Source organism: Aegilops tauschii, chromosome 4 (genome assembly GCF_002575655.3).
Source record: "Aegilops tauschii subsp. strangulata cultivar AL8/78 chromosome 4, Aet v6.0, whole genome shotgun sequence".
Taxonomy (NCBI): domain Eukaryota; kingdom Viridiplantae; phylum Streptophyta; class Magnoliopsida; order Poales; family Poaceae; genus Aegilops; species Aegilops tauschii.
In genome coordinates this window covers 398929730-399001818 of record NC_053038.3, presented here as the reverse complement: position 1 = coordinate 399001818, position 72089 = coordinate 398929730, and the positions used below count along the sequence as shown (strand labels likewise).

Genomic DNA, 72089 nt, shown 5'->3' with positions numbered 1-72089 from the left:
CTCTGCGCCTAAACTGGAGACCTTGGGTGCAATTAGTGATCCGTTTGAATGGTTCGAGATGGTGTTTGCCTCCACACCTATTGAGGTACTGTATATTATTCACGTACACTTTTGTAATTTGCATTTTTCATTTGTGCGCATAAGTTAAGTATCATCTTGGAGTACACTTGCAGTGCTAATATTATGTTCTATGCTCAATGAAGCGCTTGTCCATCCTATCAATGGTGCTGGATTCTGTCAAGACCTTATATATCACTATGTGGTGTTTTGATCTAAACATCATTATTGCCTTGCTGCAATGCTTTCCATGTCTGGAGAATTTGTATATGAAGGTGATGATTTCACGCACATTGAAAGCCCATATATAATGTACTATAATTAATCGTTTAGCTATCTGTTTTCAATCTTCATCTCTATTTAGGCACTAACACATGGAGAAAAAGGTATAACCAATCGATGGTTGAAGAAGCACGACATTCGTTTGAAGACAGTAACACTGGAAGGATATGCATCCAACAATGCAAACACTAGCTTTGTCACATTCTTCATGTTGAATGCGAGGGCACTATTGTCCGTGAGGATTAAGTTTTTCAAGAAGAAATTTCTTACGGCTGCAGGTGTTGAACAACATAAAAAGTAGTTTCATGTGGACCTGAGGGCTTCTGTTCGTGCTCGGCTTCTATTTACAACAGCTTGTCATCATGGACCAGTAGAATTTCTGGCCGTTGATCTTGATTTTATGGATCAGACCGATCCATTTGATTGTGACTGCCGAAAACATTGGTTGAGTTAGATGTCATTGTCATGTTCAATCTGGATTTTGTCTAAACCTGATCAGCAATTAATCCTCGTGCTTTTGTACTGTTTGTTAGTTGAAGTTAGATATTGTTGCCCTTTTCAACTCGGCTTTGACCCATATTTTCTTTCATACTGGGCCAATGGCTTGCCATTTCTTTAATTAAGACATAAATATTATAAGCATTCACAACATAGGCAAAGAACATCACTCTTGCGGGACCCTTGAGATCTTTGTTCATTATAGAACCGCAAGTTTTTAGTGCCCACCAGCACCCACAAACTTATTTTCAGCTTGCACACCAAGGGCTGTAATTCTTAATAAGAAAAGCTGCATGGTAGTCACAGATTTGGATTTATCATTTGGGACCCACGAGGGAAAAGCCTATCCAGGGCGGTGCCGACTCGACAGTAAACATTGAGAAACCTGGTTTTAAAATGACTATAAATCCAAAACTCGCCTTAAAATCATGAACTTGGCATGGTGTTATGTCATAGCACCAACATGTTGTGGTAAAAAATTAGTCCAATTTTGGACAAGTTTTGGTACAATCTTCTTACAAACCAGAGCTTCTCTCAAAAAGGCTCATGGTTCCGAGAGGGACCTTGTCACCTATGTGTGCGAAATGACATACGATGTCTCTTCCCACCTTGATTTATTTTACAAAGGCAACATGCAACTATATATAGTAGCGTCGTCCTAAAAATATCAAATTAATCACGGTTCGTTTTGCCTTTTTATACATTATTTGAGTTTCATAGGCATTTTGGAACGTACTTTCGTGTGTGCAAAGGTCATGTGTGTACTAGCCACATATGTAATTAGATGTTCAATCTGTTTATGGAATCAAGTCCTTATACATGTTATTCTTCTATAGACAGAGCAAATCACACGGCTTATTAGCAGCAGTCATCTATGTTATTATTGGTCTTCGCACACATTTCTGATTACGGACCTGTTTGCCGCGTATCACACACATCTTGTTCAGTTGAACCGTTTCCATTGTGTTGCCTGATCACACACAGTTCATCCTAGTGAACTGTATGATGTGTATCGCACACACCTTCATCTGGCTGCCCGTTTCTTTTGTTCCTCATCATCGCAAATAGTTAAATAAACTGAATCGTATGCCCTGCATTGCACACGCAACTAAAATCTGAACCGCGTTTGATGCATCCTCCATCGCAAATGTTTTGCACCTTTTTGATGGTTTTTTACACCACCATTTGCGATTATTGCATCGCACACAGTTTCGTCGAAGGGTCTCTGATCGTAGTGTCGCGTTAGCAGCATCCTGCAGTAGTGTGAAAACGAAGTTTTAGCACGATCTCATAGTGAGAACGGAATTAGCTTTAATTTAACAATATCATTATCCACATCTTTTTTCTTTTGCATATCACACAACTCAACAAAAAGATGGGATGCAACATCTTCATTAGGACTACCAGAAAATTGTTCTTTCATAATAAGATTCAACAAAGCGGCATTAATTTCTTAAGATTCTGCTCTAGTGGCGGGAGCAATCGGAGTACTAGTAAAATCATTATTATTAGTGTTGGAATAGTCACACAACTTGGTATTCTCTTGAGATATCGTCACAAAGCAAGCAATCTAGCACACAAGCAAACAAAAAGCAAACGAAAAGACGAACGAAAGAAGGCGAATAAAAAGGAAGTTTTTTTGTTTTTCTAAAAATGTTTTAGAAGTGGGGGAGAGGAAAACGAGAGGCAAATGGAAAATAATGTAAGTGCAAGAGATGAGAGTTTATGATAGGTACTTGCTAGGCTTGATGTAGAACCTCCCCGGCAACGGCGCCAGAAATTCTTCCTGCTACTTCTTGAGCTTGCGTTGATTTTTCCCTTGAATAGGAAAGGGTGATGCAATAAAGTAGAGTAAGTATTTCCCTCAGTTAAGAACCAAAGTATCAATCCAGTAGGAGGCACAAGCAAGTCCCCAATATATGCACCTGCACAAACTAACAAACACTTGCACACAACGTAAAAAAGGGGTTGTCAATACCTTCACGGTCACGAACAAGAGTGATATCTAGTAGAGATAGGTATAAAAGATAAATAAAAGAGCAAACTAAAGAAAATATAAATAAATTGCAGTAAGGGATTTTTTATTTTTTTGGTTTATAGATCTGAAAATATATGATGGAAAATAGACCCGGGGGCCATAGGTTTCACTAGAGGCTTCTCTCTTGAAGAAAACATACGGTGGGTAACAAATTACTATTGAGTAATTGATAGAAAAGCGCAAAGTTATGATGATATCTAAGGCAATGAGCATGAATATAGGCATCACATTCGTGACAAGTAGACCGACTCCTGCCTGCATCTACTACTATTGCTCCACACATCGACCGACTCCTGCCTGCATCTAGAGTATTAAGTTCATAAGAACAGAGTAACGCTTTAAGTAAGATGACATGATGTAGAGGGATAAACTCAAGCAACATGACATAAACCCCATCTTTTTATCCTTGATGACAACAATTCAATACGTGCCTCGCTACCCCTTCTGTCACTGGATGAGGACACCGCAAGATTGAACCCAAAACTAAGCACCTCTCCCATTGCAAGAAAAACCAATCTAGTTGGCGAAACCAAACCGATAGTTCGAAGGTAAATACAAAGATATCTTAATTATACATAAAAGAGTTCAGAGAAGACTCAAATAATATTCATAGATAATCTGATCATAAGTCCACAATTCATCGGATCTCAACAAACGCAGCGCAAAAGAAGATAAAAGAGAGAGAAGAAGCCATCTAGCTACTAGCTATGGACCCGTAGGTCTGTGGTAAACTACTCACACATCATTGGAAGGGCAGCAAGGTTGGTGTAGAGGTCCTCCGTGATTGAATCCCCCTCCGGTGGAGTGCCGGAAAAGGCCCCAAGATGGGATCTCATGGGAACAGAAGCTTGCGGCAGTGGAAAAGTATTTTTGGTGTGCCCTTTGGCATAGGGGGAATATTTGAGGATTTATAGTCTTGAGATTAGGGTTATAAGATCCCCAAGGGGCCCACAAGCCCTGGGGGCGCGCCCCTATGGCTTGTGGCCCCCTCGTGGGTCTTCTGGCCTCTTCTCTAAGTCTCGTGGGTTTCTTCTGGTCCAAGAAAAATCACCGTAAAGTTTTATTCCGTTTGGACTCCGTTTGATATTCCTTTTTGTAAAAGTCAAAAACAAGGAAAAAAACAGAAACTGGCACTGGGCACTAGGTTAATAAGTTAGTCCCCAAAATAATATAAAATAGCATATTAATGCATATAAAACTTCCAAAACAGATAATATAATAGCATGGAATAATAATAAAAATTATAGATACGTTGTAGACATATCAGATGCCCCTTTTGACCAGGAGGCCCCTGAACCAGAACAAGTTGATGAAGAAGATCTCACTGACAAAGAAGAGGAGCCACCATAATAAGAAACCTACACCTACACAGACCTCTATTGTCTTCAGGGATCCATCGATGACATGAGTGAACTCATCGAGTCCCTTCGAAGCACATCTGTCTTCATGAACATGAGCTTCTCCAACTAGAGCCAAGGATGGGCTCCCGACCAGCCGCGGCCACAATGACCTCACCGGCTCGGGCTTGCAAAAGCTTAAGCTTGGGGAGGTCACTACCACGTCTACATCAAGATGTGGCGGTATTAATATTTATAAGTTGTAATGAGGTTGTACTTCAGCTCGCTGAGCTTTAAACACTCATGTTGGATTGTTCCAACACTTTGCTTTCATTTTTATGTTTGCCGTTTGTGATGTTTCGTTTGCAAGTTAATTTTTCAAAACCCAAAAAAATAGAATAAGTTTTGCTTTGCCCTTTTCTTTTTGCCCTTGGAGTTTGTTTGAATCCTTGTTTATATTTCGGAGGAGTTGATTTACGCCAGACAACGAGGAGTGCAAGCTTAAGGAAGAGAAGTGTGTACATACATGACCATAAAGGTACGTCCTATGTCTCCCGTATTTTTCACTTGATTTACTTAGAATAGATGTAGTAGTAGTATGTGTGATGTGTGCAAGGGGTGCTACTTCTTGAGCTTGCGTTGATTTTTCCCTTGAAGAGGAAAGGGTGATGCAGCAAAGTAGAGATAAGTATTTCCCTTAGTTAAGAACCAAGGTATCAATCCAGTAGGAGGCACAAGCAAGTCCCCAATATATGCACCTGCACAAACTAACAAACACTTGCACACAACGTGAAAAAGGGGTTCTCAATCCCTTCACGGTCACTTGCAAGAGTGAGATCTAATAGAGATAGATATAAAAGACAAGTAAAAGGAAAAATAAAGTAAATATAAATAAATTGCAGCAAGGTATTTTTGGGTTTTGGGTTTTATAGATCTGAAAATATATGATGGAAAATAGACTCAGGGGCCATAGGTTTCACTAGAGGCTTCTCTCTCGAACAAAGCATATGGTGGGTAAACAAATTACTGTTGAGGAATTGATAGAAAAAAGCGCATAATTATGACGATATCCAAGGCAATGATCATGAATATAGCCATCACGTCCGTGACAAGTAGACCGACTCCTGCCTGCATCTACTACTATTACTCCACACATCGACCGACTCCTGCCTGCATCTAGAGTATTAAGTTCATAAGAATAGAGTAACGCTTTAAGCAAGATGACATGATGTAGAGGGATAGATCCAATCAAGATGGTAAAAACCCCATCTTTTTTTCCTTAATCGCGACAATCCAAATACGTGCCTCGCTACCCCTACTGTCATGAGTGAGGACACCGCAAGATTGAACCCATCACAAAGCACCTCTGCCATTGCAAGAAAACCCAATCTAGTTGGCCAAACCAAATCGATAGATCGCAGAGAAATACAAAGCTATCTTAATAATGCATAAAAGAGTTCAGAAAAGACTCAAATAATATTCATATATAATCTGATCATAAATCCACAATTCATCGGATCTCAACAAAAGCACCGCAAAAGAAAATTACATCGAATAGATCTCCAAGAACTTCAAGGAGAACATTGTATTGAAGATCAAAGAGAGAGAAGAAGCCATCTAGCTACTAGATATGGACCCGTAGGTCTGTGGTAAACTACTCACACATCATCAGAAGGGCGGCAAGGTTGGTGTAGAGGCCCTCCGTGATTGAATTCGCCCTCCGACGGAGTGTCGGAAAAGGCCCCAAGATGGGATCTCACGAGAACAGAAGCTTGCGGCGGCGAAAAAAGTATTTTTGGTGTGCCCTCTGGTGTAGGGGGAATATTTGGGAATTTATAGTGCTGGAGTTAGGGTTAGGAGAGCCACTGGGGGGCACAAGCCCCCTGGCCGCGCCCCCCCCTGTGGCGCCCCCAGGGCTTGTGGCGCCCCCAGGGCTTGTGGCCCCCTCGTGGGTCTTCTGGCCTCCTCGCCAAGTATCGTGGGTGTCTTGTTGTCCAAGAAAAATCATCGTAAAGTTTTATTCCGTTTGGACTCCGTTTGGTATTGATTTTGTTTAAAAGTCAAAAACAAGGAAAACATCAACTGGCACTGGCACTAGGTTAATAGGTTAGTCCCAAAAATGGTATAAAATAGCATATAAATGCATATAAAACATCCAAGATAGATAATATAATAGCATGGAACAATCAAAAATTATAGATACGTTGGAGACGTATCAAGGGGGAGTAAGTCTTAATAATTAAAACAAAGGTTTTGCTCTAGTAGCTGAAATAATTTTGTAGCCTTTGTTCTATTTAATCTACATAACCAAGAGTTGATGTGCGACTATCTTTAAAATAAAAGTTATCTTTATCAAGAATAACCATGCACAAGAGAAAGTCTTCAGAAACTTGGGTGTTGAGAAAATTTGTAGAGAAGATGAAGTTAGAGATATTCAACCCCATATTGTTGATTTTAACAGACTCAATAGCACTTGTGGATTAAATTGTCTAGAGGAACTTACTTGAAGGGTGAATGAGATTATGCCCAAAATCCGTGTTGTATTCTTACATGGTGCTTCAGCTTCTTGCTGGTGCTATGTCCTTGCTACTCTATGCATGTGTACGTGTGTAAATGAAGTTTTGTCACCTTTCTTGATGTTATGCTGAGAACTCCAATGGCCAACGAACGATCCACTAGAGCTTCCACTCGGATTTCAGCTATGAGTTTGTTACCGTACGTGGCAACACTACATCGAATATTATTCAACTTTCTCTTGAATGTGTGTATGTGGTAAATACCGGGAGCTGATCACAAGAGCTTGCAATAGACAACATATTGGTATATCGTTCCCAAAAATTAAGCCACTGCAAAACCATGCATGATCACTTATTTGGCATAATCATGGCACGTGATAACAATAGTTTTAGCACACAATGATTGAAACAAAGTGCTTGAAAGTGCTTGAGAGCCATGACGACGAGACAATTGTGGGTGTGTTATTGCGTTACTCTACAATCATGTTGTATTTAGATACCTTTCACTCCCTAATTTATGTTTTCATTACTCAAAGAAAGAAAAACTCTTCCATGCATTCCTGGCAAGCTATACTAAGGAAATACAATTAAGTGCTACCATGTTATTTTATCTAGTTGAGCAAGAGATTTGAGTTGATTATCTTTGCTTCACTAAAACTTGCATAATAACCGTGGCACCGCTATAGCTATACTAAGTTTTCAGGTCAAGAAGCGGAGGGCTATCTACGCATACCGATCGTAAGTTAACCAAAACCTTCTCATTATTTTGTTTTAAACAACCAAGTTCCCTATGATTCGGATTTCTCTATATGTTGCTCGAGGAGGATCAAGTTTAAGATTGGGGGAGTTGATGAGTGTTATTTTTACACTCCTCCAACCTGAGTTTAAATTGATATATTTCATTAAAACTGATATATTTGCTTTGAAATTGCCACTGATGACTAATAAATGCGTAGGATTCCAAAAATCCTTTGTTTATTTTTTCCACATGAGATGGGCTTTTTGTGGACAAAATCAAGCCAATACTTGGAAAGGATTAACATGGAGATAGAGGGGATCAAGTGGGAGGCGCACCAGAGTAACTAGAGCAAAAGATGACATTCAATGCGATCGGGCCCGCGCGCTCGTATGAGCGATCCTATGGCATGGAAACCGAGGTCCCTCGTCCACCTGAACAAAGTTTATAAAGGGGACAATGCCAAATGGACAACAGAAGAGCTAGAACAAATCAGTCTTCATCATTACCACCACAACCATCTCCATCAACCGTAGCCACTGCCATTTCACATCTCCATAGCCACAACCTTCACCACCACCACAGTGCTCAAATATCTAGTCATACTTGTAATCCTGTATCACACATGAGATCAATCATAAGACATATTATTAATCAATCTATCTTAATGATGTGTTCCTCATGTGATCTGATCTCCATCTGTGAGTAATTCGGTAAGGTATGGGTTGACGCAAGGGCCTTGCAACCCGATGTATTTGTTGGAGGGATCAATGGAAGGACTTTGAATTAACGTCTCGTATGTGTAACATAAAATTGTTTCGCCGTTGTCTCTTGTCTCATTCGTGTTCTTCATCCCTGCAGGTACCCAAGATCATGGAGAACGAGCCACAGAGAGGCTAAGGGCAGGGAGGTCGTGAAGTGTTTTTTTACCACCAGTGATAGAAAGGTTTAGTACGATAACACAGATCCTATCCCCAGGGATTCCAGAGGTGTAGTCATTAAACACCCAATGCTTTTGTCTGATTATTTCAATCTTAATAATCAAAGCAACCCCTGATACGTCTCCAACGTATCTATAATTTTTGATTGTTCCATGCTATTATATTATCTGTTTTGGATGTTTTATATACATTAATATGCTATTTTATATTATTTTTGGGACTAACCTATTAACCTAGAGCCAGTGCCAGTTCCTGTTTTTTCCTTGTTTTTGAGTTTCGCAGAGAAGGAATACCAAACGTTGTCCAAACGGAATGAAACCTTCGCGATGATTTTTCTTGAACCAGAAGACAACCAGGAGACTTGGAGATGAAGTCAGAGGAGCCACGAGGCGGCCACAAGGACGGAGGGCGCGCCCAGGAGGGTAGGGCGCGCCCCCACCCTTGTGGGCCCCTCGTGCACCTCCTGACCTAATTCTTTCGCCTATATATTCCCATATATCCCCAAACCACTAGAGGCATCCAAGAAAACACTTTCCACCGCCACAACCTTCTGTACCCGTGAGATCCCATCTAGGGACCTTTTCCGGCACCCTGTAGGAGGGGGATTCGATCGAGGAGGGCTTCTACACAACTCTATTGCCCTTCCGATGAAGCGTGAGTAGTTTACCATAGACCTACGGGTCCATAGCTAATAGCTAGATGGCTTCTTCTCTCTCTTTGATTCTCAATACCATGTTCTCCTCGATGTTCTTGGAAATCTATTCAATGTAATATTTTTTGCGGTGTGTTTGACGAGATCCGATGAATTGTGGATTTATGATCAGCTTATATATGAATATTATTTGAATCTCCTCTGAATTCTTTTGTGCATGATTTGATATCTTTGTAATTCTCTTCGAACTATTGGTTTGGTTTGGCCAACTAGATTGGTTTTTCTTGCAATGGGAGAAGTGCTTAGCTTTGGGTTCAATCTTGCGGTGTCCTTTCCCAGTGACAGTAGGGGCAGCAAGGCATGTATTTTATTGTTTCCATCGAGGATAAAAAGATGGGGTTTTCATCATATTGCTTGAGTTAATTCCTGTACATCATGTCATCTTGATTAATGCGTTACTCCATTCTTTATGAACTTAATACTCTAGATGCATGTTGGATAGCGGTCGATGTGTGGAGTAATAGTAGTAGATGCGGGCAGGAGTCGGTCTACTTGACACGAACGTGATGCCTATATTCATGATCATTACCTTAGATATCGTCATAACTTTGCGCTTTTCTATCAATTGCTCGGCAGTAATTTGTTCACCCACCGTATTATTTGTTATCTTGAGAGAACCCTCTAGTGAAACCTATGGCCCCCGGGTCTATTTTCCATCATATAAGTTTCTGATCAACAATATTAGTTTCCGATCTACTCTTTTTGCAATCTTTTACTTTCTGATCTGTAAACCGAAAATACCAAAGATATTTACTCTGTCGTTTATCTATCTCTATCAGATCTCACTTTTGCAAGTAACCGTGAAGGGATTGAGAACCCCTTTATTGCGTTGGGTGCAAGTTTGTTTGACTGTTTGTGCAGGTATTCGGTGATTTGTGCGTTATCTCCTACTGGATTGATACCTTGGTTCTCAAACTGAGGGAAATACTTATCTCTACTTTGCTGCATCACCCTTTCCTCTTCAAGGGAAAACCAACACAAGCTCAATAAGTAGCCGGAAGAATTTCTGGCGCCGTTACCGGGGAGATCTATGCCAAGTCAAGACATACCAAGTACCCATCATAAACTCTCATCTCTTGCATTACATTATTCGCCATTTACCTCTCGTTTTCCTCTCCCCCACTTCTAAAATGATTTTCGAAAAGATTTATGTTTTCTTCGCCCCTCTTCCATTCGTCTTCTTCATTTGCTCTTTGTGTGCTCGTGTGTTGGATTGCTTGCTTTGTCACGATGGTTCAAGAGAGTACCAAATTTTGTGACTTTTCCAACACCAATAATAATGATTTCATTAGTACTCCCATTGCTCCCACTACTAATGCGGAATCGTGTGAAATTAATGCCGCTTTGCTGAATCTTGTTATGAAATATCAATTTTCTGGCCTTCCTAGTGAAGATGCCGCTTCCCGTCTAAACAATTTCGTTGATTTGTGTGATTTGGGTGCTAACGTTTCCACGATTCCAAATTTTTTATGTGATGTGTCAGGTTTCCGTGAATTTGACGATTGTTCTTTAAGTTGGCATCTTGCGGCTTTCACTATTAAGAAACCTATGGGAAGGATTAATGATGTTCTTATTGTCGCAAATAGGAGTTATGTACCCATAGATTTCATTATTCTTGGTATAGATTGCAACCCTACATGTCCTATTATTCTTGGTAGACCTTTCCTTAGAACGACTAGTGCAATTATTGATATGAAAGAAGCAAACATTAGATTTCAATTTCCATTAAGGAAGGGCATGAACACTTTCCTAGAAAGAAAAATAAATTGCCTTATGAATCTATTATGAGAGCTACTTACGGATTTCATACCAAAGACGACAATACCTAGATCTATTCGTGTTTTATGCCTAGCTAAGGGCGTTAAACAATAGCGCTTGTTGGGAGGCAACCCAATTTTATTTTATTTTTTGCTTTTTAGGTTCTGTTTTGCAATAAATAATTCATCTAGCCTCTAGTAGATGTGTTTTTGTGTTTTAATTAGTGTTTGTGCCAAGTAAGACCTTTAGGATATCTTACGGTGATAGTTGTTTTGATCTTGCTGAGAAACAGAAGCTTTTGCGTCCAGGAAAATAATTTCATAATTCACAGGAGCGTGATTTTGATCTGATTCTTTTTGCACTGGATTGGTACACAAATTTGTCCAGGTTTTCCTATTTTTTCAGAAATTTTTGAGTAACATAAGTATTCAAGAGTTACAGATTGCTACAGACTATTCTGTTTTTGATAGATTCTATTTTTTATGTGTTGTTTGCTTATTTTGATGAATCTATGGGTAGTATCGGGGGGTATGAACCGTGGAAAAGTTGGAATACAGTAGATATTACACCGATATAAGTAAAGAATGAGTTCACAACAGTACCAAAAGTGGTGATTTATTTTTTTATACTAACGGAGCTTATGAGATTTTCTGTTGAGTTTTGTGTTGTGAAGTTTTCACGTTTTGGGTAAGGAGTTGATGGACTATGGAATAGGGTGTGGCAAGAGCCTAAGCTTGGGGATGCCCAAGGCACCCCAAGGTAATATTCAAGGACAACCAAGAGCCTAAGCTTGGGGATGCCCCGGAAGGCACCCCCTCTTTCGTCTTCGTTTATCGGTAACTTTACTTGAGGCTATATTTTTATTCACCACATGATATGTGTTTTGCTTGGAGCGTCTTGTATGATTTGAGTCTTTGCTTTTTAGTTTTACACAATCATCCTTGCTGTACACATCTTTTGAGAGGGACACGCATGAATCGTGATTTATGAGAATACTCTATGTGCTTCACTTATATCTTTTGAGCTAGGCAATTTTGCTCTACTGCTTCACTTATAGCTTTTTAGAGCATGGCGGTGGTTTTATTTTATAGAAATTGATGAACTCTCATGCTTCACTTATATTATTTTGAGAGTCTTTAAACAGCATGGTAATTTGCTTTGGTTATAAATTTAGTCCTAATATGATAGGCATCCAAGAGGGATAAAATAAAAACTTTCATATAACGTGCATTGAATACTATGAGAAGTTTGATTCCTTATGATTGTTTTGAGATATGAAGATGGTGATATTAGAGTTATGCTAGTGAGTAATTGTTGAGAAATACTTGTGTTAAAGTTTGTGATCCCCGTAGCATGCACGTATGGTGAACCGTTATGTGATGAAGTCGGAGCATGACTTATTTATTGATTGTCTTCCTTATGAGTGGCGGTCGGGGACGAGCGATGGTCTTTTCCTACCAATCTATCCCCCTAGGAGCATGTGCATAGTACTTCGTTTCGGTAACTAATAGATTTTTGCAATAAGTATATGAGTTCTTTATGACTAATGTCGAGTCCATGGATTATACGCACTCTAACCCTTCCACCATTGCTAGCCTCTCTAGTGTCACACAACTTTCGCTGGTACCATAAACCCACAATATACCTTCCTCAAAACAGCCATCATACCTACCTATTATGGCATTTCCATAGCCATTCCGAGATATATTGCCATGCAACTTTCCACCGTTCCGTTTATTATGACACGCTTCATCATTGTCATATTGCTTTGCATGATCATATAGTTGACATCGTAGTTGTGGCAAAGCCACCATTCATAATTCTTTCATACATGACTCTTGATTCATTGCACATCCCGGTACACCGTATGAGGCATTCACATAGATTCATATTTTGTTCTAAATATCGACTTGTAATTCTTGAGTTGTAAGTAAATAAAAGTGTGATGATCTTCAGTATTAGAGCATTGTCCCATGTGAGGAAAGGATGATGGAGACTATGATTCCCCACAAGTCAAGATGAGACTCCAGACAAAAAAAAGAGGCCAAAAAATGAGAGAATGCCCAAATAAAAAAATGAGAGAAAAGAGAGAAGGGGTAATGCTACTATCCTTTTACCACACTTGTGCTTCAAAGTAGCATCATGATCTTCATGATAGAGAGTCTCCTATGTTATCACTTTCATATACTAGTGGGGATTTTTCATTATAGAACTTGGCTTGTATATTCCAACGATGGCTTCCTCAAATTGCCCTAGGTCTTCATGAGCAAGCAAGTTGGATGCACACCCACTTAGTTAATTTTTGAGCTTTCATAAACTTATAGCTCTAGTGCATCCGTTGCATGGCAATCCCTACTCACTCACATTGATATCTATTGATGGGCATCTCCATAGCCCGTTGATACACCTAGTTGATGTGAGACTATCTCCTTCTTTTTTTCTTCTCCACAACCACCTTCTATTCCACCTATAGTGCTATGTCCATGGCTCACTCTCATGTATTGCGTGAAAGTTGAAAAAGTTTGAGAACATCAAAAGTATGAAACAATTGCTTGGCTTGTCATCGGGGTTGTGCATGATTTGAATATTTTGTGTGATGAAGATGGAGCATAGCCAAACTATATGATTTTGTAGGGATAAGCTTTCTTTGGCCATGTTATTTTGATAAGACATAATTGCTTTGTTAGTATGCTTGAAGTATTATTATTTTTTATGTCAATTCAAACTTTTGTTTTGAAACTTACGGATCTGAACATTCATGCTACAATAAATAAATTACATGGATAAATATGTTAGGTAGCATTCCACATCAAAAATTATGTTTTTATCATTTACCTACTCGAGGACGAGCGGGAATTAAGATTGGGGATGCTTGATACGTCTCCACCGTATCTATAATTTTTGATTGTTCCATGCTATTATATTATCTGTTTTGGATGTTTTATATGCATTAATATGCTATTTTATATTATTTTTGGGACTAACCTATGAACCTAGAGCCCAGTGCCTGTTCCTGTTTTTTCCTTGTTTTCGAGTTTCTTAGAAAAGGACTACCAAACGGAGTCCAAACGGAATAAAACCATCGCGATGATTTTTCTTGGACCGGAAGACAAGACAACCAGGAGACTTGGAGATGAAGTTGGAGGAGCCACGATGCGACCACAATGACGGAGGGCGTGCCCAGGGGGGTAGGGCGCGCCCCCCACCCTAGTGGGCCCCTCGTGCACCTCCTGACCTAATTCTTTCGCCTATATATTCCCATATATCCCCAAACCACCAGAGGCATCCATGAAAACACTTTTCCACCGCCACAACCTTCTATACCCATGAGATCCCATCTAGGGACCTTTTCCGGCACCCTGCCGGAGGGGGATTCGATCACGGAGGGCTTCTACATCAACTCTATTGCCCTTCCGGTGAAGCGTGAGTAGTTTACCACAGACCTACGGGTCCATCGTTAGTAGCTAGATGGCTTCTTCTCTCTCTTTGATTCTCAATACCATGTTCTCCTCGATGTTCTTGGAGATCTATTCGATGTAATATTTTTTGCGGTGTGTTTGCCGAGATCCGATGAATTGTGGATTTATAATCAGCTTATCTATGAATATTATTTGAATATCCTCTGAATTCTTTTATGCATGATTTGATATCTTTGTAATTCTTTTTGAACTATCGGTTTGGTTTGGCCAACTAGATTGGTTTTTCTTGCAATGGGAGAAGTGCTTAGCTTTGGGTTCAATCTTGCGGTGTCCTTTCCCAGTGATAGTAGGGGCAGCAAGGCACATATTGTATTATTGCCATTGAGGATAAAAAGATGGGGTTTTCATCATATTGCTTGAGTTAATTCATATACATCATGTCATCTTGCTTAATGCGTTACTCTGTTCTTTATGAACTTAATACTCTAGATGCATGTTGGATAGCGGTCGATGTGTGGAGTAATAGTAGTAGATGCAGGCATGAGTCGGTCTACTTGACGCGGACATGATGCCTATATTCATGATCATAACCTTAGACATCGTCATAACTTTGCGCTTTTCTATCAATTGCTCGGCAGTAATTTGTTCACCCACCGTATTATTTGCTATCTTGAGAGATGCCTCTAGTGAAACCTATGGCTCCCGGGTCTATTTTCCATCATATAAGTTTCTGATCTACAATATTAGTTTCCAATCTACTCTTTTTGCAATCTTTTACTTTTCGATCTATAAACCAAAAATACCAAAAATATTTACTTTATCGTTTATCTATCTCTATCAGATCTCACTTTTGCAAGTAACCGTGAAGCGATTGACAACCCCTTTATCGCGTTGGGTGCAAGTTTGTTTGATTGTTTGTGCAGGTATTCGGTGATTTGTGCACCGTCTCCTACTGGATTGATACCTTGGTTCTCAAACTGAGGGAAATACTTATCTCTACTTTCCAGCATCACCCTTTCCTCTTCAAGGGAAAAACCAACGCAAGCTCAAGAAGTAGCAACCCCGTGCAATGGATAGGGCCTTTGGTTGGATAACTAACTCTTGATGCAGGATGCGTGCCGGTCAAGACGTAATTTGGACAGATCTCCCACTTTGATACGTAACAAGCACATCTTGATGGGCGACTTCGAGAGCACAAAGATCATATCTGGTCCCGACACAAGTATATGGTTGTAAGCATAAATCCTCATACCCATGCCTATTTATAAGTGTACTTTCGGTGTCAGCTTGATTTACGATGTAGTACAAAGCTGGAATTGATTCAGTAGCTAAAGCTTTTTTGAGACCCTACCTTAAAGGGCACCTTCCTCCCATGGGTTCGATAACTTAGGTTCACCTCTGGGGAAAATGGCGAAAATTCTTTTTGCTCCATTTCCAGATCACCAAAGTAAGTAATCAAACACCCCGCCGTTTTTGGTTATGAAAATTGCATACATATGCACTTTTATTTGCTAACCAAATTCATATTGATCAACATTTCCGGTTCAAACGAATCCAGATGAGACCGGATCTGGGGCAGATGTTTTGGGCATGCGGTTGAATGGATGGCTCCAGTATCCATGTCTGCGGATTTTTCTGTGGACGAGTGGTGTGTCCGTTATGTGGCATGGTGTTTGAGATGCCCTAATACAAAAAGACCCTGATTTTTTAAACATACAGAATGGTGGGTGGATGACCCCGCCCTTAGATACCAGATCCAATGGATCGCGTTGGATTTTCTAGTTTTCCACCTAGTTTTTAGTAGATGCATTCTCTTCTTCTAGATCGATGATACGTCTCCAACGTATCTATAATTTTTTATTGCTCCATGCTATATTATATTCTGTTTTGGATGTTTAATGGGCTTTATTATACACTTTTATATTATTTTTGGGACTAACCTATTAACCGGAGGCCCAGCCCAAATTGCTGTTTTTTTGTGCCTATTTTAGTGTTTCGCAGAAAAAGAATATCAAACGGAGTCCAAATGGAATGAAACCTTCGGGACCGTGATTTTCGGAACAAACGTGATCCAGAGGACTTGGAGTCTACGTAAAGTAATCAACAAGTAGGGCACGAGGTAGGGGGGTGCCCACCTCCCCCAGGCGCTGCCCTCCACCCTCGTGGGGCCCTCGTTGCTCCACCGACGTACTTCTTCCTCCTATATATACCCATATACCCTGGAAACACCATAGATGAAGCCAAAACCCTATTTCCACCGCCGCAACCTTCTGTACCCGTGAGATCCCATCTTGGGGCCTTTTCCGACGCTCCGCCGGAGGGGGCATTGATCACGGAGGGCTTCTACATCAACACCGTAGCATCTCCGATGATGTGTGAGTAATTTACCTCAGACCTTCGGGTCCATAGTTATTAGCTAGATGGCTTCTTCTCTCGCTTTGGATCTCAATACAAAGTTCTCCTCAATCTTCTTGGAGATCTATTCGATGTAATCTTCTTTTGTGGTGTGTTTGTCGAGATCTGATGAATTGTGGGTTTATGATCAAGTTTATCTATGAACAATATTTGAATCTCCTCTGAATTCTTTTATGTATGATTGGTTATCTTTGCAAGTCTCTTCGAATTATCAGTTTGGTTTGGCCTACTAGATTGATCTTTCTTTCAATGGGAGAAGTGATTAGCTTTGGGTTCAACCTTGCGGTGTCCTTTCCCAGTGACAGCAGGGGCAGCAAGGCACGTATTGTATTGTTGCCATCGAGGATAAAAAGATGGGGTTTATATCATATTGCATGAGTTTATCGCTCTACATCATGTCATCTTGCTTAAAGCATTACTCTATTCTTATGAACTTAATACTCTAGATGCATGCTAGATAGCGGTCGATGTGTGGAGTACTAGTAGTAGATGCAGAATCATTTTGGTCCACTTGTCGCGGACGTGATGCCTATATACATGATCATACCTAGATATTCTCATAACTATGCTCAATTCTATCAATTGCTCGACAGTAATTCGTTTATCCACCGTAATACTTATGCTCTTGAGAGAAGCCACTAGTGAAACCTATGGCCCCCGGGTCTATTTTCCATCATATTAATCTTCCAACACTTAGCTATTTCTATTGCCATTTATTTTAATTTGCATCTTTATTTCTCTTTATCATAAAAATACCAAAAATATTATCTTATCATATCTATCAGATCTCACTCTCGTAAGTGACCGTGAAGGGATTGACAACCCCTTTATCGCGTTGGTTGCGAGGTTCTTATTTGTTTGTGTAGGTGCGTGGGACTCGAGCGTGGTCTCCTACTGGATTGATACCTTGGTTCTCAAAAACTGAGGGAAATACTTATGCTACTTTACTGCATCACCCTTTCCTCTTCAAGGGAAAACCAACGCAGTGCTCAAGAGGTAGCAAGAAGGATTTCTGGCGCCATTGCCGGGGAGTCTACGCACAAGTCAAGACATACCAAGTACCCATCACAAACTCTTATCCCTTGCATTACATTATTTGCCATTTGCCTCTCGTTTTCCTCTCCCCCACTTCACCCTTGCCGTTTATTCGCCCGCTCTTTCCGTTCGTCCTTTAGTTTGCTTGTGTTACCATGTACCCTCTTTTTGCTTGCATCTTCGCTTGCTAAAAGTTTATGGATCCTCATCCACTTGCTAATCTCTTTAATAGATCTAATTATGATGAACCTGTTGCTAGCGAGTTGAGTGCACTAGATTATCTTTATGAAGTTTTTCTTGAAATTCGTGAATCTGAAAATTGTGATGAAGTACTTTATGAAGCGATTCATGATAAATCTTTGAATAAAAAGCATGATTGCAATGATTTTACTATAAATTCTCTTGATGTCAACTGTGCTAATAATATGCAAAACCCTAAGCTTGGGGATGCTAGTTTTGCTATGTCTACTACTTGTTGCAATGATCATGATTGGGGTGATTCTTCTTATGATCTTGAAAATTTATTTAAGCCCCATGATGAATATGAGGTTGATAATAATGTTTGCAATAGTACTGAAAGTGGGTTTGGAAGAGTGTCAACTTTAGATCCCACATATTTGGATTTTGATCAATCTTATGAAGTTTTTGATAAAAGTGGGTTTGGAGAGGTCATGACTTTAGCTAATGTTAATCCCACTATTTTGGAAGAGTGTCAACTTTGCATACATGTGGATCATGTTAAGCATATGTTTTGTGATAGCTATATTGTTGAAATTGCTTATGATCCTACATGTAATTATTATGAGAGAGGAAAATATGGTTGTAGAAATTTTCATGTTGCTAAATTACCTCTCGTTATGTTGAGATTGCTATTGTTTCTTTCCGCTTCCTTGCATATGCTAGTTTTTGCTTGCCTTGATAATTTGTTTGCACATAAGATGCCTATGCATAGGAAGTATGTTAGACTTAGATGTGTTTGTCACATGTTTTATGATGATCTCTTTGTGCTTCAATTCTTGTCTTTCTTCTGCGCATCATTGAAATCTCAATGCCTAGCTAAAAAGGCTTTAAAGAAAAGCGCTTGTTGGGAGACAACCCAATATTTTTACTTGCGGTTATTCAATAAATATTTGATCTAGCCTCTTGTTAGATTTGTTTTTATGTTTTAATTAGTGTTTGTGCCAAGTAAAACCTATATGATCTTCTTGGATGATAGTTATTTGATCTTGCTGAAAATTTCAGAAACTTTCTGTTCACGAAAACAATTGTTAAAAATAACCAGAACGTGATAAAATACTGATTCTAATTGCAGTAGATCAATAAACAAATTATCTAGGTCGTCCTATTTTGGTAGATTTTCTGAGTTCCAGAAGTTTGCGTTAGATACAGATTACTACAGACTATTCTGTTTTTGACAGATTCTGTTTTTCACGTGTTGTTTGCTTATTTTGCTGAGTCTATGGCTAGTAAAAGAGCTTATAAACCATAGATAAGTTGGAATACAGTAGTTTTAACACCAATATAAATAAATAATGAGTTCATTGCAGTACCTTGAAGTGGTGTTTTGTTTTCTTTCGCTAATGGAGCTCACGAGATTTTCTGTTAAATTTTGTGTTGTGAAGTTTTCAAGTTTTGGGTAAAGATTTGATGGACTATGGAACAAGGATTGGCAATAGCCTAAGCTTGGGGATGACCAAGGCACCACGAGGTAAAATTCAAGGACAACCAAAAGCCTAAGCTTGGGGATGCCCCGGAAGGCATCCCCTCTTTCGTCTTCATCTATCGGTAACTTTACTTGGGGCTATATTTTTATTCACCACATGATATGTGTTTTTCTTGGAGCGTATTGTATGATTTGAGTCTTTGCTTTTTAGTTTACCACAATCATCCTTGCTGTACACACCTTTTGAGAGAGACACACATGATTCGTAATTTATTAGAATACTCTATGTGCTTCACTTATATCTTTTGAGCTATATAGTTTTTGCTCTAGTGCTTCACTTATATCTTTTAGAGCACGGCGGTGGTTTTGTTTTATAGAAACTATTGTTCTCTCATGCTTCACTTATATTATTTTGAGAGTCCTACAAAACAGCATGGTAATTTGCTTAAATTGAGAAATTAGTCCTAAAGTGATAGGCATCCAAGATTAGTAAAAACTTTCTTATAAGTGCGTTGAATACTATGAGAAGTTTGATGCTTGATAATTGTTTTGAGATATGAAGATGGTGACATTAGAGTCATGCTAGTTGAGTAGTTGTGAATTTGAGAAATACTTGTGTTAAAGTTTGTGATTCTCGTAGAATGCACGTATGGTGAACCGTTATGTGATGAAGTCGGAGCATGATTTATTTATTGATTGTCTTCCTTATGAGTGGCGGTCGGGGACGAGCGATGGTCTTTTCCTACCAATCTATCCCCCTAGGAGCATGCATGTAATACTTTGTTTCGATAACTAATAGATTTTTGCAACAAGTATATGAGTTCTTTATGACCAATGTTGAGTCCATGGATTATACGCACTCTCACCTTTTCACCATTGCTAGCCTCTCTAATACCGCGCACTTTTCGCCGGTATCATACACCCACCATATACCTTCCTCAAAACAGCCACCATACCTACCTATTATGGCATTTCCATAGCCATTCCGAGATATATTGCCATGCAACTTACCACCGTTTTGTTTGCTATGACACGCTTCATCATTGTCATATTGCTTTGCATGATCATGTAGTTGACATCGTATTTGTGGCAAAGCCACCGTTCATAATTTTTATGCATGTCACTCTTGATTCATTGCATATCCCGGTACATCGCCGGAGGCATTCACATAGAGTCATATTTTTGTTCTAAGTATTGAGTTGTAATTCTTGAGTTGTAAGTAAATAAAAGTGTGATGATCATCATTATTAGAGCATTGTCCCAAGTGAGGAAAGGATGATGGAGACTATGATTCCCCCACACGTCAGGATGAGACTCCGGACGAAAAAAAAGAGGCCATAAAAAAGAGAGAAAAGGCCCAAACAAAAAAAATGAGAGAAAAAGAGAGAAGGGACAATGTTACTATCCTTTTACCACACTTGTGCTTCAAAAGTAGCACCATGATATTCATGATAGAGAGTCTCCTATGTTATCACTTTCATATACTAGTGGGAATTTTACATTATAGAACTTGGCTTGTATATTCCAATGATGGGCTTCCTCAAAATTCCCTAGGTCTTCGTGAGCCAGCGAGTTGGATGCACACCCACTTAGTTTCTTTTGTGGAGCTTTCATACACTTATAAGCTCTAGTGCATCCGTTGCATGGCAATACCTACTCACTCACATTGATATCTATTGATGGGCATCTCCATAGCCCGTTGATACGCCTAGTTGATGTGAGACTATCTTCTCCTTTTTAGTCTTCTCCAACACCACCATTCTATTCCACATATAGTGCTATGTCCATAGCTCACGCTCATGTATTGCGTGAAGACTGAAAAAGTTTGAGAACATCAAATGTATAAAACAATTGCTTGGCTTGTCATCGGGGTTGTGCATGATTAAATACTTTGTGTGATGAAGATAGAGCATAGCCAGACTATATGATTTTGTAGGGATAACTTTCTTTGGCCATGTTATTTTGAGAAGACATGATTGCTTAGTTAGTATGCTTGAAGTATTATTATTTTTATGTCAATATTAGACTTTTATGTTGAATCTTTCGGATCTGAATATTCATCACACAAATAATAGAATTACATTGAAAATTATGCTAAGTAGCATTCCACATCAAAAATTCTGTTCTTATCATTTACCTACTCGAGGACGAGCAGGAATTAAGCTTGGGGATGCTTGATACGTCTCCAACGTATCTATAATTTTTTATTGTTCCATGCTATATTATATTCTGTTTTGGATGTTTAATGGGTTTTATTATACACTTTTATATTATTTTTGGGACTAACCTATTAACCGGAGGCGCAGCCCAAATTGCTGTTTTTTGCCTATTTCAGTGTTTCGCAGAAAAAGAATATCAAACGGAGTCCAAATGGAATGAAACCTCCGGGAACGTGATTTTCGGAACAAACGTGATCCAGAGGACTTGGAGTCTATGTAAAGTAATCAACAATGAGGGCACGAGGTAGGGGGCGCGCCCACCTCCCCCAGGCGTGCCCTCCACCCTCGTGGGGCCCTCGTTGCTCCACCAACGTACTTCTTCCTCCTATATATACCCATATACCCTGGAAACATCATAGACGGAGCCAAAACCCTATTTCCACCGCCGCAACCTTCTGTACCCATGAGATCCCATCTTGGGGCCTTTTCCGGCGCTCCGCCGGAGGGGGCATTGATCACGGAGGGCTTCTACATCAACACCATAGCCTCCCTGATGATGTGTGAGTAGCTTACCTCAGACCTTCGGGTCCATAGTTATTAGCTAGATGGCTTCTTCTCTCTCTTTGGATCTCAATACAAACTTCTCCTCGATCTTCTTGGAGATCTATTCGACGTAATCTTCTTTTGCGGTGTGTTTGTCGAGATCCGATGAATTGTGGGTTTATGATCAAGTTTATCTATGAACAATATTTGAATCTCCTCTGAATTCTTTTATGTATGATTGGTTATCTTTGCAAGTCTCTTCGAATTATCAGTTTGGTTTGGCCTACTAGATTGATCTTTCTTGCAATGGGAGAAGTGCTTAGCTTTGGGTTCAATCTTGCGGTGTCCTTTCCTAGTGACAGCAGGGGCAGCAAGGCACGTATTGTATTTTTGCCATCGAGGATAAAAAGATGGGGTTTATATCATATTGCATGAGTTTATCGCTCTACATCATGTCATCTTGCTTAAAGCATTACTCTGTTCTTATGAACTTAATACTCTAGATGCATGCTGGATAGCGGTCGATGTGTGGAATAATAGTAGTAGATGCAGAATCATTTCGGTCTACTTGTCGCGGACGTGATGCCTATATACATGATCATACCTAGATATTCTCATAACTATGTGTCGGAGTAAATGGCCACGGGTAGCCTAACCGACTGCCCTTGGTTCTTCTGAAAAAATTATCAGGCCTTCGGGCCTCCAAGCACTCCGAGCATTGGGCCGCCTTCCCTGGCCGGCTACCCCTGAAGCCGACTCCCAGAAGGCGACCCAACCTCAGGAACTCCTCCCCAGGACGACTACGGGGTGGCCGACTCCAAGAAGCCGGCCAAGAAGGACGCCGACTCCAAGGAGCCGGCCGAGACCACAACCACCAAAGCTACTCTCACATAACGGTGACAAGACGGGGTGTGGCCACAGTGCGGCCCACTACCCCCGAAGCCCGAGGCGGGCATGGCTACAGGAGGCCGCACGGGACGGCCGTCTCCCGTGCGGCTCGGCACTGTAGCCATGCTAGCCTCAACGTCACCCACGACAGACTCCCGTGCGGCCCACGGGCGGCGGGCCCCTTCAGCCAGAGAGAGGCGTGAAGGCGGCCCGGCCTCTCCCAGTCGGCCAAGAGCGTAGCCGGCCCCCAGAAGCCGGCTACTCCCTTCCTCGAAGCAGGAGCCCCATTAAGGAGACAAGACGAGGTAAGGCTACAGTGAGAGCCCCCGAGGCGGTCCACTGTAGCCACGCTTACCTCGACAAAGCCCTCGTCATCAGAGGCGAGGCTATTGTAAGCAGCCGCCGACAAGACCCTAGGCGGTGGGGCCGGCCTGTCGACCGAGAAGCCGGCAGCCGGCGGGACCCACCAGTCGGCGGGACCCAACAGCCGGCGGAGAAGCCGGCGAGCGTAGACACTGACGGCTGGGACCAGAGCCCAGCCGGATTACCATTGTACCCCCGGGGGGTAGGCCTATATAAACCCCCCGGAGCACCCATGCAAAGGGTTGGCTTCTAAGCATAGCACACACACACACCATAGATAGAGAGAAGCAAGAGCTAGCCTTGTTCTTCTTCTCCCTTGAACCCAACAGCTCTAGGAGCAATTGTAACTACCCATTCTCGATCTAGTGATCATGCGGAGACCCCGCAGAGCAGGACTAGGGGTGTTATCTCCTCGGAGAGCCCCGAACCTGGGTAAGATCCGCCAGCGTGCATGTCTTCGCCTCATCCCGTTTCCAGGCACCGACGATGTTTTATTGGCTCCCACAATGATAAGCCATCCCTTGGCATATGTCGCACCAACCACCCGACACTATGCTCAATTCTATCAATTGCTCGACAGTAATTCGTTTACCCACTGTAATACTTATGCTCTTGAGAGAAGCCACTAGTGAAACCTATGGCCCCCAGGTCTATTTTCCATCATATTAATCTTCCAACACTTAGCTATTTCTATTGCCGTTTATTTTACTTTGCATCTTTATTTCTCTTTATCATAAAAATACCAAAAATATTATCTTATCATATCTATCAGATCTCACTCTCGTAAGTGACCGTGAAGGGATTGACAACCCCTTTATCGCGTTGGTTGCGAGGTTCTTACTTGTTTGTGTAGGTGCGTGGGACTCGAGCGTGGTCTCCTACTGGATTGATACCTTGGTTCTCAAAAACTGAGGGAAATACTTATGCTACTTTACTGCATCACCCTTTCCTCTTCAAGGGAAAACCAACGCAGTGCTCAAGAGGTAGCAATCGACCGCTAGGAAGAGATTGCGCGCTTCCCCGAGGATCGACACAGAAAGACCCGACCAAGTTCTTATTGGTCCAACGTTTTCAAGCCACAACTAACATATTCTGAGGGCGTCATTGAGGAGTTTCAAATTATGTGTGCCCAATCCCCCTAACTCACCTGGAACCACAATGTCATTACAACCTACACCACGAGCTCTACCTACCACTACTAATTCCTTCACTCCACCGCCGGTGCCAACTATGACAAGCTCTGGAAGTCCAAGGTTGAGGCAATGTTGATTCTTCTTCAGGCGTTTTCTCAAAGGCAAGATTATCACCAATGACAACCTAGCTAAACGTGGAATCCCACATAGCCCCAAGTGCATCATGTGTGACCAGCTGGAGGAATCTGCACTGCATCTCATCACCTAGTGCTTGCTTGCATGCTCAATCTGATTGCTTGTGGGAGATTGGCAAGACATACTTGCACTCCCAAGGGAGGCACAACAAGCATCTTCGATTTTCACTTGGTGGAACGATCACATATGTCCCCTAGGGGCCAAGGCAGTTTCCACTACCATATACACAGGATGGAACATCTGGAAAGAACGGAACTGACAAGTGTTCAAGAAGAAAGTGCAACACAAAGACGAGTTGCTTAGTCTGATAAAGCAAGACATCCTCCGGCCAATGCTTTCTTTTCATTTAACCTTTTTCTAAAATAGACTTCCATTGGACTAGTGACACTCAAAAATCACCTAAACTTGATTAGCCAAGTCTTTTATCTTTTTTCCTCTTGTAAGGACCTTCGTATTTGTTTTAATCCTTCTAAATATATACGAAGATGACCTGCCAGTTCCTTAATCCCCCTAAGAGCATCAACAGTCGTGCGCCTCAACCCCCCCCCCCTCAAACGCCCGGGCGGACGCCATGGTCACTGACTGGTAAAAAACCGACCCGGACGGGCACCTCAATGGGCCTCAAACGCCAGGGATGACCGACACCCATCATATCCAGCCCAAATGTAGGGTGGATATGGGAAGGCCTGGGCGCATCCGCCATGTGGGACCCGACACTCGGCCCCCACCCAAAATTGCACCAAATCCACCCTGACCTACCGGTTCCATTTTCTCTCTCCTCTCTTCTTCCTCCTGCGTGACAGACGTCTCGTACCTCTGCCGCTACCCTTGCTCCACCGCTATTCCGAGCCTCAGCGCCACCAGCACCGGTTGTGCATTCCCCCCTGAAAGATCAAGAAGATAGGTCTAGTGGGGGTGAATAGACACTTAACAAGATAAAGATACAATTTTTATTTTTCTTGACCATTAGGCAGATTTTAGCACAAGTTAAGTGGCAAAAAATACATTCTACACATGCATATACAAAGATAGGGTAGCAAAAAAAGGACAACATGCAAGTGCAAGAAAGTAAAGGGGGTAGAGATAGGAAGATCAAACACAATGAAGACACAATGATTTTTGGCGTGGTTCTGATAGGTGGTGTTATCGTACATCCACATTGATGGATACTTCAACCCACAGAGGGTAATGGCTGCGCGAGTCCACGGAGGGCTCCACGCACAAAGAGTCCACGAAAAAGCAACCCTGTCTATTCCATCATGGCTTACACCCACGAAGGACTAGTCTCACTCGGGGTAGATCTTCATGAAGTAGGCGATCTCCTTGCCCTTACAAACTCATTGGTTCAACTCCACAAGCTTTGGAGACTTCACTCTCCAAAAGATAATAGATTATGTTGTTGATGATGAACTCCTTGCTCTTATGCTTCAAAAGATAGTCTCCTCAACACTCAATCACTCTCTCACAGATTTGGCATGGTGGTGGGAGAAGGATTGGAGTGGAAAGAAACTTGAGGGGGCTAGAAATCAGGGATCAAATGGTTGGACTGGAATTCCTTGATCTCAACACAAGTGTAGGTGGTTCTGTCTCAGAAAATGTATATGCGAGGTGTACTTTCGTCCTGGTTGCTCCCTTTGAGAGTAGGTGGTGTGGGTGGGGTATTTATAGCCATCAGATCTAGCCGTTAAAAAATTTATGCACAACTCGATGACACCGAAAGTAAATCTTGGTAAGACCGAACAATGTAAAAGATTTGAATGTTAGACGCTTCGGTGCGACCGGATAAATCCACTCGGTGGCTCCGATATGTGATGACCTAAGCCCTTGCATCGTTTCGGTAACTCCGATCGGTTTCACTCGGTAATTCCGAAATGAACTCGACTGGTGCACTTCGGTAGGACCGAATGCCATCTTGGTGGAACCGAGTTTCTAGGGTTTAGGCTGTGGCTCTGTCTAGTGTGTCTCGGTGGGTCCGGGTGTGTATGTTTTGGTGGGGCCGAGAATGACTTGAGGGTTTTGGACATATCAGATTATGAGAATGTGGTTGAGGGTTTTTAGAGCAATATCTTCAAGCAGTTGAGCAAATGACTCATGATCAAAACATCATCCCCTTTTAATAGTATTGGCTTTCCTATGGACTCAATGTGATCCTTGATCACTTAACCAAAGATGTAGAGTCTTGGAGCTTTTTCCAATGCTTGTCCTTAGTAGATTGAGAGGTCCACATCTCCATCCAACTACAAGCCTTGGTTGAACCCTTCCTGAAATATACTTGATAAAAGTGTTAGTCCAACAACATGTATGTTGACATGAATTACCAAAACCACCAAGGGAGCAAATGTGCTTTCACCCCCATCCGTGCTCGCTGGCCCGAACACCCATGCAGTACGTCTGACAACTTTTGGGCTCCACCTTTCCCTTGATGTGTTCGACACAATGTCCAACCAGATTTTCCGTGATTTATTTGTAGGGAAAATGATGGATTCTGATGCTTCATTGGACAAGGCTACAGACCAATGGAGCTTGATAAAATGATTGAAAATGAGTTCTTCAATTCGTCCGATTCGGGTGAAGAAGTGGATATGATCATGCTCATGAGCAGGTGTAAGTGAATCACGTGCCCCCTTAGTGGTTTTGGAGTATTGACGACAAATAGGTTGAGGAACTAATGAGTTTGTGAGTATACACAGGAGACAGAGGCCCAGAAGATTTGGTTACACATGGAAGACGACCCCTAGAAATATATTTCTTCAAGTGAAGAAATTGGTGATGAAATTAGTACGACCTTTGAAGAAATTGATGTGAAGACTTTGTTTTCATAGTTTCTTTTCTTCTTCTTTGAGTCATAGGAAAAACAGTACTGTTAAAGGGGGTCTAGGTGAATCATATTTCACATTTCCAAAGTGATGCTCAAACCTATTCAATCCTATACACAAAAGCCGCTTCGAGTGAAGCCTTTGGAAATCTCCAATATAGCTGACGCAATTGCTAGCGATAGTGACAAAGTTCATCTGGTCGCTGACGAATTTGGTCATGCTGAGGAGTTAGGAGTTCGCCACTGCGTTCTTCCTAAAAGTGAGGAAATTGAGTGCCCCCGCAAATTTGAGAGTTCAAATTCATACCGTTTCTGCGCCGCATGCCAGCTATCGAGTGGATCCTTATCCCGACAACAGTCGAATCAGAGAAGGGCATTTATGACATTCCATGTCGGGTTGCCCCTGACTATAAATAGCCGCCCTCCCCCACAACCACTTGTTGGTTGGCTACTCCGAGAGAAACTGGCACTTGTCATAAGAGAGCAACCCATCCTCCCACGACTTTGAGAGAATCCTAAGTGAGGAAAAACCCACAGCCAAAGTGATTGAGCATCACTGAAGAGATTGATCTATGTGATCCGACACGTGTTACCTTTGAAGACTGTCATTCTTCTAGACGGTTGATACGTCTCCAATGTATCTATAATTTTTGATTGTTCCATGTTGTTATATTATCATTCTTGGATGTTTTACAATCATTTTATAGCAACTTTATATCATTTTTTGGGACTAACCTATTGACATAGTGCCTAGTGCCAGTTACTATTTTTTGCTTGTTTTTTACTTCACAGAAAATCAATACCAAACGGAGTCCAAACGCAGTGAAACTTTTTGGGGATTTTTTATGGACCAGAAGACACCTATTGGGCCAAAGAAGTACCAGAGGGGGGCTCCGAGGGGAGCACAACCCACATGGGCACGCCTGAATTGTGCCCACCTCAGCCGCCTCCCGCACCGCCTCTTTGCTCTATAAATACCCCGAAAATCCAAAAACCCTAGGGGAGTCGACGAAACACAATTCCACCCACCGCAAGTTCCAGAACCACGAGATCCAATCTAGACACCATCACGGAGGGGTTCATCATCCTCATTGGTGCCTCTCCAATGATGCGTGAGTAGTTCATTGTAGACCTACGGGTCTATAATTAGTAGCTAGATGGCTTCCTCTCTCTCTCTCTCTCTCTCTTGATTCTCAATACAATGGTCTCTTGGAGATCTATTTGATATAATTCTTTTTGCGGTGTGTATGTTGGGATCCAATGAACTTTGAGTTTATGATCAGATCTATTTTATCCATGAAAATTATTTGAGTTTTGATCTCTTATATGCATGATTACTTATAGCCTTGTATTTCTTCTTCGAATCTTTGGTTTAGTTAGGCCGACTAGATCGATTTTTCTTGCCATGGGAAGAGTTGCTTTGTGATGGGTTCGATCGTGCGGTGTTCTTTCCCAGTGACAGAAGGGGCAGCAAGACACGCATTGATCGTTGCTATTAAGGATAACAAGATGGGGTTTATTCCTACATGAATATATCTTGTCTACATCATGTCATCGTTCTTATTGCATTACTCCGTTTCTCCATGAACTTAATACACTAGATGCATGCTGGATAGCGGTCGATGTGTGGAGTGATATTAGTGGATGCAGGCAGGAGTCGGTCTACTAATCTTGGACGTGATGCCTATATAATGATCATTGCCTGGATATCATCATAATTATTTGAAGTTCTATCAATTTCCCAACAGTAATTTGTTTACCCACCGTATGCTATTTTCTCGAGAGAAGCCACTAGTGAAATCTACGGCCCCCGGGTCTATTCTTTATCATATTTGCTTCGAGATCTATTTTATTTGCTTTTGTTTTCAAATCTATTATTCTAAAAACCCAAAAATACCTTGCTGCACTTTTTCTTTATTTATTTTATTTTGTTTTATCGCGAGATCTATTTATCCAAAATCATACAACCAATCTATCTTTTACCCAAGAGGGATTGACAACCCCTGTTACGCGTCGAGTTGCAAGTATTTGTTCTTTGTGTGCAGGTACCATTTACATAGTGTTGCTTGGTTCTCATACTAGTTCGATAACTTTGGTTTCATCACTGAGGGAAATACCTACCGTAGATGTGCTGCATCATCCCTTCCTCTTTGGGGAAATACTGACGCGGACACGAGCCATCAACGGTTAGGCGTCAAGTTCTGAGTACACCAAGAGTCATTGTGGTGTGTCGGTGAATAAGTCTGTGAAGGTTTTGGAAGTCTGCCTTGAAGACTTACCAAGAGTGATTGGGCGAGTAAGTGACCTTAGCTCAAGAGGAATACGGTGAGGACTGTGTGTCCTCTGAGTTGTGACTCGGCCACCTCAACCAGACGTACAATTGATGCAGCAACTAGAACTGGTCTACCAAATTTCATTGTCTTCACCGAGCCAACCTGGTTTCAAATTCCTCAACCCTCTCTTACTTTATTCCGCTGCTGAAGAATTTGTGATCTGTTCTCTAACAAATTTGAACTGAAGAATTTCATCACGCTATCTATTTCCTCGGTTCATTTTCTTCATGCATGTATGATTGTATGATTGCATGTTCTTCACTCTTATGTATCCTGGTTGCATGTCCTCTGATCCTGTGATGACTTAGTTTCCCTTGTGTTTCTATTTCCTCACTCTGATCTTCGTCAAATTCTTCAGAGTTTGACGAATTTCTCATCTCCCATTCACCCCCCTCTGGGAGTAAACCAGCGCTTTCAATTGGTATCACACCAAGGTACTCCCTTGTTCTTGTGATTTTGGCTTAACCACCTGGAGTTTTAGTTATGTCGACCGCAGGTATGATCAAGGTTTCTGCTGTGTGCCCCATCTTCAATGGCACAAACTATCCTTACTGGAAGAACAAGATGCGCATGCATCTTGAGACAATTGACAACGATCTCTGGTTCGTCGTTGAGAACGGCGTCCCCACTGTTTCCCCGAGCATCAATGATGCTGATGTGAAGAGATTCAAGCAACTCGACTCTCAAACGAAGAACATCATATGTGGGCATCTCAACAAAGGGCAGTATAGCCTTGTGAGTGCACTGGAAACTGCAAAGCTGATCTGGGATAGGCTCTCCAAGGTCAATGGGGGAGTTTCCACTCAATGTGACTCTCGAGTTGATGTGCTTCGAAATCTCTTCAACCGCTTCAAGAGACTTGATAATGAAAATGTTCAGCAAACTTTCGATCGCCTCACAGACATCTCCAATGAGCTACAAGCACTGGGTGCTGCTGACATCACTGACCACGAGGTGGTGAAGAAATTGCTGAGGTCTCTTGACAGCTCCTTTAATCCTTGGCCCTGATGATATAAGAGCGTCCTGACTACAAGTCACTTGATCCCGCTGATATTCTTGAGAGGCTCAACACTCATGAATTTCAACAAGCTGAGAAGAGAGATATGTATGGTCCCAGCTACGGACGTCCTTGCGCTCTGAAGGAAAAGGCCAAAGCAAAGGCAATTTCTTCATCTGAAGAAGAGGAATAAGTATCTGAATGCAGTACGGATGATGCCGAGGAAATTGGCAGAGAACTGGCTATGCTCGTAAGGAAGTTCCAGAAGTTCTCCAAAAGGAACCGATTTGGAAAGTCTTCAAAGTACGATTCAAAGAACATTGAAGCTTCTGCTCATGACTACGACAAAAGAACTTGCCACAAATGCAAGAAGACAGGCCATTACATTGTTGATTCCCCCCTCTGGAAAAAGGGCTCAAAGATGAAAGATCTAGCAAGGATGACGATTCTGATGACTAGAAGAAGAAGTCATCAAAGTCTTCATCAAATAAGAAAAGTACCTGCGGCAGAGCTCATGCTTTCATTGGGAAGGAAATGGATTCTGAGGAAGAAACCGAGGAAGTTGAGGAATCTGAGGAGGTCGTCAGCAAGTCCATCTTCGACCATGAAGAAAAGGGTGACTCCACCAACACTGAAGACTGTGCTGATGACTATGCTCCCACCTGTTGCTTCATGGCAAGAGGTGCCAAGGTAACCTCACGAGAAGCTTACTTTAATACTTCAAGTGATGATGACTCTGAATGTGAAGCAAAACCTAGTTACAAGAAACTTGTTAAAATTGCAACTGAACAACAAAATGCCATGTAAAAGATTCAAAAACTTCTAGACAGAAGTGATGATCTGCTAGATGAGGAAATGGATCGCAGTAAAGGCTTGTCTGAGGATCTCAGACGCCTAAAAGTCACAATATGACAAACTTGAAAGTCGTCATGTGTCCCTCTCAGCTGAACACGAGAAGCTGTCCTATGAATTTCTTCAAAGGAAGCAAGAACTCGAGAAGCTGAGAGCATCTCATGATGATCTTCAAAAAGACAACGATTCATTGCTGGCTCAACAGATCAGCACTTCTCAGGAAGAATTTGTTGCTCCATGCTTAAAATGCCTTGAACGTGATAATGCAAATTCTGTAGTTGAATGTTCAAATGCTTCAACTGCTGCTATATCTTCAACTGTCTCTGTGGTTTCAATTCCCTCATCTAAGGAGATCACAAGTTTTACTGACAAAAATGCAGGGCTGAAGGAATTGTACGTCATAGGCATGTACAAAAGCCTCAAAGGGCACCAAACCCTTTGTGATGTGCTCAAGAAGCATATTCTAAATAGGAACCCTAGGAAAGAGGGTATTGCTTTTGAGAGAAAGTTGAATGCTGATGGATCTTATTGGAAACCTGAGCAGTATCCCGAAACCACATGGGTGGCTACAAAACGACCACCAGTTGATCCATCCACTCTATCTGGCTTTACATGTGATACTCCCCATTCTTCTGATGAGTCATTTGACTCCAACTACAAGCTATTCAGAAATTAGGATGGTGAAGTATTTGCTAGATTTGTTGGTACTAACTGCAGGAATGGTTCCCCTGTGAAAAAAATCTGGGTGCCCAAAACCGTTCTTCAAAATCTTCAGGTGAATGTCATCATGACACCACCTAAGAAAAGGAACAATCCCAGGGCAAATTCTTCACCTGGACCAAAGTCGTCAAATGGACGCAAGCCAACTTATGCTCGTACTAACACTTCAATGCAGGGAAACAAATAGCGATCTGATGAATATGTGCATTATTCTTCAAATCACCATGTGCACAAAACTGCTAAGAATTTCTCTGCATATTCTTATGAGTACTATACTCCTCCTGTGAAGAGAAATGCATATTCTTCAATGCCTAAGTTCTCTATCAATGCCTTGCACTACATTGCTTCTCAGCCAGCCATTCAGATGTGGGTGGTTAAGAAGAAGAACTAATTTCTTCTGCAGGTTCAGGTCTTCAGACAAATAAATGTCTGATGAAATTGTTGAAGGCCTGACATAAATGCTTGATGGGATGCAAGCTAATCATGATGAAATGAATATCTCATTTCACACATCCCTATGTTGCTCGTTATATGCTTGCTGATGAAATTCACTGATGAAAGTGATCATCATATTCTTCAACTGAAGTATATGAATTTGTAAGTGAAACTAATGCTTCTACAAGATGATACTCCAAAAGCTACTGAATGGGTTCTGGACAGTGGTTGCACAAATCATATGACTGGTGACAGGAATCTCCTCACCAATGCTCCACTCACTCCGTCTCATCTGAAGCATATCACCTACACTGACAAAGGAAAAAAGCAAGGTATTGGGTCTAGGTAAGGTTGCTATCTCAAAGGATCGACACATGGAAAAGGTGATGCTTGTCGAGTCCTTAGGATATAACCTCATGTCTGTCTTAATGCTTTGTGATCTTCGTATGATTGTCATCTTTGGCAAATATAGATGCATTGTGCTAATGGAATTTGACAAGTCCAAAGTCTTCGAAGGCTTTAGGAGAGGTGATTTGTATATTGTAGATTTCTCTCTAGGTACTCAACCAGCCACATGTCTACTGGAAAAAGCTTCAGAGTGCTGGCTATGGCATCGACGACTTGGACATGCTGGCATGAGGAATTTGAGCACACTCGTCAAGAAGAAGCATATCATTGGCGTTGAGGGCGTTAAATTCGTCAAAGATCACCTTTGCGGCGCTTGTGAAGCTAGAAAGATGACTAGATCCAAGCACTCCACAAAGACAATCATGACCACTTCTCGTCCCTTTGAATTACTTCACATGGATCTCTTTGGTCCTACTCATTATGCTACACTAACCAATGCAGCATCACTCCATAAATTCGTCATTGCTGATGACTATTCTCGTTACACCTGGGTGCATATCATTATCTTCAAGACTGAAGTGCAGGGCATCTTCAGACAATTCGCAAAGCCATGACGAATTATGGCATCAAGCTCAAGCATATCAGAAGCGACAACGGCACCGAGTTCAAGAACACAGGCCTGGATGACTATCTTGATGAACACAGGCCATCTCTTACTTTATTCTGTTGCTAAAGAATTTGTGATCTGTGCTCTAATGAATTTGAACTGAAGAATTCCATCACGCTATCTATTTCCTCAGTTCATTTTCTTCATGCGTGTATGATTGTATGATTGCATGTTCTTCACTCTTATGTATCCAGGTTGCATGTACTCTGATCCTGTGATGACTTAGTTTCCCTTGTGTTTCTATTTCGTCACTCTGATCTTCGTCAAATTCTTCAGAGTTTGATGAATTTCTAAAAATCTCCCATTCACCCCCCCCCCCTCTAGGAGTAAACCTGCGCTTTCAGCAGGCAAGAGGGAATGGACCGCGGGTGGAGCAGATCTCAACTTTAAGGGTCCAATGAAAGGGAGAAGATTTATTAATTTGGATAGGATCTCTGGAGCACGGCTGTTGTACAGGGACTACTTTGCTTCGGACCCAACTTCCTAGATGATCCATCGTTTCGTCGCTGTTTTCGTATGCGCAAACCATTGATTTTGCGCATTGTGGAGGGAGTGGAGGCACATGATGAATACTTCAAGCTCACTGGAGATTGTTGCAGCCAACTTTCTTTCTCTGCTAAGCAGAAATGCACGCCTGCTCTGAGGATGCTTGCACTTGGTACTGCCACCGATGCCGTTGGTGAGATGGTCCGGATGGGGGGGAGAACATGCCTGAAGACTACTGTCAGGTTGTACCAGAGTATCTGAGAGAACCAAATGTGCGGGACACCGAAAAGTTGCTGGCTATTGGAGAGGCACGAGATTTTCCAGGTTTGCTCGGGTCAATTGATTGCATGCATTGGCAATGGAAGAACTGCCCCAGAGGTTTGCGTGAGATGTACCAAGGTCACACCAAAGAGGCCACCATCATACCAGAAGCAGTGGCATCACATGCCTTTTTGACTTGGCATGCATTCTTTGGAATGTCGGGTTCTCACAACGACATCAATGTGCTTCAACGGTCTCCTGTGTTCAGAAGGCTTTATAATGGGGAATCGCCACCGTGCAACTACACTCAATGGCCGCGACTACAACATGAGATACTATCTTGCCGATGACATCTATCCTTAGTGGGCGGTATTTGTGAAGACCATATCTGAACCATAAGGCAACAAACAAAGTCATTTTGTAACAATGCAGAAGCAGCTAGGAAGGATGTCTAGAGGGTATTCAGAGTGCTTCAAACTCGTCGGCGAATTGTTCGTGGAGTTGCAATGATGTGGGAATCTGAAACTTTGTGGAAGCTGATGACATGTCGTGTTTTCCACAATATGATTGTCAAGGATGAAGGTGATGGGGTAGTCCAAATGATTTTGAAACGCCTGGAGATAAAGTCCAAACCCGAAAGATCAAGATGCAAATCAGCTAATGAACTCTCTGCAAATGCATCAGAATCTTCGAGATCATCAAGTGCACGCGTAGCTACTCAGTGACCTTGTGGAGCATATGTGGACCCATAATGAAAACCAAAGAGCTAATGTTTGAGTTGTGCACTTAATTTAATTTTTATGTAAGAACTATATATTTTCGCTACCAACATTTGTTATTTACGTGTGATAATGGCATGTATGATGGACGTGCATGGATTTGAGAGTCCGGATTTGAGATATGTGACTACCGGGCAGGACATACGAGAGGTGGTCCAACTGCGTCCGCAGACGCGTACGGGCGCGTCCGTGGACATATAAAAGGCCAGATTTGGTAAGTCCGACTGCAGATGCTCTAATTCAGTCGGTCGACAGACTTGATCCCAAGCGAAGAAACGTAGCTAAGTATTGGCCTACCATTTTGATCTCAGTCGGAGTACACAGTAGTAGTTACGGTTTAGCTTTGTCTACCATTTTGTTCACGGATTGGCTGCACGCGGTCGGCAGTACTCACTTCACCTGGATGCTCGGCGTTTGTACTCCTTCCAGGTGCTATGGTTAGAAGGCGGAGGACACCGTGCCGATCGGAACGCCAGAGACGGGAAAGAAAGGCGAGATGGGGCGGCAAAGACAACAGGATGCAGCAGAGCAACTAAGAGACGAAGCTGCATGCGGCCGGCTGCCGGCGCCGTGGCCGTGCAGGTGCGTGGTAGAAGTTTTCAAAAGCATTGTTGTCAAATTTCTTAGAAGTTCGTTGATTAATTCGTAAACTGCACTGAACAGCAAAAGCGCGTCCATATAAACGCACTCCGTCGCTACGACATCACGGGCCTTTTAGTTTACGTGCTCATGCGTGCACGTATACGTACGATTGACGCGCGAACGTGAAAGTTGTACATGCATGGCATGGACGCCGCGCGCCGCCCCTACAGTCCTAACCCTCCCCCTCTCCTCAGGGCCTCGCAGGCCACCGCGGAGCCGCCGTGGCCGCCGTCACCGCCGGCCGCGACGCCCATGGGCACCATGCCGAAGGAGCGCTGCCGGCACGCGTGGCACGTGACCTGCGCCAGCAGCCGCGCGGCGTGGTCACGCAGCGCGCAGGCCTTCTCCAGCTCGCCCCGGGCCCGCTGCCGCGCGCGCCGCGCCTCCTCCAGCGCGCGCTCCGCCGCCGCGGCCTCTTCCCGCGCCCGCGCCCGCTCGGCGTCCGCGGCGGCCTTCTCCTGCATGGCACGCATCACCTCTTCCCTCCCGTCGTCGGCGCCGGAGACGCCGTCCGAGGGCGCGACTGGGCCGATGGAGAGCTCCAGCTTCGTCGTCGCGTGGGGCTCGTGGGAGGTGGAGAATACGGCGGGCGTGGCATTCACCGGCGCCTTGGTAGCTGCCGGGAGGAGCTGGAGCTCCGGCGGCGGCGTCGACGGCACCCCCGTAGCCGGATGCCTGATAACGATAGGCCGGAGCACCGGGAGCGCCGACGGCACGGCCCCCGCCTCGCCGCGCATCCGGCCGGAGTTGCACGCGTCTTGGTGCTCGATGAAGCTCTCCACCCTGCAACACGAGCAGATCATTAGCACTCAGCACTGACCAACACGACACGCCCATAATCTGCATGGACGCTTACGCTCCCACCGCACCAGCCTGCCCCGTCGCCGTCATGGGCATCGTACGCGTGTATATATGTCGCGGGAGATCGAGTACGTACGTACGCACGTGAGTACGTGCCATAATTCGCGACGTTAGGTGCGTCGTATGCATGCATGATTGCCCGGCCTGCCGCCCGCGCGATCGGTCGGTCGATCGCGCCCATACGGCATTTCGGCGTTTGCGTGGAACGAAAGCGACCACACGGCATGTACCGATCGACCAGACGGACAAGGAGATGGATAGATCGACGGGCGCCATCCAATCGGTCCAACAAGATACTGGTGGCGGTCTGGTGGAAACGTGTACCGACGGCCCCTCCGAGATGCATCGATCACTTCAGTTCTGGCCGGGACCAAATGGCGGTGTGGTCGATCCATCGAGATCGATGTGTGTGCACTGTGCAGTGAACACTGCACTGCCACATGGAGCCAGCCACGGCACACCAAAGGGACCACGCCACGCACTAGCTTGAACACGACTCTTGATCGAGTTGCACGCAATATATAGCTCGTTCCTCTAAAAGCTCAAAGTTTTCTTAAAAAAAATGTAAAATTATTTACACTTCTGGAAGAGGAAATTAACGTGCATGGGTGCCCGCCCGGCCGTTACATCTATATACCCGGTCGGTGACAACTGACAAGAGTGTGGCTGCCAAGTGCCAATTATTAAAGTGTAGGTAGCCCAGTGCTGTTGTTTTTTATGCGGCTAGAGCATGCACATGGGCTCCTGTCCTGGCGCCCGTGTCCGACCGTGTGGCGAGCGAGACGAGCGATCGAGAGAGGCGCGCGCGCGCTCCCTTGTACTTTGGTGGATCAGGCGGGGTCCGAGGAACGGGGCAGCTTGTCTCTACCTGGCTAGCTACTAGCTAGCCTACCTAGTGCTCGTTGCTGTGGCCAGCTCCCCTGCTGCATGGATCACTACCCGTATGCACAGTAGTTCCTCTGTTCAACGATACGTGACATCTTGGGGTGTCACACGCTATCCGGAGTCAACATCTTTGACTGATATATATATATATATATATATAAAGAGAACGTAAGAAAACCTATAATCATCGTAAAAAAAAATTATGTTACGTAAAATTATAAATGTAAAAATATAGTGTAAAATGTACATAAAATACATTTTTTGACCTATATTTTTTTTGTTAATGCCAAATTTTATACAGTAAATCAATATGAATGTAACTATTTGTATTTCAAATGTAATTTATTTATGAAATGGTCGTAAGATTACCTCGGGTGAAGAATAACTTATTCTGCACCCTGGGTGATGAATATATATATATGGGTACATGCATGTTAATAGATTTTTTAAACAAAATGATATTGTGAAAACATTTCAAGGCAGTGTCACAGTAGCTCCACTTGACAATATAAGCTGTGTGTATGGTATATTATTTTTTTCAGTAATATAAAAAATCCGACGGCCAAATTTTAAGCATGGCAAATCGAATACTTTTTACGACAAATTTATTTTGGTGCGAGGTTGGCAAATTTAACAAGCATGATAATTTTCTATCAAAAATATAATCTGGAACTAATTTATCATGCTTGCCAACTAAACTTATCATCCTCGGCAAACATAAAATATCATAAAAAACGTTTGATTAGCCATGCTTAAAAATCTAACGACAGATTTGTAGTTGAGTCCATTATTTTTCCTTTTAGTAACTGACAAGAGACTTATGTTTTCTTTATAATTACATGATGCCTTAAATTGTTTTTTCCATTAAAAAAATCTGACAAGGGCATTTGCCATTAGGCCAGTACATGCATGCATGCATGCGACTGGTTAAACTTTTTAATTTTTGGAGGGGTTAACCATGCATGCAGCTAGTAACCCATTACCTGCATGAATAACCTTGTGACTGCTAATACTACCTACTCCCAGCTAGTAATAGTAATATTCTAGTATGTCGTTTGCATCGCCTCGCACACCCATTCAGCAACAGTGTTGAGCGAGTGCTAACACAATTAGAAGGTAGGTGCTTCTTTGAGTTGAGTTTACGGGAGCTATAAGCTAGCCTAGCACTGTTCTCTTTGAGGACTGAGGAGACAGTTTTTGGTCGATGTGCGGTCGCTTTCCCGTTGGAATTTTCGGTCCTACCGCGATCCGCCACCGAAATGATCATACGCCAGCATCCTAGCTTTGCTTTTCTAATTTCTCTTCTTTTTTTTCTTCCATGGACATATGGATACTATGGAACCCACTCGACCTGGATATATGCCATCAGTTTCAGGTCCCAGCCCGCGTCCGTACGGAAAACTCCACTTAGTAGCTACTAAAAATTGTGGTCAGCTAGCTAGCTTGCTAAACTATGGATCGATCAAATTCTAGTTAATTCATGTCGGCCGGCTACACTTGTAATCTCTTTGATCCTTCTTTTGATTTGATGACCGGATGGAAACTCGTTAAAATTCTGAACTAACACCAAAGCTTTTGTCTTATCTCCACCCACCCATGGATCGATCGATCTCCATGGCTGTACTTCTCCCACAAAGACATATATAATCAAGCCCTTTGGTGTTCAGGTATATAATAACTCTAGTTCGTTCTCGTGCGACAAGTACGATCGACGTACGTCCCGAACCGGTGCATGATGCAGCTTAGTTATTAATTAGCTCGCGCGCGTCAGATGCATGAGGCATAGACGTAGGAGTAGCGGCGTCGGCGGTACGTACCGGGAGAAGACGCGGCCGCAGTCGCAGGAGTGGCCGCGGGTGCCGCAGGTCTTGAGGTGCGCCTTGTAGTCGGACTGGACGGCGTAGCCCTTGGCGCAGCGGGCGCACACCCACTGCCGCCGCCCGCCGTGCTTGCGCCGGAAGTGCTTCTTGATCCCCACCAGGTCGCCCAGCGCGTGGGCCGGGTCGTGGTGCAGGCAGCTCGGCTCGGGGCACACGAACACGCGCTTCCGCGGCACCGTCGTCGCGCCGGTCCCTCCCGCCGTGCCCGCGCCGCCGTCCTCCCCGGCCGACGGCGCCGGAGCCCGCTTCACCAGCCGCCACGGCACCTTGTGCCGCCGCCGGTGCATCTGCAGGTTCTGCTCCCGCTGGAACCCCTGCCCGCAGATCTCGCACACGTACCGGTCTGACTCCAGCAGCGTCCTCGGCGTCAGCGCCACCACCTCCGCATCAGGGTCTAGATAATAATGTACGTACGTAAGTGTCAGCCGATGAATCCACGGCGCAGTAACCAAGTGCATGCTGACCGATCCAGATATGATCGATCCACATGTGTTATGGTCCACGTACCTGGCGTGCCGGGAGGGCGCCGCTTGCGCTTGGCGGGGGAGGGCTGGTCGGTGGCCGGGGGAGGCGGCGCCAGCGGCGGCGGCGGCGGCGGCTGCTGCTTGGAGGAGGGGGAGGACGAGGAGGTGGAGGAGGAGGCCAACATTTGGTGGTGGCTCTTGACCAGTGCCATAAGTGTTGGGGGCTTTCTCCTTCTTCTTCTTTTAAGGGCTAACCTTACTAGCTACGCACGTACCCTTGCACACAACCGGCTACGTCGCCTCGCCTTGGCCTCGGCCTTTGGCTTGCCTCCTTTCCCTCTTCTCTTTTTGCTCCTTAGTGGGATAGGGGTGCCAACGGAGGCTTTATGGGGTGGAAAGGTGAAGGTGCATTGTGCTTGTGTTGTAGAAAGGCTTGGGGCATGAGGGGATCATATATAGCTAGGGAGGAGGGAGGGGAGGAGGGAGGGGGTGAGGGTGAAAAAAAGGGCTTTGTCTATATCTCTTTGCTTGCTTTTGTGCTTGCTGCATCGGTGCGTGGGTGTGGCTCCCTTTCTTTGAAGGGGGAATGTGTCTCATATACTCATTGGATGGGCAGCTTTTATCAAGGCTTTGTTTGTTTGTTTTGGTGGTTTTTAAAGATGGGATCATGTGACTAGTCTCCCCCTGCCAATCTCATGGACGCAATTAATGGGATACATGCTTGCTTAGCTGCTTTGATTGAAAAGATCAGCTCTTTAATTGCATGTGTTTGTGTACATGTTGTTGCAGTACTCCTATTATCAACTCTCTTTCTCTCTCCTTCCACAGACAGGAGTTAGGCAGGGAGATGGGACTTCACTCTATCATGCAGTCTTTATTATATATACGAGATACAGTATATGGAAATATATGTCCAAGGAGAAAAAGGACCCTCTAATGCACAATTATTCTATGAAATTCCATGTAACCATCCACATTTTTTATCCTCCCTCTCTCAACCCTAATCGTTACCAAGGGTAGACTGAGATCAACTTGCTTCAACAAGGAGCCTAACGCTTATTGACTGTCATATTCAAAGTCACCAGGGTGCACCGTTAGGATGGTGTGGCTGATTTTTTAGGCTAATTGCTAGCAGAAAAAAAGGAGTGCCTACTACTCAGGCACTTGAAAAGTTGGTTACTTCTTCCAGGACCACTAGATCTTGATCCAATGTCCAGAAATAGATTAGGGCATTGTTCATCTTCAACCTCACCTTCTTCTTTCTCCTGTGAAACCGCCAGCCTACTCCGCTCCATCCGCCTGCACTAGTAGAAAAAGGGCCTATTGTCCCGGTTGGTAAGGGCCTTTTGTCCCGGTTTTTGAACCGGGACTAAAGGGTCGTTACTAATGCCCTAACCCTTTAGTCCCGGTTCTTACACGAACCGGGACAGATGGGCCTCCACGTGGCCGCTGCGGCCAGCCCAGGCCGGGGGGCCTTTGGTCCCGGTTGGTGACACCAACCGGGACCAATAGGCATCCACGCGTCAGCATCTGGCTGGATCTGAGGTTTTTTTTTGAAAGGGGCTGATTTAGGGGTTTTGGGGGTTAATTTAGGTTGTTATTAGGTAGCTATTAGAGAGAAGTGTCCTCTCTTATATCTCCGTGCTTGGTTTACCAACGCTACGTACTGCAATGCCTAAACATGGCTTAGATTGAAGTGAAGGCAACATGTGGTGCATGTCGAAAGTAATACTAATCATAACTTGATCAAGTTTGGATTGTACTACTTTCGACATGCACCACATGCATGTTGCCTTCACTTCAATCCAATCCATGTTCATTTCACCCGCTGATATATAATAACTCTTCATGCGCGCATCATGCATCATCATATATAATAACAAGTCCTACTAATCATCATCATACAACTTCTACTCGTTATTAATAACCAGTCATACGATCATCATCCTCATAGTCATCGAACCAACCCTACTTAATTGTTCTTAGCACATGATCATCAGTATTAGGTAGGACCGAAATACCCTCTTTAAGGTAAAATAGCATAAAACAATATAGACCCTGACTCTCCATTATGGAGAATGGAGATCATCCTGTCTCCAATTCTTGCGCTTCGCTTCCTTTTGCTTCCAAGAACCTCCTTGCGACTGTCCATACATTTTTTCCATTCTTTGATCTGCATGTCTCCACTTCTTTTAGAAATCCGGTATGGACAGTTGAGATTCGTAGGATGACCTAGTTGTATGTTCAAAACATCAAGCCTACCATTCTGATACATCAAATGAGGCACACAATCCTCTGGGATTATCTGTTGAAAAACATAGTAATAACTTCATAGTTAGCAATGATGTACTAGTTTTAGAAGTATGCAAAAGATGCACGGATGTCGTAATAGTAAGAAATCTTACCAGGGTATCTCCATAGTAGTTACCGTAGTTCAACACGTGCACTAGTGGCACGTATTGACCATAATGTGGAGGAGTTTTACAATAGATATTGTAATTCTCAAGATCAGTACAAAATCCGACCAAATGTGTTTTCTCCTTATAAGTTAACTCAGAGCCATCGGTGTAGTAAGTTCTGTCTACCATGTTCCGCACATTGTTTGAACAATCAAAATAAGCTGTCAATGAAAATAAGCTGTCAACTATTTTGAAATGAACAATATAAATTAGCTAATAACTATGTTTGAGAAACTCACATAGCGGTAGAATTGGAGGCGTATCAACAAGGACCCAAATGTCCATATTGTCTTGCTCGATGTCAGGATCACCAAGATCCATGGTGATAAGCATACCCTCATCAAAACCATACATCTTGCAAAATGCTTTCCAATTTTTGCAACCAAAATGGGTTACGCTCTCAAAATTATACAGATTTACTTCAAAATCTATATCATGATGGGTCCTTAGGTGAATTTTCTTTGTTTCCATACTTTCATGGTCTTCAAAACCCATCCTCTCCAAGACGTAGTGTCTTGCATGGCATGGGATAAGCTAGCCGAATTGTAAAAGATGAAAAGTACACGTTGAAATAGTTGAAGTCGTGCTTAATTACGAAAAAATAACACTTGTCGTCGTTGCGTACCGTTTCAACATCGAAGGTCTCCTCCAGCTTAATACTGAAGCGCCGATCTTCGTCCAGGTGAGGCCTGTCGCGCTGACCTCGGTCGTCGTGGCACCAGTCGCACTCCGGGAGACTTTCGTCGTCCGAGTACGACATTTCCTATGTTCATAATTCAAATATTAAACGTCTACAATTAAATATATGTACTAAAAAACCTAAGTTAGATCATTATTATTCATCACGGGTTGACTATCGGTTTGTCGAGTCTTTTCTTGAAAACTCTCAGCTCACGTGGTGTATACATTCGACCGTTGGTGATGGTCGCTCCTCCATTTTGTCCCCGAGTGCATTACACCAAAACGTCTAGCACAAGGGAACAAAGGAGAAGCGACCCCCACGACAACAGTCGGGATTCTTCGTCCTCTCATATATATATGGTGGAACTCTCCCTCACTGATTCCTCTCTGACATTTGCGACCGTCGGTGATGGTATGGTAGCTCCTCCTTTCGTTCTCGAGTGCATTACACCAAATTGTCTAGCACACGGGAACGAAGGAGAAGCTACCACCACGACAACAGTCGGGATTCTTCGTCCTCTCATATATGGTGGAGACTCGACAGACTTACAGTCAACCCGAAATATCGTTTAATTATCTTTCTAAAAGAGGATTTGGCTAGTCTCACCTCGATGTCGGAGGGGGCGGTGACGGGGACGACAACGGGGATGATGGAGGGGCCGGGGGCTCCTAGATTTCTGCGAAAACAAAAACCCTATAAGCTACATATGCATACGCCTTGCATAGTGCTCTCCAATTTTAGCATTCAAAGTAGGAGTAGTTTTCCACTTTGAGCATTCAATAAGCAAAATCAAATCACAAAATAAAGTAGTATTCAAATTAGGATGCATTCAATTATAAGCAAAACTACATCATCTCCATGCGTCCGTACATCGTCGAATATTATCACTAATACACCTCGAATACTATCATACATATAGCATCGCTAGTACAGCTAGAACAGTAGCACCCGACGGGTATCGGCGCGGGCGGTGGACACCCAAAGGGACGGAACCATCACAGGATCATAGCTCCAGTGAGATCCCTGAAGAACCTGCCAGGTATTGTCGAACCTGCCCTCCAACGCAACCATGTAGCGACGGACGTGCTGGTCCTCCTCGCTGACACGGTGACGTACCACCTCCGCGGTGTCCGGAAGCCTCGGCACCGTCACTGGCCCACGCGACCGCCACCAAACAAGGATCGGGTCAACGATGGGCTGGCTCCTCACCAACCTACGCCCGCCGGAAGGTAGCACCTCCCAAAACCAGCCCGGCAGAGCCCAGTCCCGGACATGGCCCCTCTGATCAAGCCGACCTCCTCCGCCGAGTCGACGACGAGGATGCGGGATAGGCATCGTCGACGTCGATGCGGGATTAATTGCTTGAACTAAAAAAACTAGTTCTATTAATTTTCTTGCTAAAATAAAGTAGTTCAACTAGTTCAACTACTAAGCACTTACTATAAATAAATAAAATAAAGTAGTTCTTACTAAAAATAAACTACTTCTATATATAGTAAAATAAAGTAGTTTTATTAAATCAACTAGTTCAACTACTAATTAAGCACTTACTATAAATAAAATAAAGTAGTACTTACTAAAATAAACTACTTCTATAGTAAAATAAAGTAGTTTTATTAAATCAACTAGTTCAACTACTAAGCACTTACTAAAAATAAACTTGTTTAACTAGTTCCATTATATTTAACTAGTTCAACACAACTTTTTTTTAAATATGCACATATATATACATAAATTGACAAAAAATATCTAATTCAACTAATCTAAAATACATGGGAAAACATCTAATTCAACTAATCTAACTAATTTTATTAAACACTTACTAGTATATATACATGGAAAAATACATATACAAAAAAATGAAAAAAAAAAGGATTCGGGGCGGCGGCGGCTCACAGCGGGGCCGGCCGGCTAGGGCGACGGTGGGGGCGGCGGACAGCGTCGGCGTGGGCTCCGAGGCGGGGGCAACGGCGACGGTGGCGGCAGCGGACAGCGACGGCGTCGGTGTGGGCTCCGGGGCGGGGGCGACGGCGATGACGTCCGGCAGCCTGGCGGCGTCCTCTCCGCGCGCGTCGTCAGGGGCGAACTGTAAGATGCAAACCAAAATTTTCACAAGTGTGCCTTATATACATGAAGCTTTAGTCCCGGTTCTTGTCACGGACCGGGACAAATGTTCCTCTTTGGTCCCGGTTGGTACCACCAACCGGGACCAAAGGCCTCTTTTCGGTAGCCCAAAGGGCGGGAAGCAGTGGGCTTTGGTCCCGGTTGGTGGCACCAACATGGACTAAAGGTTGGGCATTGGTTCCGGTTGGTGCCACCAACCGGGACCAAAGGGGGGGCATTGGTCCCGGTTCGTGGCACCAACCGGGACCAATGTCCTGCGCGTGCCAAAGCCGCGGTGCGGTGGGATGTTTAGTCCCACCTCGCTAGCCGAGGAGCGGCATGACCTGCCTATAAGCCCTGCCCCGCCAGCTCCATTGAACTCCTTTGAACTGCAGGCCTCTGGGCCTAATCTTGCACTGCTATGCCTGTGGGCCTTCTGCGGGCTTGAATCCTGGCCCATGGATGGGTTTCTAGTCGTATTCACGCCGTGGTAGCCCAGTAGGTGGCATTTTTTTATTTTTTCCCAGTTATTTTGTTTTCTTTTTTGCTTTATTTGTTTCATTTTGTTTCTACTTACAACAAAATACTTATTTATTTTATTTTATTTTGTTTCTAATTACTTATTTATTTTACTTTATGATAATTCTTTTTGCTATTAAAGTTTCTATCAAAAAAAGTTCTTTATGAAAGTTCTTTTTGCTTTTAATGATTTTGAACAGAAAATACTTCGATAATTTTAGTTGCATCAATTTTATATGATTTTAGTCTCAATAATACTAGAGGTTTCTTATAATGTTTTGAACAGAAAATACTTTGTTAATTTTAGTTTCATAAATTTTATTAAAGTTTATTTCATTTTGTTTCTACTTATATATTTTAATAAAGTTTCTATTATTTTGTTTCTAATTACTTATTTATTTTATTTGTTATTTTTCATGCACCTATTTTCATGCATTTACTAATTATTTTGAGCTATAAGACCCTAAAATTGAAAAGCATTTCAAATGAACTCTGAAAAGGTTGAAAGTTGGCATGGTATCATCATTTCATCCACATAGCATGTGCAAGAAAGTTGAGAGGGTCCCGACAAAAACTGGATGCACTTCGTGTACAAAACGGACAATCTCTTTCAAAGTATCAGGATTTCATACGGAAACTCGTCTGTTACAAAGGGATTTCATTTTTTAAAACTTATTTGAACTCCTGACTTTTTGTGTGTTCAAAATGCACCATTCAAAGCCACATCATCATTTTTCAATCCTTTCTGACTTCATTTGTTATTTTTCATGCATTTACTAATTATTTTGAGCTATAAGACCCTAAAATTGAAAAGCATTTAAAATGAACTCTGAAAAGGTTGAAAGTTGGCATGGTATCATCATTTCATCCACATAGCATGTGCAAGAAAGTTGAGAGGGTCCCGGCAAAAACTGGATGCACTTCATGTACAAAACGGACAATCTCTTTCAAAGTATGAGGATTTCATACGGAAACTCGTCTGTTACAAAGGGATATCATTTTTGAAAACTTATTTGAACTCCTGACTTTTTGTGTGTTCAAAATGCACCATTCAAAGCCACATCATCATTTTTCAATCCTTTCTGACTTCATTTGTTATTTTCATGCATTTACTAATTATTTTGAGCTATATGACCCTAAAATTGAAAAGCATTTCAAATGAACTCTGAAAATGTTGAAAGTTGGCATGGTATCATCATTTCATCCACATAGCATGTGCAAGAAAGTTGAGAGGGTTACGGCAAACACTGGATGCACTTCGTGTACAAAACGGAGAATCTCTTTCAAAGTATCAGGATTTCATACGGAAACTCGTCTGTTACAAAGGGATATCATTTTTTAAAACTTATTTGAACTCCTGACTTTTTGTGTGTTCAAAATGCACCATTCAAAGCCACATCATCATTTTTCAATCCTTTCTGACTTCATTTGTTATTTTTCATGCATTTACTAATTATTTTGAGCTATAAGACCCTAAAATTGAAAAGCATTTCAAGTGAACTCTGAAAAGGTTGAAAGTTGGCATGGTATCATCATTTCATCCACATAGTATGTGCAAGAAAGTTGAGAGGGTTACGGCAAAAACTGGATGCAGTTCGTGTACAAAATGGACAATCTCTTTCAAAGTATCAGGATTTCATACGGAAACTCGTTTGTTACAAAGGGATTTCATTTTTTAAAACTTATTTGAACTCCTGACTTTTTGTGTGTTCGAAATGCACCATTCAAAGCCACATCATCATTTTTCAATCCTTTCTGACTTCATTTGTTATTTTTCATGCATTTACTAATTATTTATAGCTATAAGACCATAAAATTGAAAAGCATTTCAAATGAACTCTGAAAAGGTTGAAAGTTGGCATGGTATCATCATTTCATCCACATAGCATGTGCAAGAAAGTTGAGAGGGTCCCGGCAAAAGGTGGATGCACTTCGTGAACAAAATGGACAATCTCTTTCGAAGTATCAGGGTTTCGGACGAAAACTCATCTGTTACAAAGGGATTTCGTTTTCTTGAACTTATTTGAACGCCAGACTTTTTGTGTGTTCAAAATGAACCATTCAAAGCAGAGACTGATTTTGAATGGTGCATATTCAACACACAAAAAGTCTGTAAAGATCGCCAACCCCAACATAAAAAAAATGAGAATTCAACCTAAATTCATAATAAATTTCTATGAATTTCAGAGAAACTCAGTATGAATTTAGGTCAAATTCCCTGTATAAGGGCATCTATTTTCATTTTGAGAGGAGCTCAACAAGGCAGAGAGGGACGGGCTTATAAACCGGTGTGAGCGCCCTTCGGTTGGCGAGGTGGGACTAAACTCTGGCTGCAACGAGGACCATGTTGGGGAACGTAGCAATAATTCAAAATTTTCCTACGTGTCACCAAGACCAATCTAGGAGATGCTAGCAACGAGAGAGAGGGAGTGCATCGTCATACCCTTGAAGATCACTAAGCGGAAGCGTTACAAGAACGCGGTTGATGGAGTCGTACTCGCAGCGATTCAAATCGCGGAAGATCCGATCTAGCGCCGAACGGACGGCGCCTCCGCGTTCAACACACGTACAGCCCGGGGACGTCTCCTCCTTCTTGATCCATCAAGGGGAGAGGAGAAGTTGAGGGAGAACTCCAGCAGCACGACGGCATGGTGGCAATGGAGCTCGTGGTTCTCCGGCAGAGCTTCGCTAGGCACTACGGAGGAGGAGGAGGAGTTGGAGGAGGAGAGGGCTGTGCCAGGCCAGGGGTGCGGCTGCCCTCCCACCCCTCCACTATATATAGGGGCAAGGGAGAGGGGGGCCGGCCCCTTAGATCCCATCTGGTGGGAGGGGCGGCGGCCGGGGAGGGTGGCTTGCCCCCCAAGTCAAGGGGGCGCCCCCTCCAGGGTTTCCCCCAACCCTAGGCGCATGGGCCCAAGGGGGAGGTTGGTGGCCAGCCCACTTAGGGGCTGGTTCCCTTCCACCTACAGCCCATAAGGCCCTCCGGGGCAGGTGGACCCTCCCGGTGGACCCCCAGAACCCCTTCGGTGGCCCCGGTACAATACCGGCATACCCCCGAATACTTCCGGTGACCGTATGATGACTTCCCATATATAAATCTTTACCTCCGGACCATTCCAGAACTCCTTGTGACGTCTGGGATCCTATTCGGGACTCCGAACAACCTTCGGTAACCACATACTATTTCCCATAACAACTCTAGCGTCACCGAACCTTAAGTGTGTAGACCCTACGGGTTCGGGAACCATGCAGACATGACCGAGACATCTCTCCGGCCAATAACCAATAGCGGGATCTGGATACCCATATTGGCTCCCACATGTTCCACGATGATCTCATCGGATGAACCACGATGTCGGGGATTCAATCAATCTCGTAGACAATTCCCTTTGTCAATCGGTATGTTACTTGCCCGAGATTCGATCGTCGGTATCCCAATACCTCGTTCAATCTCGTTACCGGCAAGTCACTTTACTCGTTCCGTAATGCATGATCCCGTGACTAACTACTTAGTCACATTGAGCTCATTATAATGATGCATTACCGAGTGGGCCCAGAGATACCTCTCCGTCATACGGAGTGACAAATCCCAATCTCGATTCGTGCCAACCTAACAGACACTTTCGGAGATACCTGTAATGCACCTTTATAGCCACCCAGTTACGTTGTGACGTTTGGTACACCCAAAGCATTCCTACGGTATCCGGGAGTTGCACAATCTCATGGTCTAAGGAAATGATACTTGACATTAGAAAAGCTCTTAGCAAACGAACTACACGATCTTGTGCTATGCTTAGGATTGGGTCTTGTCCATCACATCATTCTCCTAATGATGTGATCCCGTTATCAATGACATCCAATGTCCATGGTCAGGAAACCATAACCATCTATTGATCAACGAGATAGTCAACTAGAGGCTTACTAGGGACATGTTGTGGTCTATGTATTCACACATGTATTACGGTTTCCAGTTAATACAATTATAGCATGAACAATAGACAATTATCATGAACAAGGAAATACAATAATAACCATTTTATTATTGCCTCTAGGGCATATTTCCAACAGTCTCCCACTTGCACTAGAGTCAATAATCTAGTTCACATCACTATGTGATTGTAATGAATCCAACACCCATGGGGTTTGTTCATATCTCGCTTGTGAGAGAGGTTACTAGTCAACGGGTCTGAACCTTTCCGATCTGTGTGTGCTTTACAAATCTCTATGTCATCTTGTAGATGCAGCTACCACGTGCTACTTGGAGCTATTCCAAATAACTGCTCTACTATATGAATCCGGTTTACTACTCAGAGTCATCCGGATTAATGTCAAAGTTTGCATCGACGTAACCCTTTACGACGAACTCTTTTACCACCTCCATAATCGAGAAAATTCCTTAGTCCAGTAGTTACTAAGGATAAGTTCGACCGCTGTCATGTGATCCATTCCTGGATCACTCTTGTACCCCTTGACTAATTCATGGCAAGGCACACTTCAGGTGCGGCACACAGCATAGCATACTATAGAGCCTACGTCTAAAGCATAGGGGACGACCTTCGTCCTTTCTCTCTCTTCTGCCGTGGTCAGGTCTTGAGTCTTACTCAATACTCACACCTTGTAACACAGCCAAGAACTCCTTCTTTGCTGATCTATTTTGAACTCCTTCAAAATCCTGTCACGGTATGCACTCATTTGAAAGTACTATTAAGCGTTTTCGATCTATCCTTATAGATCTTGATGCTCAATGTTCAAGTAGCTTAATCCAGGTTTTGCATTGAAAAACACTTTTCAAATGACCCTGTATGTTTTCCAGAAATTCTACATCATTTCTGATCAACAATATGTCAACAACATATACTCATCAGAAATTCTATAGTGCTCCCACTCACTTCTTTGGAAATACAAGTTTCTCATAAACTTTGTATAAACCCAAAATCTTTGATCATCTCATCAAAGCGTACATTCCAACTCCGAGATGCTTACTCCAATCCTTAGAAGGATTGCTGGAGCTTTGCATACTTGTTAGCATCTTTCAGTATTGACAAAACCTTCTGGTTGTATCACATACAACCTTTCCTCAAGAAAATCGTCGAGGAAACAATGTTTTGACATCCTATCTGCAAGATTTCATAAATGATGCAGTAACTGCTAATATAATTCCAACAGACTCTTAGCATCGCTACGAGTGAGAAAGTCTCATCGCAGTCAACTCCTTGAACTTGCCGGAAAACATCTTAACGACAAGTCGAGCTTTCTTAATGGTGACACTTACCATCATTGCCTGTCTTCCTTTTAAAATCCATCTGCACCCAACAGCCTTACGACCATCAAGTAGTTCTTCCAAAGTCTACACTTTGTTTTTATACATGGATCCTCTCTCGGATTTTATGGCCTCGAGCCATTCGTCGGAATCCGTGCCCATCATCGCTTCTCCATAGCTTGTAGGTTCATTGTTGTCTAGCAACATGACTTCCAAGACAGGATTACGTACCACTCTGAAGTAGCATGCATCCTTGTCGTCCTACGAGGTTTGGTAGTGACTTGATCCGAAGTTTCATGATCACTATCATAAGCTTCCACTTCAATTGGTGTAGGTGCCACAGGAACAACTTCCTGTGCCCTGCTACACACTAGTTGAAGTCATGGTTCAATAACCTCATCAAGTCTCCACCATCCTCCCACTCAATTCTTTCGAGAGAAACTTTTCCTCGAGAAAGGACCCGTTTCTAGAAACAATCAATTTGCTTCCGGATCTGAAATAGGAGGTATACCCAACTGTTTTGGGTATTCTATGAAGATGCATTTATCCGCTTTGGGTTCGAGCTTATCAGCCTGAAACTTTTCCACATAAGCGTCGCAGCCCCAAACTTTTAAGAAACGACAGATTAGGTTTCTCTAAACCATAGTTCATACGGTGTCGTCTCAATGGAATTGCGTGGTGCCCTATTTAAAGTGAATGCGGTTGTCTCTAATGCCTAACCCATAAACGATAGTGTAATTCGATAAGAGACATCATGGTATGCACCATATCCAATAGGGTGCAGTTATGATGTTCGGACACACCATCACACTATGGTGTTTCAGGCGGTATTAGTCGTGAAACAATTTCCACAATTTCTTAATTGTGTGCCAAACTCGTAACTCAGATATTCATCTCTATGATCATATCATAGACATTTTATCCTCTTGTCACGACGATCTTCAACTTCACTCTGAAATTACTTGAACCTTTCAATAATTCAGACTTGTGTTTCATCAAGTAAACATACTCAGCATCTACTCAAATCATCTGTGAAGCAAGAACATAACGATATCCACTGCATGCCTCAGCACTCATTGGATTGCACACATCAAAATGTATTACTTCCAACAAGTTTCTTTCTTGTTCCATCTTACTGAAAACGAGGCCTTTTAGTCATCTTGCCCATGTGGTATGATTTGCATGTCTCAAGTGATTCAAAATCAAGTGAGTCCAAACGATCCATCTGTATGGACTTTCTTCATGCATATATACTAATAGACATGGTTCGCATGTCTCAATCTTTTCAAAAACGAGTGAGTCCAAAGATCCATCAACATGGAGCTTCTTCATGCGTTTTATACCAATATGACTCAAGTGGCAGTGCCACAAGTATGTGGTACTATCATTACTATCTTATATATTTTGGCATGAACATGTGTATCACTACGATCGAGATTCAATAAACCATTCATTTTAGGTGCAAGACCATTGAAGGTATTATTCAAATAGACAGAGTAACCATTATTCTCCTTAAATGAATAACCGTATTGCGATAAACATAATCCAATCATGTCTATGCTCAACGTTAACACCAAATAACAATAATTTAGGTTCAACACCAATCTCGATGGTAGAGGGAGTATGCGATGCTTGATCACATCAACCTTGGAAACACTTCCAACACGTATCGTCATCTCACCTTTAGCTAGTCTCCGTTTATTCCGTAGCCTTTTATTTCGAGTTACCAACACTTAGCAACCGAACCGGTATCTAATACCCTGGTGCTACTAGGAGTACTAGTAAAGTACACATTAATATAATGTATATCCAATATACTTCTGTCGACCTTGCCTACCTTCTCATCTACCAAGTATCTAGGGTAGTTCTGCTTCAGTGACCGTTCCCCTCATTACAGAAGCATTTAGACTCGGGTTTGGGTTCAACCTTGGGTTTCTTCACTAGAGCAGCAACTGATTTGCCGTTTCATGAAGTATCCCTTCTTTCCCTTGCCCTTCTTGAAACTAGTGGTTTTACTAACCATCAACAATTGATGTCCTACTTGATTTCTACTTTCGTGGTGTCAAACATCGCGAATAGCTCAAGGATCATCATATCTATCCCTGATTTGTTATAGTTCATCACGAAGCTCTAGTAGCTTGGTGGCAGTGACTTTGGAGAACCATCACTATCTCATCTGGAAGATTAACTCCCACTCGATTCAAGCGATTGTAGTACTCAGACAATCTGAGCACATGCTCAACGGTTGAGCTTTTCTCCCTTAGTTTGCAGGCTTAAGAAACTTGTCAGAGGTCTCATACCTCTTGATGTGGGCACGAGCCTAAAATCCCAATTTCAGCTCTTGGAACATCTCATATGTTCCGCGACGTTTCAAAATGTCTTCGGTGCCTCAATTCTAAACCGTTCAACATTACGCACTGAACTATCACGTGTATGTCAGATGTTCGCAACATCCACAAACGACGCTCGAGGTTCAGCACACCGAGCGGTGCATTAAGGACATAAGCCTTCTGTGGAGCAATGAGGACAATCCTCTGTTTACAGACCCAGTCCGCATAATTGCTACTATCAACTTTCAACTAAATTTTCTCTAGGAACATATCTTAAACAGTAGAACTAAAGCGTAAGCTACGACATAATTTGCAAAGACCTTTTGACTATGTTCATGATAATTAAGTTCATCTAATTATTTAATGAACTCCCACTCAGATAGACATCCCTCTAGTCATCTAAGTGATACATGATCCGAGTCAACTAGGTCGTGTTCGATCATCACGTGAGACGGACTAATCATCATCGGTGAACATCTCCATGTTGATCGTATCTACTATACGACTCATGTTCGACCTTTTGGTCTCTTGTGTTCCGAGGCCATGTCTGTACATGCTAGGCTCGTCAAGTCAACCTAAGTGTTTCGCATGTGTAAATATGGCTTACACCCGTGGTATGCGAACGTTAGAATCTATCACACCCGATCATCACGTGGTGCTTCGAAACAACGAACCTTAGCAACGGTGCACAGTTAGGGGGAACACGTCTCTTGAAATTTTAGTGAGGGATCATCTTATTTATGCGACCGTCGTTCTAAGCAAATAAGATGTAAACATGACAAACATCACATGCAAATCATAAAGTGACATGATATGGCCAATATCATCTTGCGCCTTTGATCTCCATCTTCGAGGCGCGGCATGATCACCTTCGTCACCGGCATGACACCATGATCTCCATCATCGTGTCTTCATGAAGTTGTCTCGCCAACTATTACTTCTACTACTATGGCTAACGGTTAGCAATAAAGTAAAGTAATTACATGGCGTTTTCATTGACACACGGGTCATACAATAAATTAAGACAACTCCTATGGCTCCTGCCGGTTGTCATACTAATCGACATGCAAGTCGTGATTCCTATTACAAGAACATGATCAATCCCATACATCACATATATAATTCATCACATCCTTTTGGCCATATCACATCACATAGCATACCCTACAAAAACAAGTTAGACGTCCTTTAATTGTTGTTGCATGTTTTACGTGGCTGCTATGGGTTTCTAGCAAGAACGTTTCTTACCTACGCAAAAGCCACAACGGTGATATGCCAATTGCTATTTACCCTTCATAAGGACCCTCTTCATCGAATCCGATCCGACTAAAGTGGGAGAGACAGACACCCGCTAGCCACCTTATGCATCAAGTGCATGTCAGTCGGTGGAACCTGTCTCACGTAAGAGTACGTGTAAGGTCGGTCCGGCCCGCTTCATCCCACAATGCCGCCGAATCAACATAAGACTAGTAACGGCAAGCAAATTGAACAAATCATCGCCCACAACTACTTTGTGTTCTACTCGTGCATAGAATCTACGCATAGACCTAGCTCATGATGCCACTGTTGGGGAACGTAGCAATAATTCAAAATTTTCCTACGTGTCACCAAGACCAATCTAGGAGATGCTAGCAACGAGAGAGAGGGAGTGCATCTTCATACCCTTGAAGATCGCTAAGCGGAAGCGTTACAAGAACGCGGTTGATGGAGTCGTACTCGCAGCGATTCAAATCGCGGAAGATCCAATCTAGCGCCGAACGGACGGCGCCTCCGCGTTCAACACACGTACAGCCCGGGGACGTCTCCTCCTTCTTGATCCAGCAAGGGGAGAGGAGAAGTTGAGGGAGAACTCCAGCAGCACGACGACATGGTGGCAATGGAGCTCGTGGTTCTCCGGCAGAGCTTCGCTAGGCACTACGGAGGAGGAGGAGGAGTTGGAGGAGGAGAGGGCTGTGCCAGGCCAGGAGTGCGGCTGCCCCCCCACCCCTCCACTATATATAGGGAAAAGGGAGAGGGGGGGCCGGCCCCTTAGATCCCATCTGGTGGGAGGGGCGGCGGCCAGGGAGGGTGGCTTGCCCCCCAAGTCAAGGGGGGCGCCCCCTCCAGGGTTTCCCCCAACCCTAGGCGCATGGGCCCAAGGGGGAGGTTGGTGGCCAGCCCACTTAGGGGCTGGTTCCCTTCCACCTACAGCCCATAAGGCCCTCCGGGGCAGGTGGACCCTTCCGGTGGACCCCCGGAACCCCTTCGGTGGCCCCGGTACAATACCGGCATACCCCCGAATACTTCCGGTGACCGTATGATGACTTCCCATATATAAATCTTTACCTCCGGACCATTCCGGAACTCCTCGTGGCATCCGGGATCCTATCCGGGACTCTGAACAGCCTTCGGTAACCACATACTATTTCCCATAACAACTCTAGCGTCATCGAACCTTAAGTGTGTAGACCCTACGGGTTCGGGAACCATGCAGACATGACCAAGATATCTCTGCGGCCAATAACCAATAGCGGGATCTGGATACCCATATTGGCTCCCACATGTTCCACGATGATCTCATCGGATGAACCACGATGTCGGGGATTCAATCAATCTCACAATTCCCTTTGTCAATCGGTATGTTACTTACCCGAGATTCGATCGTGGGTATCCCAATACCTGGTTCAATCTCGTTACCGGCAAGTCACTTTACTCGTTCCGTAATGCATGATCCCGTGACTAACTACTTAGTCACATTGAGCTCATTATGATAATGCATTACCGAGTGGGCCCAGAGATACCTCTCCGTCATACGGAGTGACAAATCCCAGTCTCAATTCGTGCCAACCCAACAGACACTTTCGGAGATACCTGTAATGCACCTTTATAGCCACCCAGTTACGTTGTGACGTTTGGTACACCCAAAGCATTCCTACGGTATCCGGGAGTTGCACAATCTCATGGTCTAAGGAAATGATACTTGACATTAGAAAAGCTCTTAGCAAATGAACTACACGATCTTGTGCTATGCTTAGGATTGGGTCTTGTCCATCACATCATTCTCCTAAAGATGTGATCCCGTTATCAATGAGATCCAATGTCCATGGTCAGGAAACCATAACCATCTATTGATCAACGAGCTAGTCAACTAGAGGCTTACTAGGGACATGTTGTGGTCTATGTATTCACACATGTATTACGGTTTCCAGTTAATACAATTATAGCATGAACAATAGACAATTATCATGAACAAGGAAATACAATAATAACCATTTTATTATTGCCTCTAGGGCATATTTCCAACAGACCAACCCTTTAGTCCCGGTTTGTGGCACAAACCGGGACTAATGGTCATGGGCCAGGGGCGAGGCGCATTGGTCCCGGTTCGTGCGTTGAACCGGGACCAAAAGGTCCAGACGAACCGGGACTAATGCACCCCATGGGTCCCGGTTCGTGCGGAACCGGGACTAATGGGCTGGCTAGGCCCGAACGAAAGCCCTGTTTTCTACTAGTGCTGCCACCACCACCCGCGGTTAGTGGAGCTCCGCACACGCCTCGCCTCACCGCCCTCCTCACAACCTCCCCCACCATCGTGACCATCCCGCTAAGCCCCCCACCCTCCTCCGCGGTTGCAGCAACTCCGGCGACCCCCGCACTCCCTCGTCGACCCACACACATAAAGTTCAGACTCGCTTCTGCCAACTTCCGCTCGTTCACATCTCTGCCTCGCTAGGATCGGCGCTCGTTGTTGCCGCTCTTCATGCTGTCCTCACCTTCGGCCTCGCGCTTCACAGAAAGTGCCTAATGCAAACAAAAATTCCAGGTGCATGTGTTTGGCAAATGTGCAAAATAAAAGTATGAAGCCCGTTTTCTCTGTGCCACCCTTGGATATATGTAGCTCCACACTAATCCTTGCTCATCTCTACGACATCCTGGCACCTCATTCTTCCCTGTATCTGCCTCCTTTGTGGTCTTCAGTGATCCATAAGAACCATCCCCACTACGATGATGCCCACATGACAACATTGCCGCCTCCTACAGTGTTGGACGCCACCCTCGCTTCCTACTCTCCCTCCTACATCATTTCTGCATGGTGTGTAGACTCGCCTTCTAGCACCGACCATCGGGTTTGTTCCTCATCACAACATTCAAAACGGGGATCTTGCATCGATTGATGCACACATACGAAATAATCTCAACAGATAGCCCCATGTCTTCGTTCAAAAACATGTTGAACCCCTCAAATAAGCCCCCCCCCCCCCCCCCCCCCCGCGAGAACCGGGGAAATCCTGTCCAATGTCACATTCCACATTCTTCTATTGACCAGGAGAAACAAGAAGCATGTCGAAGGAACGAGTAGGGTGTAAAATGAAGAAAAAAATAGAAACCTCGCAGGAGTACCGGTGAAATATATTGACCGCTCTTCTCCATCAAGGAATAATAAACCCTTGTACAACAATGTATCATGGATATCCATATACTCTTACTTAAAAAGAAAAAGAATGCCCTCTTTTTTCTTTGCATCTGCGTGCATCAGGTACACACGGTTGTTGGTGCCTTGCTGACCCGGCTACTAAAGCCAGTTCTGCCAATCATAAACTATGCAGGAACAGCTCACCCATGTCACTGTAGTGATTGCTTTGCTGAAAAAACGCCTCACTGTTCTAGTGAGCAATGGGTGGGATGATGTGGGGGGAAGATTCTTCACACATGCAAGCGATTGTCTTTGCCCCCGGCCAAGTGCATGCCCTGATCCCTATCTACGATCCCCCTTTCCCCCTCACTAAACTAACGGCGGCAATGAGATGGCATTGACATCTTTATCCCCCCAACAACTAATAAAGTTTATTTGTCTCTTGGCTTTCGGCTTTCTGCTGAGATGGTGGCCGCATGTGTAGCTCATTAACAATCCGGAGTAAGTTGCACACACATGTCTTTGTTAACCGATCGATCCGGCTGGTCCTAGCTTTCCTACATCGTTCATAAGTATATTGTCCTTTTTGCGAGGCTGTGGCACGCATAGATTCGAAGGAGGGGAAAGCCGGCATCTTTCGGAGAGGAAACTAAGCCATGGACCGGCCCGGCGAACAATCCATCTTCTTTTCTTTTCAGCAGAATTTTGGTTCTTGCTTTTGGAATTTGAAACTAGCGACACTAGTTGTACTTTGTGAACTGTATGATAGGGTAGTAGTTAGTAGTATGGCTGATTTTCATGATATAAAACATACTTTGTAGATGGTAGCTAGGGGAAGGCTTATATATTGAAGAGTTTTTAGTACTTGCTCTTTATGTTTGATTGGTCAATGCTTATTACTATTATTTAGAATGTCAAAGGCTTTTAAAAATCTGCATGGACAAAATACATATTGCTAGTTTTAAGATTTCCCATGGGCATCCTCTCTTGCATGCATGAATACAACATACTCCCTCCGTCCCATAATATAAGAACGTTAAAAAACGTTCTTATATTATGGGACAGAGGGAGTATAAATCATTTATTATCAAATCAGGGAAAGAGAAGGACAAATTCATGAATGAATTAGGTGGCTGGCTTCCCTCCCACATGCACGCACGTAGGAGGAATAAAATTTTGTTATATGCTGCGCCTATTTTGTATTGCCCCATGCATCTTGTTCGCCCTGGCTGGTAAGCACTAGCTAGCGGTAAGCACGCAGCATCATCAGTTAGTACCGCTGCAAAACCGTATATTAACAGGCGGCTTTATGCATGCATGGCGTAATCTCATCTCATTGCTTTTTATATATGTAGCAAAACAAAACAAAAGGCATTTGGAGGGTTTGCTAAGAATACATTATTTCCGTGTACAGCGGGCGGCACCTTTGTCCCTGCCCGTTCGCCTGCTTCATCATTTGAGTCTCTTGATGCAAATGCAACATGCACGCTCGCTCGCCAGCCAAAGTGTGCAAAGGTGGAGCGCTACTTTTATCTCTGGGTTGCGCTCAGTTATCACCATCATCATGGCGCTGCTAGCTCTCGTGCCGGTGTGTGTGCGTGTGTACACGCATGTACATCTACACGCGCGGCGCCCGGCTTGCTCGTGCTCCCGAATCCCAACCAGGTTACCAGCATGAGCTAGTGCCTACATGGCCATGTGTGTCAATCTGTAATTGTACTCATGCGCTTTTGCAGAGTCCATGGCGTGCAGGAGAAAGAAGGTTTTCACTGTGTGTGCACTGCAGCTTGCCGGTATCGTGCGTGACATTTTCAGTCACCTTGGCAAGCTAGCTAGGAGGTCATATTTCAGAATCTCTTTCTCCTAGTACGAGTATTTTTTAGGCAGTGGAAGTAGCTAGAACTCCTGTCAATGAATCATAAGGTGCGCACAAGCAAAACAAAGAAAATAATCTTTCCATTCGATTTTTCATTTTTTTTTCAATCTAATACTACTATGAACATGCCAGCATATTCCGGGCCTGAAGATGTGAGCATCTTTTACCGGTAGTAGGAACCTGCCGATTACGAGTTCCAGGGCCTTTCACCGCGGTCAGTGGACGAAATCAAATCGCCAGGAATTCCTCTCCGGTCAATCACGCAGGCACAAATTTTGAACCTTTCAGTCACCCATCCATCCATCCGTCCATCGATCCCATGCTAAGGAAGTAGAGGAGGTAAGATGCCGTAACTTTTCTCTGTACGTAACGTATGCATTCAGACAGACCCTCCATCTATCCCCAGGCAGGCGGAGGCAGGCAGGCCGGCTTTCGCTCCGGCCGATGCAATCATGCAGCTCCCTGAAATGACCTATCAGCCCGAACGGCGCGCAATCCTTCACTGGCACTGCCAGTCAGAGACACATCAAGCCTGCTCCCTCTAGCTACTCTCCGAGGGAAAAACATTCTCTACTCGCATCCTGCGCGTCTCTCGGGCGCCGAAACCAATCGAGACCCCCGCTGAAAACCGAGGCTCATGGACAGAGGTGGACGACGACGACGGCGAAAAGGCTGGCTGAAACATGCGGTGCAATCAGGCCTATGCCGCTGCGGTCACCGGACGCCAGGCCGGCCAGGGCAAGGCTGCCTCCCGCAGTCCTGCACTGACTGCAGTCTGCAGCGACTGTGCACGCAGGGAAAGAGAGAGACGTGCGCGCGTGTCTGCGTACAAGGTGGTGCATTGGAGCTTTTGCTCAGGGGAACGCGGTGAAAAAAGAAGGGAAAAGCAGCAGCTGCTGCTGCTGGTAACCACGCTCGCGATGATTGTACCCGCTCGCCTGGCGCAGTGCCGCAGTGGGGAGCGGAGGAAAAGAGAGAGGAGGCGGTGTTCATCAGAGTCGGTGCCGTTTCCTGCAGCGCATCATTCTGCCTTTCGGATCTTTTTCACTGTCTACTATCTCGCTCCATTCATGCTGTTGCCGTGTGAGAGTCTGATGAAATGCGAGGATGCATGGTCAATGGGCTTGGTTTTCAGATAACACTGTGTCACTGTGCTTAGTGTCTACCATATGCAATAAAGACTGTAGCTGCATGGTGTTGATCGCTAACTGGTTCCTGTAGCTGTATATGGTGTTGAAGTTGAGGAGATCCATGCAGGGTGGTGGTAATTGTGTCAGTTTGGACGGTTGCAGAAGAATGCCATCTTGAGCTTCATGTTGACCGGGTATATAATACGATTGAATTGGTTAGCAAAACTGGTGCCGCTAAAATATCAATTTGGTCCAGATGTCCACTAAGAACCAGGAGTTTCGGCTAAGAGCGGTTCTAATTTGCATCCCTGCACAGTGTGGCCATATCCCTTAGCCATCACCCCGGACGAACTAGCTACCCACAGCCACACGTCCAGTTTCTGCATCGATTCAGAGCACCGTAAGGTATATGAGGCCCCCTAATCAGCATCTTGCTTTTCTTAAGTTGAAAGTTTTTTTTTGCGACTTAAGTTGAAAGTTTTTGGCTAACCCAATTTCAGTAATCAATTCACATTCCATAAATTTGTTTCTATATTTTAATTCTGAGATCATCTCTGCTACTCATGTAGTTACTTTGATTTTAGTAACCACATATGAGTCTTTTTTTAAGAACCAGACCCACATGTCCTTGTCAAGCTTATAGTATTATAACTGGAAAAAACGAATAATCGACATCGATACAGAAATCTAGCTTATAGTAATTTGTCAAGAACAAAGAGGTACTATTGGGCCTGGTCCACAAGGTTGTCCTTTCGGCCCGTTTGAACTTAAGCATGGGCCCCAGGAACGAATCCGATGGTTGCTCATCTCTGAGATGGCAACATGGGTCCACCATTTGCTTCCTTGGACACGTAGATGGGCCTTGGATGGGCCCACTCGTGTTGCGTAAGTCTCAATGATGACTACGAGGCACAGGATACGTGACCCGGGAACCATGATTGTGTTTGTTTTTCCATCTATCATGCTGCTTCTCTCTTTGCTGTATACATGTGGTAATTCCTTCCTAAGCAATACTGTGTGCTCTACTTCCTCCGTTCACTTCTACTCCCTCCGTTCGGAATTACTTGTCGCAGAAATGGATGTATCTAGACGTATTTTAGTTATAGATACATCCATTTTTATCCACTTTTGAGACAAGTAATTTGGAACGGAGGGAGTATAAGATGTTCTAACTTTTTTCTGAATCGAATGTATATAACAGTTTTAGTGTGTTTGATCACTCATTTTAATCCGTACGTAGTCTATATTGAAATATACAAAAACATCTTATATTAGTGAACGGAGGGAGTAGCATATACTGTTACTACATTCATCTACTCGCTCCGCAAAAATGAAATCGTAAGTATTGCGCCAAATATTGGTCAAGTCTCGAAAGCGGGCTGGCAGCATGGTGACGACACCACCTTGCGAACCCAGATTTTTCTAGCCCTACTATATATGATAATAAGATATATATTTTGCGAAATCTTTATGATAATAAGATAATGCAGTGACATACACCATGTGCTCCTTTCTCTATATAGGGCAAGTAACGATGTATCATATGAAAGGAAAGAAATGGCAAAATGTACTTCAATATGGCCAGTAGGAACAGCCCAACAGCAGTGCTATAGCTAGTTCCTAGTTGCATGCCAGTGGCCAAGTGGACGGACAGCCCAAGAGTACATCCATCTAAAAATAGTCCGAAGAAATTAATTAGCTACATGGCACTAGGTTTAAACTCATGTTAACCACCAGAGTCACAACTACATTGGGCATGACAGTTTGACAAGCACGTAAGCTGTTTTTTCAGCGCGCCCACGTCTCATCTGTCGGGTGTCGCCTCCCTGTTTAACGCAGCCCCCTGATATGGATCGTTCAATATCCAGATTCGTATGCATGCACGATTAGATTTCTCCTCTGCCATGATTTGGCCATCTGACTATTCATGCACGTATATGCTACATGCATGTAGCAGTTTGCGGCTTTGCCATCCGGAGGCTCTTATGCTTGTCGCTACGTACGGCTAACGGAAAGAATATATTCCGATCCGCCGGAGAACAGTCGGGATGATAGCTAGCTGGGTCTCTATTTTTCAGTTTCTGATATAAATAATAATCTTAACTTGGCAGCAAGCTTAGCGCAATAATATAATCTTCAAGTTCTGTGTATTCAACAACACACAAAGTTCACACCACAAGTCGAAAAAGGTCTAAAACAAAAGGTGAGGGAGCGGAATCAAAGCCTAGGCCACCGTCCGTGCCAATTCTGTCGACAGTGCGGCTAAAGCAAAGACCAAGTACGGAGGGAATGCATGTATGAGAGATTACAAAAATATACTATTATGCAATTAATAAAAAAAATCATCTCAACAAATACTGTATGTTTCTGCATAGCCATAATGACCGACATAGATCCGTTGTGCCAACCAAGATATGAGCTCTAAGTTTAAAACCAAGACAAAGTAACCAGTTACCAAACATGTTTGGAACACTACGAGGAGGGTAGATGCTACCTAGATGGTATACCATACAGATCAAGAGAAATAATAGTAAAAGAAGTGCTTTACCAATTTATCCTTTTGATAAAAACAATATTTTTACTGCCTTTCCAGTTTCTAATGATAAGATCATCCACTGTGTGAAATAAGCTTTTGCACACAAAGTTTTCTAACCTAATTAAGATTCCACAGTTGTCTATTCATATTGGAGCTATCTTTTGTCAAAAACTTATATTGGAGCAAACCAGTTAAAGCACAGAAGAAACACTCCTGGATAGATAATCATTTGTAATATTTTCTTTATGATTCTGATAGCTGGCATTGGTTAATTGTAATTTTATTTTGGACTGTTATTTTGTAATTTTTGCTCTTAATATATAAGAAATACCGTATAACTATTGTTCTATGGTTTAGGCTTCAAAAAAAAAAGAGCTAGCTAGTAGAGTGAACCGAGAAGTGCCCATTCTTGTGCAAGCTTTAACAGAACTCGGTAATTTTGCTCATGCCAAAGGCTATGTTGACGAGTCGTGGTAAAATGCTATTCCACTTAACCAACTTAGCCCCAATTAGGTCCAAGTGGAATGAGACTCTTGGCAGAAAGACATTTAGCACCTTCACAACAGCCGCATGTTTATTCCGCATAAATTTGAAGAGGTTTGAATATTTATCCTAGTTTGATCTATGGTTACTGAGGGTCTCCTAAAGGATAGACTAGATCACTAAATACACCAAGTGGTTCCGAAGAATCAAAATGATCAGTTATTAACGGAATTCCGAAAGTTGTCAAATACTCATTTGTATAAGGACTTCAAAACATGCCATATGCTAAACCCGTAATGATAAATAACCGATCTGCAATGAGAATGCTATGAATAATCCATCATGGAAAAAATGGCGAGTTCTCCCATGCTACCAGACGTGTTCAGCTCCTGAAATTTCAGCGTGGGGCTTTTCTTAGCCATTTGTTTCCTAAGAATCGTACTTGGAACCATCCTTAGTTTTGGAAGTTCCCAAATGAAAGAAATGTCACATTGCTTTCATAACATTGTCCAAGAAATGGAATCCCATCTTTACATTAGACCTATGAAATTTCTTTGGGTCCAAAAGAATCTTGCCAAATGACATCTAGTAACCCAAGCCATGTGGTCCCAACAGGGAGATGCTCTTAGGCTCAAGATCCTAGATCCCAGACCTCCATGCTCCTTTAGGCCATATAACGCATTCCATTTTGTAATGCATTTTTTGGTTATCACATTCTTAGTGAACCCCTGGATCAGTATTAATCCAACTGCCGTTGGATGCGCTATGGAATTTTGAACAATATTACGAAAATAAAAATTTCACACTGAGAACCTAGTTGTCAAGGCTAAGCCGCACAAGGACATGTGCTTGCCTTTCTAACTATTCAACAGCTTGCCTTTTTTCCACACGCTTCATGTCGGCATTGCGTATTTATTGGTGACGCGCTGAAGTCTCCTGATAGTGGAGCTGTAGCTATCCTCTCACAACCAAAGAACTCGGTATACTTATTAGAAACATGTCTGACCTCCCCAAAGCAGAAAATTGAATTTCCACACAAGTTTATTTTCAGCACAAAAGGCTGCTCGGAAGCACAGAGCAATAACTTAAGATGTTTGGTCTGTTTTAGACCGTGTTCGATAAAGCGCATTATATCATCAACGTATCGTAGAGTGAAAATGCCATCATTGACAAAATTGCCACCAGTGTTCGAGTCGGCAAGGCACAGGAGTTCGCAGCCAGCCCATCAGTGTTCAAGTCTCGAATCGAGCGCTTGATGCTCATGGAGTTTTCTTCTATAAAAAAATGCCAACAGGCTAGTCTAGCCTGGGTTGGCTCATTTTTTTTACAAAATTGCCACCACCACACTAATTATGTATCACCTTTTGCTCTCTCGGTGAAATAGTTTAGCCTGGTCCTAGGAAGATATCACACATCATACACTACAAAATCAAGGATTGTTATTAATTAGTCCGAATCAAAGCACAAGTATATACTTTATTATCGATCAAAAGGAGCCAATTTTTTGTTTTGCTGCTAGTAGCTCGCTAGCACTAAAATTAAAAACGTCGGCAGGCAACGCATGCAAGTGTCAAAGAAGCGCTTCAGCGGATTCGTTCGGTCCATCTTATATAATCTGCCGACATACTCACAAACGTGTTAGATAGCGGTAGTACGGAGTACATGATTAGCTAGCTAGAGCCACACGTGAGCGACCAATCAATCGAACGGTGGCCAAAAATCAGGCATACATTTCCAAGAACTAATAAAAAAAACCAGGCAAAACGATCGAGATAGCATAGCAGGTGGAGTAGCAAGTTGTACCTTATCTGCTCGCTTCTCATTCTCTAGCTGCATCTCGACCAAATAACACGTACGGTGCTACGTTACGTACATGCATGCACGCCGGCCAAACGGACTCGATCGATCCATTTCGATCAGCCGACGGTCGACAAAGGTGCCACATCCCTTTCCAGCACATTAAACCGGTCGATCTAGCCGCGAGGGCACGTAGGTTCACAAGATAGACCAGCTCTGGAGCCATAACCCACGAGTCACAACTCACAAGTGCATGCACTAACAGTAGTGCATGCCGCACATACGCATGCATCCAAAGTGCATGCGTCCGATCGTCGCAACCAAATTGGCGACGATCTAGCTAGCTATCGTACTGCCCGCGGTCGCATTCCTCAAGTTGTACCGGTGTCGATCGGGCGCATGATGCGTGCATGATCTCGATACATCTGGCCGCCTAGCTAAGCTAGCTCGACACCGCGCGCGGGTTCAGCTAGGCTGCCTAAGGCATGTGCGTGAGACCGGCCGGCTGGACGGACGGCGAGGGCACGGGCCGGAGGAGAATAAGACGGAGGGCGGTCGCGTACAAGCGGAAGCCACCGCGGCCGCCTGGACCCTAGCTCCGTTGCCCGGCCGGCGACAAGGGGATGCATGTCAGGGACGGAACAGCGCGGGGTCGCGACGCACGTACCTGTCCTCTCCTGTAGGAAAGCTACCAAGCGCTGTAGCCCGCGCCCCACAGATTTGTAGAGCTAGCCCGGCCGCTAGCTTGGCCGTCGCAAGCCTAATTAAGCCGGTCCATGCTGTAGCTAGCTACACGTACGTACGCATGCATACAAGGGATGGGGGGATGCACCCTAGCCCTAGCTAGTCGTTCCCCATGCTGTTAGCTTGGCGGCTCGCTTTTTTTTTCGAGGAACCGGCAGGAGCACTGCTTTTTCATTTCAGACGAAAAAGAGGGTTTATGTGGAAAACCTGACGAAACCCTTATAAGAACCGTTGTGGTATGCTAAGTGAACCAAATCACCCAATGCCGGTTGCCACTTGTGCCCTGCCAAAGGCGCAAGCCCGCATTCTTATGTCGTCGAGCGTGATGGCCGCCACCTCCAGGTGAGTGAGGCGGGTGCCGATAAATATCCGGCGGTTGCGCTCCTTCCAGATATTCCAGGTGAGTGAGGCGGCTCGCTTCTTTTAACAGATTATTTTTTGTCAATTCAACCTTTTAACTATCATTTGTTTTTTAGAAAAAGACGGTTAAAACCCCCGGCATCTGAATCATGGCGACACACGTTAGCTTAGCTAGGTTCATTTAAAGTACCAATAGACATCCTCCAGTATAATAACATCAACAAACCAAAGAGATATAAGCCACAATCAGCTTAATTATAACACCATTACATGACTACACACATAACTCACCTCTGAATCGCCGTCCAAACAGGTTCAAGATACCCTATGCTACCGTCTCCGAGCGGTCACCCAAATGCCATATGCTCCTGCACTTCCATGTCATATATGTTGATTCACCTTAGTTGCATTTGTAGATATCATATAATTATGCAACCCCAAAGGTCAAATAAAAAAGTTTATGTTAGTAGTCGTATATTCATTCTCTCCCCCTACAGTCAACATCTTTGGTCCTTCAATTGTGCTCTTCAAGTATTGGGTCTGCATTTCTGGGGTGAAAAGTCTAGGTATGACCTTTGCTGGTTGCACCTGCCAATGATGGCGGAATACCTATAAATTTGGCACAAAAAATGACATTTTACTTTAGAGCCACACCCATCTGGTTTAAATTCTATAGAAAAACCATATAACTTGGAGGGAAGCTTGAAGAATTCTATGGTTAGTACATAAGTGGGAAATCAGTTCGGTGTTGGTTCAGTCTTGTTACCTTCATTTATCTCTCATTATAGGATTGAAATACCCATAGATTTAATCGTTGTAGCATCACTAAATTAGTAGAAATTATGCAAGGAAAAAGCACGACAACAATTTTCTCCGACGCCATTCCAAAGGGAAAACGCATGCAAGACCCTTTTACAATTCCGGCACGTACACTTGAAGGTGGGAGGCGAAGCCAAGAGAGCAGCAAGGGTTGAATGACAAATATAGAAGAATTCCATCTCACCTATTTGTTGTATTCTCAATGGTTGGTCAAGTTGAGATGAACTACGAGAATCTAGGTATGAGCAAAGTAAGCACATGTAATCAGTAATGAAGTTCGCACCCAATGACTCCAACAACAATTAGAAGGTCATGGTTCAGATTAGTGTCACATGGACCGTTGTATACGTTGATGATGTAGTGTATGAACTTGGGCGCGCTGCATCGATTAGTGTCGCATGAACACTGGTCGAATACCTAAGCACTAGTTTCTGCTTGTTCTTGCTCTCCACCTGAACATAGCCATTGATCGTAACCCTATGTTATGAAGATTATAAGAATCAAAATCACTAGTTTCTCCACAGATGTAATAAGGTATACATATTATTTTATTAGTCATGAATATAATTGTATATTAATATTTTAGAGATGAATGTATGTATATTCATATTTTGGAGAGGAACATGTCAAACCTCTGCTACCCTCCCCCGACAAGGATAGTCGGAATCCACTGTGAATTTCATCGTCAGTGAGGAACCAAATACTCATCACTAAATGTCAAAACAGGTGCAAAAAAAAATTGACGCCAGAGCCCAACTTGACAATTTTAACATTACAACGGAAATCTTGGTGATCATGCAATAAATTGACAATTATTATTTTTGGATTAACGGATCTCTGGTTTTGTAATTATGATCCCCCTGCAATTCAAACAAGGAATGTAAAGAATATTTTTCTAATTTTGTTCTTAAGCCACCCCCTGGGGGGGGGGGGCACAAACACCACCCTCCAAATAACACAGTGTAGTTCGCTCAAATGAAGCCCCAATATGAGGTTGATGACCACCACACTGTGTTATCATTCATTGCCACCGTGTTACGATAGGTCGAACCAACAACATGCTCCGAGTGAGGAGTTCATGTCAGCATTGTTTGCGAGGCCAGTGAAGTCACATACTGAACCGTCTAATTGTTCCATGGATAGTAAGTATTGTAGGCATAGAAGATGTCAAATTTGATGTCCAGTTGCCCGCATGAGCTCCTAGGTCCATCGTGCAACCGTCGAACTTTTCATGGGCGAGGTTGTCGGCTGCTTTAATATTTTACAATTGGGAGTAATCGGTCATTGTCTTCATTTCCTAAGTCTTTTTAAATACTCCTTATTTTTTCGAATACAGTAGAATCACACATGCTCATATAGACACACATACATTCATCATTATGAAGGTGCAAGTGCACATCTTACCCCCGTGAGTACTTCCGAGATACTGAAACAACACAACATCTTAAGATTGATGAAGTAACCGCACACGTCTCGTAGGCTACGAAAACGTCTCCTTCCATTGAACGACATCATCAAAAATGCTGAAATAAATCTAGAAAAAATGCAAATAACAATGTCAAGGTTAGGACTTGAACCCCGATGTGCCAGTTCCACAACAAGGAGTGTAACCATCTACGCTCAGTTCGCCACTCTCTCCTTAATTGCATGCATTATGGCTAGCTAGGAGGTATACAACTCGACATGCACGTATATATCAGGCCCGTACGATAGTGCCTGGCATTAGTGTCATTTTTGAGAAATTAGGATGTGCAACACTACGCAAAACATCTTATAATACTAGCTATTACAGTAGATGCGTACTATGCATCTCCCCTAGCTTGCAGTACGCACATACCAGAGCCTAGTGATCGCTTTCATGCCACAACGATGCATCATTGCGCACGAGAGACCAAAGGTGTGCAAACAAAAAGTGTCAAGGGAGGCAAACAGCACGAGTCACGCCCAGTTGGAAGAAAGATTTGGATCAGCAGGGTTGTCACACAGCGGCGCCCAGCCATGGGCCAAGGGTGAAAGCGACAAACTGGGGTTTGTACCGCCAACTCTTTCCAGGAGCCGGATGCCATCGCCTTATCTTTGCCCTCCGATCTTTGGACATGGCTAATCCAAATCATTGAGCCACCCCTGGTGATCAACAGAGGAATAAAACCCTCACTCCCATCTTGCAAAAGCTATGTACAGTCCGCCAACATGCCATGTGGAATTAATTAACTTTGTGTAAACGCAAAGGAATCTCGGGTGTGGATGTTATAGAGCCCCGTCAGTTGCCTACATATCACTAGTTACTTAAGTAACATAATGACGACCTACATACTGCCTTGTCCTGAATTACTTGTCTTAATTCCATCTAGATACGATATTATCTAAATTGGGGACGGGGTAATATTACAAAAGAAACAATTGTAATTAGTTTCAAGGTTTTGCATATTGCATTTGGAAAATACGCCCGCACAAGGATTTTCTTTTCTCCCTAAAAAGTCGTTTATGAATAATTGTATCATGTTTCTCCTCTCGAAGGACTCATGAACTGCATCGCGTGTCATATTTTGTTTTCACAAATTGGAGTCAGTTTCCTAGTTTAACTTTTTCCGCAGGGGAATTTTCCTGTCGTAATTAATTGAAAGGATTTTGCATGTTGCATTTCAAGAATGTACACATATTATTCTTCCCTTGAAGAAACCTCCAATTAATTATTTGATGGGAATAACATTATATCATGTTTAGCCACTCAAAGTCCCCTGAACTGTATCATGTCTTATAGTTTTTCTTTTTCAGTCATTTTTTTATGTTTGCAAATGAATACAAGACGAAATGAATTTTGTAGAAACACAGAGGAATCTAGCTTCCAATGTGGATGTAATCACGTCTTATTTGTTGCCGACATATCACAAGTATAGTTCCCCGCCGCAATTATTCCATGCATACTATGCAACTACAGAAAATTGCAAGTTCTTTTGTTCTCGTGTGACTATTTTGAGAATGTACACATTAGATTTGTGTTCCCCGAATAAAAAATTCACAAACAACCCAAGGATAAGCTTTCAATTTTGATTGTTGTAAGACTTTTTCTATGTGTAGCTGCTCAACCAATTAACAACAGCCTTCGGGGATCTCAACGCCATCCATCAAAACACTCGCATACGTCCAAATCGATCTGCCTGGACGTAGTATACCATTCAATGTGGACCCATAATTTTTCACGGACTCGTCCGCTTGTTCGAATTTTCGCAAACCGGATGCAAACTCGGGAGGGGGGGGGGGGGGGGGGCGAGGTCCGTACCTCCGTCACATCGGACTCCGACACCCCACACCCACTTTGGTCCCCCTCCCGGGTCAATTTTCTCCCACTCCACCCCTGCTCCCCCCCTTGCTCCACATCCACACCCTCCTCGTCTGACATTGCCGTTATACCTCTCCGTCCGCCGCCCAGGCATTGCTGGATATCCACAACCTCCACCCACGTGCCTATTCGACTTGGACTACGCCGCCATCCACACAATATTTGTCCGCAACCAGGTACCCTCCAGCCCCTGCCGACGCCATCCATGGTGGACACCACGCCCGGAAGGTGATCAGTCAAATGCCACTGAGCTTTTTGTTGACCTTCTTATTGTTTTGTAGAGTAAGCACGGTGGCAGGGTACTCAGTGATGAAGAATGAGTTGTTGTGTGATGCATGGAAGGTCGTTTCTATGTATGGGCATGAGGCAAGGGGGCTCGACCTTTTGACAAAATGTGCATGCTTCGTTTCATGAGCCAAAACACTTCACGCCCGACGACTTGCACATGATCAATGAACGCAGTGTGAAGTTGGTAGCCCATCGGTAGTATGCCATCTCCAACTCCGCCATGAAGTTTTGTGGTGTGATTGCACAAGTGGAGAGAAGGTGGCCACCGAGCTGGTCAATCATGGAGATTGTAAGTTTTAGCTTCTTGTTGCTCTAAATGTTGGTCAATTAATTGATTCACTCAATGTTGCAACTTTATAATCATCACGTTGAAGAAAATATAGTCGGGATGCGCTGTCGTGTTATTCCAAATAACCGAGAGCATGTCATGCACATTCATACAATGATGGATGAAACTCAAGAGGCACAGTGCGTGGGATAACATGCACGTATTCTAACTCAAGTATCGTTGAATTTTGTAATCTATGAATTCCAAAAACTTGTTGAAATCCGGTTATCTCGAATGCAATATTTATATTTAAACTATTGTTGTACTAGGTATATTTCCATGTTATTTATGGATGAGTTATGCTATTTTCTAGTACAATTTCTTTACGTATTGCGGAGTAAACAAAACTCAGGGACGAAAAAGACAGGATTAGATGGCCGGCTTCTGTATCCGTGTGCGCGGATTAATCCGAACTAGTCCACGTAAAAATATGTGTTTGTTTTAAGAGACGGTATTGGAGATGCCCTTATGAATCGCATCACGAGTGTATGGTTAGCAAACAAGATCAATCATACATACTACGTACTTA

The 72089-nt window shown here is 43.5% G+C and overlaps 1 protein-coding gene across 1 annotated transcript; it reads right to left on the bottom strand.

Annotated features, from left to right (window-relative positions):
• Positions 1 to 35971: 35971 nt before the first annotated feature.
• On the bottom strand, positions 35972 to 40557 carry LOC109751375 (uncharacterized). The gene is made up of 3 exons (XM_020310275.4): positions 40157 to 40557; positions 39587 to 40043; positions 35972 to 36806 (listed from the first exon to the last, which is right to left on the bottom strand). The coding sequence occupies exons 1-3, from the start codon at positions 40323 to 40325 to the stop codon at positions 36188 to 36190; spliced, it is 1245 nt and encodes a 414-aa protein (XP_020165864.1). The 5' UTR covers positions 40326 to 40557; the 3' UTR covers positions 35972 to 36187.
• Between the last annotated feature and the right edge of the window lie 31532 nt (positions 40558 to 72089).

Excerpts from the sequence above, each read along its gene's own strand:
- LOC109751375 (XM_020310275.4), bottom strand. The coding sequence starts at position 40,325 with ATGGCACTGGTCAAGAGCCACCACCAAATGTTGGCCTCCTCCTCCACC. Across the intron at positions 40,044-40,156 it reads GCGCCCTCCCGGCACGCCAG|ACCCTGATGCGGAGGTGGTG; the intron begins GTACGTGGACCA and ends ATTATTATCTAG. Across the intron at positions 36,807-39,586 it reads TGCGGCCGCGTCTTCTCCCG|GGTGGAGAGCTTCATCGAGC; the intron begins GTACGTACCGCC and ends CTCGTGTTGCAG.